Source organism: Dromaius novaehollandiae, chromosome 16, assembly GCF_036370855.1.
Source record: "Dromaius novaehollandiae isolate bDroNov1 chromosome 16, bDroNov1.hap1, whole genome shotgun sequence".
NCBI lineage: Eukaryota > Metazoa > Chordata > Aves > Casuariiformes > Dromaiidae > Dromaius > Dromaius novaehollandiae.
Genome location: NC_088113.1, coordinates 14259339 through 14331427, shown reverse-complemented (window position 1 = coordinate 14331427; position 72089 = coordinate 14259339). Strand labels below are relative to the sequence as shown.

The 72089-nt window shown below is 41.6% G+C and overlaps 1 protein-coding gene across 6 annotated transcripts; it reads right to left on the bottom strand.

Moving 5' to 3' along the window:
• Positions 1–16638: 16638 nt before the first annotated feature.
• Positions 16639–62345, bottom strand: DOK5 (docking protein 5). Of its 6 annotated transcripts, none has more exons than XM_026101912.2 (8): positions 62195–62345; positions 40968–41075; positions 29741–29855; positions 29523–29663; positions 28588–28777; positions 26676–26811; positions 19915–20035; positions 16639–17351 (listed from the first exon to the last, which is right to left on the bottom strand). In XM_026101912.2, the coding sequence occupies exons 1-8, from the start codon at positions 62258–62260 to the stop codon at positions 17281–17283; spliced, it is 948 nt and encodes a 315-aa protein (XP_025957697.1). In that variant the 5' UTR covers positions 62261–62345; the 3' UTR covers positions 16639–17280. The 6 variants fall into 6 exon arrangements, with proteins under 6 accessions (XP_025957697.1, XP_025957703.1, XP_025957701.1 ...); XM_026101918.2 differs by having other exon boundaries at positions 16639–17296; positions 62195–62344; XM_026101916.2 differs by having other exon boundaries at positions 29523–29642; positions 62195–62344.
• Positions 62346–72089: the final 9744 nt, after the last annotated feature.

Genomic DNA, 72089 nt, shown 5'->3' with positions numbered 1-72089 from the left:
GGGATGGGACAGCTTTCACCTTGCAAAGTGCTGGTCCCAAAGAAGCCGTCCCTCCAGGGCTGAATTCTTTTCAGGCAGAGAAAAATCCGTCTTGCAAAACCCACCTGAAAACAGCACGTAGGATTTGCTCAGCGCCAATTCTATTTGTTTAAAATAATAAACAAAAATGTAAAAAACAGATGTCTACATAATTCGTTCAGGAAAGAAAATATATCATGTTCCAGCCTCCCCTGAATCAGATGGTGACAATTAAAAACTCTCATCAGGAATGGTACAAATACTAATACAGCCAGAGATGTTTTATATACAGTACTGCTCCAGCTGACAGCTCAGAATTTCCTTAGGGTGCTTCCCTGATGGAACGAATTCTATCTTCGATCCGTACTGTGAGGGAAGGAAATGGATATTTCTTTCAGTTATCTGTGTGTTGCTTTGGCCTTTTATACTTGATACAAGCAAAATAACACAGGGAATTCAATGTTCTCCTTTCTGTGGGTTTCAGTGCACATGTTAATGCAGTACAGCTAATTCTCTGTAACTTATACCCCGCCACTGTGATCTGCATTACAATGCCCTGCATTATTGCAGAGCCAGGGAATTCTGCGTGATCTTGAATGTGTCTGATGCAGGAGAGGTTTATTTATGATGGACTTGCGCAAAGTCATGACTGTGCAAGTGGGGAGAAGCCTCTGGCAGCAACTCCAATCGCCAGGAGGTTGCCCTGCATTTTAAATGATTAGAGCCTCTGCATAATGTATGCGTGTTGGGGTAGGGGGGATAAAACACACCCACTAAATCGCAGCTTTTCAAAATATGATGTCACAACAAGTCATATCCCATTAGAGCAACTGGAAGATAAATGTTTGCTGCAGGCTGGCGAAAGAAGCCAGTAAGAAAATAAAGCTTTTCATGCTGTGTGTAAATTGTAAAGGATGACTTCTTGTGTTGCCTGGCTTCTGCCAAAGAAAAATTCTTTCCTAGCCAAGTAAAACACAGCAAGAAACAAATAGCGCAAAAATAGAGACAGAAACTAGGCTTTCCACCAGAGAATGTCAAAGTTATTTTCAAATGCAATTGTGTTTTGGTTTGCTTTGCTTTTTTTATGCCATACAGCCTATGGACCAGAGATTTGCTTTAATTGAAGCCTAGTTCATCCAAACCTAGGGCAAAAGGTTCATATGTCAGGCTCCGGTTCCAAACATTACAGAGATAAGAAACTGTTGATTAAGAAAGGGAGCTCAGAGATCAAATTAATGAAGCCTCCTATAGCCTGATGGCAGTAAAGCACTTACACTATTACGTGTTGCTCAAGAAGCACCAGAAAGAGGGAGGACAATGCTGAAGTTTCATTCAGTCGAAATTCCCAAGATGCCAGGAATCAATGGGAGTTTTCCCCAAGCATAGCACCTCTCGTCAGCACGTTATAAAAGGAACTTTTCAGTATCGTGAATTTTTGCGTGTCTCCTTATGAAAGCCGTATCTGGTGAAACTGATCTGTTATGACAGAACAATCTCTGTTTCTTCTTAAATATCAAATTAAAAGATGCACTGCAGGAATTCCACATTTCTGTCATGTCTTCCCCGTGTCCTGCTTTCCGTGGATTTACGCTGTGCAGAAAAGAACAGCAGCTGTACTTTTGCAGGCCTGGCAGCCACGAACAAAGACAACGAAAGGACGTTGGGCTCAAAAGAAAATGGTTATTTAATTAAAGCTACAGGAAAACTCTCTTTGTTGTGGGTAGCTGGCAGCCAGATGGGCTCCAGCATTGTCTCTCTGTTCTTTCCTTAAATCATCTTCTAAAGTGGAGTTGAGCAAGATTAAATAGTTTTTACAAGCAACACAACTAGTGGGATCTCGTTTCCTAGGGAGCTGTGTCCTGGGGGTGAACAGTCGGGTGGGAGCTCCACTTGCACCTTTCCCTGTCAGGATCTCGTGGGTGTCCAGCAAGATCTGAGTTCGTATTTCAGCCTTTCCCTCTGCTGAAAACCTCTGGTTTTCACAAAGCTTGTAGGAACTTAACGATCTTTGAGACCATAACCACAGTGCAAACTCAAATGCAGATTACAGTCAGAATGTCTCAGCAGTGAGGTGCAACTGCCTTGACAAATCTTTTATTTAGGTGTCTACCATAGTGCTGAGATCTTTTTAAACATCTTTTCTAAGTGGGAAGTCAGCTGGATGTGTCCTTAGTCTTTGCCGCATAAACTAATATGAGGGTTCGTTGGAGACTTATAACAAAGGCTTTAAAACAGACACTCAGCAAATGGTGGCTTAAGAGCAGCCCTTTAGCCTGTACTTCAGAAACATTTTGAAATTAAGTATAGTGAAACAGACAGCTAGAAAAATAGACCATATTAATACTAATAAAAACCCTAATAGAGAACAGGTTGCAAGGCCATTAAAATTCTAGTCATGGCTGGGAGAACAGACTGCAAACTTTGGAAACAACTACAGAGAAAAAAGCAACTAGCAGCAATTTTGAAGAGAATCTGATGTGATTGTAAGAACATCAGCTGGTTCTGCCTTGGTTGCTGTTAATAGACTCTGTTGTGACCCCCTGCACAGCAGAAATATAACATAATGAAAGACAAAGCATGTAAATCAGCAATCAATTCTTTCTTCTCAACACATCAGTAACAGCAAAATGAAATGAAGATCTGGGATACTCCCCTGAGCTAGGCCTTCACCACTTAAATTGCACCCTAATCTGCCATATTTATAATGCAAGCAGCTTTAGTCGGTTAGGTTCTTCAAAATTCAGAGTAATTCTATAAAACAAAATAATTATCAAGCCCATGCTTTTCAAAGGACTGTTAAGGCTGTGGCTTGCGACAGTGACAAAAGCATTTGATTCTATGGATCTGCATCAGCACATCATAAATATCTTTTTCTTATTCTGATGGTGGGCACCAACACATTGCTTTGCAATCTAAAATCTCTTTTAATAAAGTATGTCTCCGTGTGCTGTAGAAAATGCTTGTAGAAGGGGAAAAAATGGAAGCAATCATGGAAATTCCAGTATTTTAGGCAGAAATAGACATCTTGATACATTTGTGTACTTTTTACATCAGTGTATGCTTCAGATACCCCTCTAGGTGTTTATGATGTAACCAGCTGATTGACCATTGAAGGATAGCATAAAAAGGCATTTCAGCAGGACCCTGCAGGTTGCTGATATGAGAGAGGGAAAATAAACTCTAACTAGAACTTTTCATTCTTGAGTGTATGGTCTTTCAAAATTGACAGCACATAGGGGAAAACAAGTGATATTACAATATTTCAGCTGAAAATCTCCACTAAGTTTCATCGGGGTAAGAAAAACAACATTCCTGCCTTATTTCACTCAGAGCTGCCTAATTAATTCTTTATTTTAAGGAAAGCAGTGCTAGTTGCCACTCCTGCTCATGTTTTTAACAGATGTGCAGCATCGCGTGCTGGCCAGCTGCCCACTTCAGAGACCGAATTGTTCTCTGAGGGGATTCCCACTTTGCTAGAGTGGTAGAAACTTGGTTCTGACAGGAAATTATAAAATGAGAGAATTCTTATTGCTCTTGGACTCAGTGCTCTTCAGAATTTGCAGAGAGACTCCTTTCGTCTATCTTCCACAGGAAAAAAATTGTCTAATAAAGTGCATAGGAGGGATGGGAAGGAGTGCTCTCTCTCACCTCTGCTGAAACCATAGCAAGTTGGCGAGAAGCCTGTTCTTGGGCCCCCGGCTCCCCTTTCCACCCTCACCTACCCCAGGGCAATGATTCTCCTATGGCAGAGAGCTACCCACGACTTAGAAAATGCCAGACTTGTCCTCATGACACCTGGGCCAGTGCCTTCTGGGCTCTGAGCCGCTAGGATCCAGCCTTTGCTCTGTGCACCGGGACAGCAGTGTTCCCTATCGCAGACTCAGACCTGCAAGTGTGAGTTCACTAAAATATCCTGAAGCTCAGACTCTCCCGATGCCGGTACACCTAGCTATTGAGATATTCATTTAAATGTTAACGCTGTGTGGTTCATCTACTTTTATCCCATCTCTTTTTACCCTAATCCGAGTTTGGCACTTAGACAATTACAGTACTTCCAGCTCCTCCAGCTCCGGCTGATGATTCCCTTTTTGAAGGCATCAGGAGAGATATAAAAGAAATGTTCCCTCACATAAAGAGCCAAAACAAGCAGAGTTCAAATATGTTGCAATGTCAAAAAGTATGTTCTGCTTCATTCAGCAGCAAGAGAGCTCAAATCTGCCCACGTGGGAAAGCCAATGCAATTACCTGTTTGAGGAACTCTCCAACTTCTTTGACTCTGGCTTTTCACAAAGGAAAAATAAAAGCATGTAAATCGGATAACAAACTGCTAGGTCTGGAATGATACAGGCTCTTTATGTCCCATCAGGATGTTTTTACTGAACCACTGTGAAAACACACCTTGGTGTATCGTATCAGAGACAATATTTGTTGGGGTTTTTGAACAGCAACTGCTCATTTACCTGTTCGCAAGCCACAAAACTGGTGAAAAATGAAATGCAAGAAAATAAATTATAAAGTGATAGTTCAGGTCTTATTGCCATTAAAAAACCCAGACATTCTACTGAATGAATCCTTCCTAATGAGATTCATCAGAAAGCACTTTGGATCAGGGTATTCTCTATGGCGGTGGGGAAAAGAGATGTTGCAGTTTAGGAAGCTGGAAAAGGAACAGTGCAATGTGCAGGAAAGTGCATGGACAACAGGAACAGGGTTTAAACTTGTCACATACTGCCTGTGCATTTCAGTTCCTGGCTTCCTCTCCCAGTAACGTCTGCTGGTTTGCGTGGTATTTCCCTGCCCCCAGAAGCAGCAGCCAGATTTCCTATCCTACGTGCATTTGTGCAGTGCAACAGTGCTTGATCCAACTCAGAGCAAGCCAAAAACTGATTTAACCTGCAGCTGCTTCTAATAAGTCCAAGCAGTCAAAGAGCAGAGGTTGCAAATAGGTGGTAGGTACTGACAGATGCATCCAAAGGATCCATATGGCATCTTTGCTGGAGAGCTACTGCAGTAGCAGCTACCAAAAAAAAGCCTGCTCATATTTTACTATCATAAAACAATTTGTCTCAAGCTTAATGTATTGCTTAAGTACAAGTTCTCATCCTTAAATACATACAGCTTTTCTAGATGTATTTTGAATGAGTTCTCACTCCCTTTCTGACCAGTCTATGTCTTCTTTCTCCTTTGCAATAGGCCTGGATGAGATATTGCTCCTGAGAACAGAAGTAGCATTACAGCTCAACGCTGCAAATCAATAGAAATAGAAAATGATATAAATCTAGTCTTCCCTAGCAAGCAGAGGATATATTTTGAATCCTGAATCTACAAAACCTTCCCACACTTTGTAAGGCAGGTGAAACCACATCCTCAGTACCTGCCTGGGTACTCGAGTTTGTATTTTTGGCTCACGGGGTAGGAAAGGTTCAATCGAACACATGTCAAAAGCAGGAGGAGCACTCACAACTTTTCATGGGTAATGACACATCAGTCTTTTTTTTTCTGATAAAACAAGAAAAGCTAGTATTATTCTTCTGAATACCCTAATCATGACCAAAAAAATTAACTGGCATAGAAATATACCCAAAAATACATAAAGATTTGTTACTAGCCAATTAGTGGATTCAAACAGATCAAAAATAGCACTGTCAACCTTCCTTTCCTAGGATTTTCTTTCTTTATTCCTACACTGCTTGGATTTCTTGCCTCATTTTATGCGCTACAGACCTAATGCTCACAGTGACATTACCAGCGACAGCCAGTAATAATGCTATTGTCATTTGATGCTGACTTTCTGTAATCCCAAGAGTGCTAATAAATGGTTGCCTGATCCAGACCAGTAATATCAATGGAAAGGATTCCTGCTGCCTTCGGTGGCTCAGTTGTTCACTTCCCTGGTTTAAGGTTGAATTAAGAAGTGACTATTGCAAATAACACAAACATCACCTGGGCTTGCTCAAATGTCAGGTTTTATTTTTGGCTGTGTAGCTCAAGGAGTGAGCCTGGAGGAACTCTGACACTGAAAGCAACCTTTTCTTATATAATTCACTATATGCTTTTATTTAAATAATCTTCAGTAAAACAACATAGGTAAAGAAAACACACAAAAAAGAAAAATAACCCTCTGCAAATGCATCTTCTTAATAGGTTCTTAATCCTGTAATCTTACAGGTAAGAAGTTTTTCCAGCCAAATTCTCCCCATCTGACAGCAAGAAATCTTTGTCATCATTAAAATAGCATAAGCCTAAACAAAAGTGAAACTTAAATCTAAAACCTGAGCAAAACTCAAATCCAAAAATTCTCTTGACACCAAATGACGTTAAGATTTAAGAGGTTAAGATTTTCAGCGTCAAAATCTGCCCACGAGCTTTAATATCTGCCTTTTCTGTGTCACTTCTGAATCAAATGGGGCTTCACGCCACAGTTCAGTGATCTTTGTAAGCCACCACGGCCCAGCACTGATACCAAAAGCAGTTGTCTCTTGTCATTCTCCCCTGCCTCAGCCCTCCCTACGCCAACTGAAGCCTTTGTGCAGCCCTGTAGTGAACCAGATTTGGGAACTAATCCAAGTTAAATAGACCTAATCAAAAAAACCCTAAATATCCCCATGGGAGAACTTCTACCCAGATCAGCTAGTGTGAGATCAGGCACTGGAATCCAAGAGTTTTGGCAGCTCCTGAATGAATGGGTAAGTGGTGGCTTTTGGTGGCACAAATCACAGCTCTTCAGTGAGTCCTATCTCTGGCCTCAAAAACATTGACTGAAACAGAATATAACACCTGCCCAGATGGCTTTTACCTACTTAGTCAGCAGCTCTAAGGATCAGGCCTAAGTTAAGAGGCATATTTTATTTTTCTTGCTACGGGGTCAGTTAGACAGCTAGACATATAAGCACGAAACTGAAGAGAAAATATATTCTCATGTGTCAGTGAACTGTGCTGTTTCAACCTGTGCACCTGGTTCCTCTATAAATGAAGGCACTCTTCAACAGAGACCTCTGAGCAAGCTAAGAAGTAAAGCAAAAGTAATCAAAGAGCTTCAAATCTTTCAAGATAATTAAACTCTAATTAAGCGTTCTGTTCTCACTTTGAGAGATAGATCACGCAATTCAAGCAATTTTCCACAAGGCTTTGACAGTCACGTGTGGCAAAGCAAAAGCAACTTTGGATTGATTTTGCTTCACTCTGTAAACAAGTCAATTGAATAATACATGGGATAAATGCTATAAATAACAGAACTCCTAAACAAAGGTAAGTGGAATTTTTATTTTATATATTGCTGCTCTAGATGGAGCCTGGCCTTGATTGATCCTTATCAGCCAACTGCAAAAGGTCAGCAAAGGTCTGCCACATAGCATTCTGTTCTGCTAAATATTTGTAGAGCAGGGAAGAAAAAATAAATAAACAAACAAACAAACAAACAAACCATGCTTGTGACCTACCATGGCTCTCAGGAAGGAAAATGACTCAACCACTCTTAAAACTAAAAGTCTTGCTCCTCTTTTGGTTTGTTACTGAAAAGAGACTTCGTAAAAATGGCAAATGTCTCAGAGAAGAAAGGGAATAAAACAGTAAGAATGTGCAGTACGCTCAGGTCACAGCACGTTGCTTGACGGTGCCTCTGCCAGGGCACCTCTGCCTGGCTGCTGCACTCGATCCTCTTTCCCAGCCACCAAGAGGAACGCAGCTCGCGCCTTGCAGGGACCGCCGGCGAGTGCTCGCTCAGTCCGTTTCCCAGCACACTCATCTCCTGGGAACAAGACCAAATCTCCCCAGAGGAATACTGCAGTCCCAGATAGGAATTACACAGGAGGAAGGCCAGGACGTTTCTGCTGAGATATGGGAGACCTCCTCCTGGTCAGTCCTGTCCTGCAAGGCTGCTGTATGAACTCCATCAGGCCCCCACAATTTTCCTGTTTGCTCATTAAAACAGGTGGAAGGGTATTTATACAAAAATAAAGTGTCCCCCCCCCCCGCACCCACCTTGAGGTCCCCATGAGAGCTAGTATCTGAACAGGAGGAGGGCACCCCAGGACCCTCCAGGGCCTGCGCCCCGACCACTCGTCCTCTCTCAGGAAGAGCTGGCCACAGCCGGGTCCCCTCGATGGATGGGGTGAGCTGCAGACACTTTACCAGAGGCTGGAGTGACTGACTTAGTTTTTTCAGTCTTTATCGTAGTGGTAGGAGCAGATTAGCACTGAGGAGGGATGGAGTAGAGTGAAATACCAGAAATACTGCAGCTCATTTCTGCAAAGGAGGCCTGGGCCACATTTTCTGGTTTGTGATCTGCCACGGTTGCAGGGCAAGGTGGAGGTGGGAACGATGGCAGACTCGGCTCTTTCACTCTGCCCGTTCAGCTGGCCAAAAGAAGGAGGTCCTTTTGCAGAGGCTCTGTCTGGACACGACTGCCTCATAGCTGCTCTAGTTCCTCCTTGATACTTATGTCGGGGGATGTCCCAACATCCAAACTTACAGAAATCTTTTGGGCCTATCCCCAATAGGTTTAAAAAGCAGATGAATGTTTGGCATGGTCTTCACTTTGTGTCAAATACATGAGGAAAAGGACATTAATCAAGAGCACCAAGGGGCACCAGAGCTCTCCAACTCTAATAGGTCCCTACAACTCCTAATGTTTCAGCTTTGCAGAAGAGCTACCCTCCTACATTACAGAACATGTGTTTCATTTATGCTGGATGTAGGTATCCTTTCACTTTACTAAATGTGCCAAAAATAGAGGTCATGCATCATTAATAAGGTATGGCTGAGTCTTTACATGCTTATAGAGAAATAAGTATTTATGCAACTATTTACTTCAGTTTTATGGACAATATATTCCAAAAGGCTGTACCATCTTCATCAAAGTTTTATATATCATTTGGTCTGTATACATTTTATCACATGATGTAAAATTAAGCACCTTTTGTTCAAAGAGAAAAATATGATAAATTACATTAACTAGGGGAATTCTCTTAGTCAAGCTAAGTCTTGCCTTTATTTTGTAATGTCTTTCATCCAGCGATCTCAAAATACAGACAGTATCTTATTAGAAGGTATAATTTTCCATCTTTGAGGAATAAAAATGACAAGCATGCTTTCATACTCTAAGTAATACGTGCACCTCTGAGGTGGAGTAGGCTATTCCCCTCCCCCCCCCCAGCAGATTACAAAAGTATAGGACAGGAGGTAAAGAAAAGTCAATCTACAAGAGACAAAATTCAGGCATTTGCCAGAGTTTAAATGTGGCTAGGGTGCAATTCTAAATCTTCAACAAAATACCAGAAGCTTCTTAATGAGCACAGGTAGTTAGCCTGTTTTATGCCTCCTCTAAAATATAATTTGTCCAACAGGACTGAAGGTCCTTTTCACACTATTTTATGTGGTCCTTATTGTATTGTTTCTGGAAATGGCACCACTGCTACTGAACATTTATCCTTGGGGCTCCTGCCTGAGGACATGCTATTGCCATTTTTAAGAGGGAGAACGCAAATCAAATGGGACACCTAGGCCAAACTGGAAATAGAGCCTGAGCTGCAAAACTAACCCATTTGCAGGAGGAACTGCACAGGTACCTATTAAACCATCCTGCCGTCGTGCTGAGGCACGCAGGGCAGTGCCAGGTTGGAGGGAGTGAGAGAAACGCTGCTAGTTTCCTCATCCAAGAGCACAAAAATCTTCACTTGGGTTGTTACCTTTGCCTGAAACATAGGAGTAGCAAAACCCTGCTGCATTCCCCATTTTCACCATTTGCTTGAGATGAATCTGCTCAGAATCACACTGCTGCTTTAGGCACAAGGTGGCTTTCTGGAGGCATCAAAAATGACCAGTTGCAGTTAGGTGACTACAACCTAACATGTGATTAATGCTACCATCACTACCACAGGAGATGAGCCGTGAGGCTGGCTGAAGATCCCATGGACCTGAATGCTTTTTGTGCTCGTCTCCAAAGGCACCTGCAGATTAAGGAGCAGTGCTTGACCTCATGCGCAAAGAGAAGAAAAAAAAAAAAACAGGAAAAAAAAAAAGGTAAGAGGAATCAGCAGTAATTTAATAAGGAAAACAAGCAAACAAACCCTCTTCCTTGGGGCAAGCACCAGACCCCTCCTCTCCGCGCCCCGGTGCGCGGCTGGCAGCACGGAGGGCTGTGCCGCACTGCAGGAACCCGGCAGCCCGGCCGCGAGAGCGGAGGCAGCGCTCCTTCACACACCGATTTCTGCGACTGGTGCAAGCATCAGGAAAAACTTGGGCAAATCACCAGCTGTTCCCCAACTACATCTACCCTACCTAGTTACCGCATGTGTAACCCCCTAGCAAAGAACATCCCCTGCCTGGCTGAAACAACTCCCTTGAGTCAGCAGCAAGCTGCAGACGTTGGTACCCCCCTCAATTCTGTTCATACCACGCAAAAACGGCAGCAGTAGTGCACAGAAAAGGATATTCATCCCTTTTTTTGCTTGTACAAAAGGAAGCTATAGTTCTCCAATACAATTACACTTTTATTGCGTTTTTTATAAGATTTAGCCATAGAGATCCCTTTTAGAATAACCCAAATGTTTCACTTGGATTCCATTGCTATGCAAGCGGCGTAAGAGATAAAGTATATGGGCTTGATATGGAAGAAATGGTAGAAGGTGCCACAAGAAAGATAAAGAAGAAAAACTGAGAGATATTTTTACTTTATTAGCTATAAACCTCTGTTTAGCAGAAGATCAGAGAACCAAGCAGACAGTGATAAAGTAAATAAACCAAATCCCTTTTCTGCTTTCCCGTGGAAACAGTGGCACCCAGTGGCTGAGGCACAGATCACACTTGCACTTAAAAAACGGAGGTTCAGGATAATCTGTAGCCCTTGAGAGAAGCAAACCTATGGAAACAAAAAAAGAACTAAGCCAAACACAATCTGAGCTATATTTAGATATTCCCTTCTTTATGTTTTCACATTCCTGTGTCTGGCAAAGCCTTTAATAGCGCATGCCTTGATTAAGACCAGGAATTAATTTCACAAGAGACTAAAACATTTTTTAGAGCTTAAAGAAAGATGAACACCTCAAACCTTATATTTCCCAGGTTTGCAAATCTATTTTGAATATTCAAAAGACTCAGCTGGGAAAATACTTATACATAAAACCAACCATTCTCAATACTTCAGCACTTAATTCCCTTCTTGGGGCTTAACAAATAGTTACTAAATAGGTCTAAATAGTAAAGAGAAAGCCAATACAAACTTATCCCTGTCAAGTTTATTTGCTGGCATTTGTAAATCCACTGCGAAAGCATAGTGCAATCAATACAGCTGATACTAAAATTCTAATTAGAGCCTTTTGTTTGAAAACAGCTTTTCCTTAACATGATTAGTGGTAGTGATATAATATTCCCTAAAAATAAGAAAAGGGTTCATTAGTGTTCATGGAAACAGAAGATCAATCAGCCCTTGTGAAAGTTAATGAATACACAGAAATAGCACATAGTGACCTCTGATCTCAGTGCCTGAGGCAGCAGAATTATTATTCCTTTTCCAGCATTGCTCAGCAACAGGACTCCGATACAAAACTTCTTGCATTAATTTCATCTGTGTGATTATTAAAATTAACAGCATTATGGCTGCAAGCCACAAACTCCAAGAGATGTTCATCTGTTTAAATATTAATTAATGATGCTTTTCTGCTTTTAGGTGTGAGGAGGGAAAGCAAACCTAAATATTAACAATTTTAATAATAAATATGAACAACTTTCCAAACATGAAAGATAAAAACATTTTACTTGGAGAAACACTGAAATAACTCACTTAGGAAACCCCTATCCCTCAAGGAAGCAAAAGTTATCCTGTTAAAGCTTGGTTAGGCAAAAAAATATAAGGCTGTCTTTATAAAAAAAAAAAAAAAAAAAAAAAAAAAGCAGGTTTTTAAGTATGATGAAAACAACATCTTCAACATTTTTTATTTAAAAAGCCTCAGGCCTCAACCCTATCCCAGGATATACACAGCTCATCAGCCAGAGAGCTTTCTGAAACATAGAAAACCTGCTTCCAAAAACATGATCTGGACTAGTAAGAAATGAGATTTTGAGTTTTTTCTTATTATTTTGAAAGTTCTGTGAAGTGCCCTCAAGGAGGCATAATTACAATATCCTTTGAAGTGTCCTATGCAACTTGTTACTCAAACAATACGAAGCAATTCATGCTTCCTGACACGTGTGTTCAATGTCTTGACTTTCAGTTTGGCTGAATCACAATCAAAATTCCTCATATTTGAGTTATTCCTGTGGGGAAGTCCACTCTATAAATTAAATTTTGTCAGCAGGGAATAAAAATTACCGAAGAGCCCTCCCTTCATCCTGCCAGGCCAGCCTGGGCCATGGAGACCCAGGCCCTGCTCCCTCTGGCACCTTTTCACTGCTGCTTTTGCAGGTGTTCAGAGCTGGTGTTTGCACCTTTGCTTCTTTTTTGTCCAAAGGAATTTTGTCACTGCCACATGGAGCCTCTCAAGTTCATCTCAGCACTTCAGTGTGAAGTTGAGGGTAAGCTGGAGGTCTGACCTAGCAAAAACTTGTCTGATGAGCACAGGGCACGTCTCCAGCTGCAGCACTCCTTTTGCTACCAAATAAGAGCACCCAGCAAGGACACTTGGCAAGTGTTTAACAGCAGCTGAGAACACTTCAAAGTTTAGAAACTTTTGTCACAAGGAAGGAACAACACTGGAGTGGAGGCTGCATATCCCAAGTAGTAGGAATGGAAATGTCAAATTCCCAGTCTGAAATCTATTCACTTCCAGGTGCAGTATATAGACTATACACAGGTACCCGTCCAAAAAAATTTGGCACTTCACTGAATTATGACATAGTTCCTAAGGAGAAAAAAATAAATATTGCCAGTCCAAGAAAATACAGTAATCTAAGCAGTCTCTACATTTCTACTAGTATTTCTGAAGTGATCTCATCTTGTCCAGGGCCTTCCTCCAACAGCAGAGGACCTTCTCTTAACGTCCAAATACTCCAGGAGACCAGCAGCTAGAACTACTGAGAAAGCATAACAGGGAGAAGAACCAAGACGCACATCGAGGTGGCTGGACCAGACTGTTCTCTCATCTAGCACAAAGGTCTTGAACAACTTTTGGCAAGTCCTTGCAGGACTGTCACTCTCTATAAAATGAAAGTGGAGAGGACATTAACCATCTTATTTTTCATGGCAGTACAATGATTTTCAATAGTTACATTGCCCTCTGTGCTATTTTAGATAATGGCATTTGCATTGTTACCTGTAACAAGATGTCTACAAAAAAGAAATGCAATCTGAAGTCTTGACATTATGACATATTTTCTCTAATGGACTTGCTTCTGGGATTAGCTTTTTAAGATCATTACTCACAGAGTTTTGCTGCAGTCGGGATCATCTCCATTTACCCACTGTGCTACAACTAGCTCGCTCATTCATACCTGCTCAATAGATAGAAAGACTTTTCTTAGCATGGGTTTGAAGTGGGGTAAGGAGCTTACACTGTTTTCAGACCACTTCTTTTACCCCTAAAACATTCTTCCTTCTCCTCTATTATGACTTGCAGACTGGTCACTGGTCTTTTGTGGGATGAAAGCCCAGAGTCTGACATTTCTGTCAGATCTTTGAGAAGCAGCAGCCCAATAAATAGCACACCATTACTTACAGGCATTGAATGACAGAGGTGACACAGAGCCAAAAGCTGCTGGTTTGGATGACTTCGCAGAATGCTTTTGTGCCTTTGAAAAAGATATCTAAGACGACCTGTGCTCACTGGAGAAAGAACAAGGTTGAAGGACATAAGAGGTGGTGACAGAATTTGGAGGGGCAGTTGAATCCAGCCCATAAAATTGTTACCAGCCTTTTACACACAGGACAAGCTCAAAAATCTGTCAAGTCTCATTAATGTGGATGGCCTGTGTGTACGGCAGAGGCTGGAGAAAAAATTCTCAAGGATTCACCACACTGATCCTTGAATCCATGGTAACCCTAAGCCCCACAGTTCTACAAACGCATTTGCAGGATATTTTCTCAAGTACATCTTTTCAGAGCATAGCTCAGATACTTGAACCACTTCCATTCCAGTTCTACATCTGCTTTCCCCAGGCTAGCAGCAGCATCCAACTGGCATGCACAAAGGCATCATCGCATCATCACTATTTTATGTAGATAGTCTGTTGTACCGTCATAAACAACTGACCTCCAAAAAAAAAAAAAAAAAAAAAAAAAGAAAACCTTTCCCTCACCATAAAGCCAGTAGCTATGTGAGCAGCAAATTCCTTTGCTTGCCTTAACTAATGTCCTTGCCAAGTAAGAGAGTCAGTGATGATGCAAAGATAAGTCACTTAATCTGTCATATTCATAAGTACCACAAATTAAAAAAGGCAACATTTTGCTATTACATGTCATATATGCAGAGCATTTCAATGCAGTTATTTTTAGACCATTTTTACCATCCATCACAGACAGTTTCTCTAGAAAGAAAAATATCAGATCTGGTTGATTTAAGGCCCCCTCATTTAAAGGCCAAGGTTAGTGTGGCTTTTGTCTTCTTTATAATTGGATTGCTCAACCACAGGTAAAGTCTTGCTATATCAATCATTGCATGAGTGAAAGGTGAATAAAGGCATTTACTGAACTGTCATATCCATGATAAAACAGCAGATGCTGTCAGCTCCGAAGTGAATACATTAGCAGAAGTAAACCTGAAAGATAAAGACCTGTTAGTCATAACATGCCTTTTCAATCACTTATGTTAGCAGTCCAGATTTGAAATAAAGTGAACAATCCTTATTTACTATAAATTAAGCTTATCTTAGCACTACAGTGCATCTTAAATGAGGATAGCGTATTGATTTTTCTCCTTCCAAAACAAATGCTATTTACCTTCCCCATGCTTAATCAGTTTACTTTTTGGAAAGCTTCCCTCACCTTCAGTTCTGTTAGCACAACCCTATTAGATGTAGAAACCTAATATTTTACATTTTTCCAGTGTTTTGCATAATAATCATAATTTTATTAAACTCATATACAGATACTAAACCCAAACCAGTAAAAATAATAGAGTGAGTGGTTACTTCAGGACACTAACAAAGTGTCTGACTGAACTGAATTAGAAGCTTCCACTCCTCCATTATTCACAGAAGGAAAGTACATTGAATAAAGGAAGGTAAACAGATTCTACAGTACACAGTACAACCCAAGAAATGCATCAACTATCCCAAACTGTCAACACCATAACAGCATACAGCTATCTGTAGGTAGCTGGGCATGCTAGTCTGGGATCCACCACTCCAGCTGAGACTTCACCAACCTTAAGCAGAGCAGAAGGATTATTTCAGCTGTCTTAAAGGCAAAATACCTTTTTTTAAAAAAAAAAAAAAAAAAAAAAAGCTAAATACCTTTTGACATTTGTTTGTTTTGCAGCAACATGACCTTGTTGACTTGTGTTCAACTTGTATACCTTTACCATGCTTTCTGACAGGCTGCTCTCTTGCCTTTCTCCCTGTCACGCACTTGTGTAGGCAATTAGCATCACCTAGACACCCTTGTCCCTATTGAATTTCTTGAGTTTGTCCAGGTCATAGTTTTAATAAGCATACTCCTTATTGCTTCACCCAGATGATTCACTGACTGGAGCTAGACAGAACAGCATTGCACTCCAGCTATCCTGCTCCTCTGACAGCAGACCACCAATAGCAGCTCTGAGTACAACTCCCTCAAAATATATAAGTACAGCTTTGAAACTTATTTTATTGTCATCATGAGGGTCATGAACAACATGTTTTCCCCAGATTTTTATAAAACTTCATATTCAGAAGTCATTAAAGTCAAGTTAAGATATCTGCTGTTTCTACTCAAACCACAAGACTTCTCTATTGTATGAAAAAGTTAGCTGTGCAGAACCAATTCATTCTCTACAAACCCATACTGGCCATTACCTTCTTTTTCTTTTCTTCCAGTGTATCTGCTGATAGATTAGCTGTAACATTCTCCATTCCTAGATTAATGACAATTGTCATTAAAATTGTATGCCATCTTTTTTCAATTAAAAATTTGCAGAGACCAAATTCCCGACTGGGACAGTCAAAATAAGATTCAGACCTTAAGCTTGCTAAGTGAGCAGGAATGATTGGTTAGAGGCAATCAGCCTGACATGTAACCTGACAAGGCATTTGTACTCAAGAGCCTGTTAACAAAATGATTTAACCATGCTTAGCTAAATGCAATGCCTCAGGTATTTTCAGAATAACCAAAAGTTTCTATCTACAGCAGTTACAAATTCCTGACCATTTCATGTAGCACACAGGAGTCAACCAAGCTATTTTTTAGAAGTCTTTAGCTGTTAAATTAAGATGTTGGTACCAATCTATGAAAGCAGCACATAATAAGGATGCTGTCAAGCAAAACAAATGTTTTCTGACAAAAAAATTGTACGTGAAACTGAGAGATTCTTGTTGAATCTTCTACCTTATTGCACTAGGATACCCAAAGAGCGGTTGCATTGCTTTGGTTGCGGAAGAAAGATCCAAAGCAAACCACTTGTTCTCCCACTCCATGCTTCCTTCTGGCACAAAAGCAGCTGCACGATAGCTGTCGTGATGCTGATTTACCAACAGTAAATGCAGTACTACAACTTAAGTGGGAAAAATTTATTTTAAACATTACAGAGCTGGAAATAAATACAGGAAATAGAAGATAGAGAGTGTGCTTTTGAAAGAAAAATCAATCAAGTCTTAATCAGGCTTTGAACAGGAAAAAAATAGCCAATAACTGTTTAAAACTGGCCACCGTTTCAAAGGTCTAGGATAAGGCTGAACAATAATGTTCATAACTAAAGGATAAGCTTTACAACAAACACAAAGCATGAGACTCCTACAGAGTTCACATCAGAGAACGACAGTGGTAACAGACAAAGTGGAACCACACTACTATAAAACAGAGAGAAGTCGTGTATTTACAACATACATATTATACAAAAAAACATTTAAAACATTTAGGGAGAGATTTCTTCTCCATCCAGCTGTAAGATACAAAACACACACTGGAGGGTTTGCTCGATTTTATTTTTTTTCCCCCAATTATCTACAGAATAGATTTAACTTTTGGCAAGGTTAAAAAAACAAAAACACAAAAACAAAACAAACCCTTTGTATTGCAAGAATTTTTCATCCAACCTGAATTTTTCCAGTGTTTCCATCCTTGCTTATCATCATCACGGCCATCCATGGGGGCAGCTTGGCAGAAGACAAAGAGTTTGCAAAGTTCTTTACGTTCCTTCATCGATGCTCTGATCTGTAGGTAGGAAAAGTGTCCGTTCGATGAAGCTTCATCGGGCTAGAAACATCTTCTCCAAGTCAGATGCAAAAATAGAACAACAGTAGTAAGGAATAGTCTGTTATAAAACACTGCATATTTTAACTCTGAACTACAGATTACAGCCTTTTAATTACACCTGTATCTGCTCAATCTGCTGCTGTCTCAGAAACAATATGAAGACTTGGACTTTCTTTCACAGTTCTTTAACAAAAAGTTTTTTCAAGAAAATTAATTTTAAAAAAGTTCCAACTTGGTATTTAAAATGAAAATCACCCTTTATCTCACAATATTAGCATCAGTTCTTTTCTTTGTATAAGAAAGTAAAAAGAGATCCAATTCAAATACCATAAATTCCAATTTAGATGAAAGAAACTTTGTGCATACAAAATTTCAATAGTGTCTACCATTCAGTGAGTAAAATGCTGCACTCTCTCTATATATATGGGAATTATACAACTCAGCATAGCAGTTACTTTACACTGATGATTTTGTCTTATCCAGTAATAATTAGCATTCTGAGATTTTGGTCACCTAATTAATTAGAAACGCTCAGGATACCACTGAAATAGTAGCCCTGACTGCTGGAAGAGACTATAACTTCAGTCTCCCAATTGCAACGCTGTCTGCATGGCTTTTTTTTTTTTTTTTTTTTTTGAGGGCCAGGATTTTTGAAAGACTTCCACTAAAACTAAACTAAATATTCCTAAATGTTTGTAGCAATACAGTCTACCTATCTTATGGCAGCTCAAGGCTGAATTATTGTTTTAATAAAGGACTCTATACTAAGGCACAGTGAAAGCAATCCACGGATTGTGTCAGAGTGCTGCCAGCAGTCTTGTTCTTGCGTGTCACAGGCTGCCACCAGCAGGTCATCTTCCCATGCCCTAACTTATTGAACAAGCTTAAACAGGCATGTCAGTGCTGCTTTTATTATTCTACCCTTCTCTGAAACATTTGCAGGGCTTAGTTAGGGCTTTTTATGTGTTGTCTGCCCCCTCTAGTGTTCAAAAAAAGGAAAAAAGGGGAAAAATATGATTAGCTTTATTTACAAGTTGCTGAAAATCAGAGGATAAGAATGAAATAGGGCTATATATCTCGGGGCTGCCAGCGCTTTCAGTCTTTAATCACAGCTTGTGATGCTTCATGTTCTGATGGTTCCAACCCCTGGAGTCTCCAGCTTTATTAAAAAAGTAAAATAAATGTCTAACTCATTATTCCTTGAAAGTCCTACCTTGTGAAGTGAGGGAAGAGAGAGGGAAAAGAGAAAGAAATGGGGGGGGGGAGGGGATTCCAAAGATGCTCATTTTTCTAAACCAGGATCTTTTAAAGCATCTGACTAGCGATTTCTGAATGCTTCATGCTGGCAAATGACATCTCCATGTTAGTACGAGCATTACTCCCGAGTCCTTCTACAGAACGAAAGTTTACCACCTTGTTTATTTTACATCTGTTTCATTGACTTCCATACTAACACTAATTCAGGCAGCCCATATCGGCATAAAGAGTGAGTTTATAATGCAAATGGGACTTACACTTTTAACTAATAAAGCATGTACAACTACAAGCAGCTCATTTAGGGCCAGCTCCTGAGAGGCACTAAGCACCTGCACCTCCGCACTGGCGGACGCAGGTCTCACCAGCGGTGCCGCTGGGGAACGAGGCTCAGAATAACGGCACCGCTTGGAAGGTGCTGCCGTTTCCACTTGTCTCCTTTATCTCAAAAGATAGAAAGCACAATTTTGAAACATGCTTTGAACTAAACAGGCATTTCACCAGCAGGAAGAGGTCAGTCAGTGCCCGGTTAGCGATCCCCCGTCGCCCACCCTGCACCACACCGGGTGCCCGGCCATACGCCCAGTAACCGCTAGATGCCCCCGGTGACCACCACGGGAGCAGAGGGTGCCCAGACTGCCTGGGGGCCTAGTGGTGAATCCACCTCTGCTGAGGCCCTCAGAGTTTTGGGCAGGAGCCTCCGAAAGAAAGAAAGAGCCCAAGTCCCTTGGGCTGACAGCAGGGAGGACATATAAAACAGACAGCTCCCTGCCACTCTTCAAGGCTTCCTGCAATGCGTGGTGGCAACAAAGGTGGTCAAGCCATGATTCTCTAGAATCACTTAACGTGGCCATTTCCTTATACTTCCCCAGATTCAGCTGTTTTCAAGGATGCAATCGTTTTGATTGAATGTTATCAAAGAAACAAAATGTGTAACAAAGATCACATTGTTCTTAGTGTGAGGCAGGCATCCAAAGGAGAGGATAGCCAAACAGTCTGGCAGAATTCAGATGCCATTTAAACAGAGTTTGGTAGCAGGAAGGGTTGGGCGACCTTGATAACTGGCAGTACTGTAATAGCAACTTCTCCATGTTTAACTATCTGAAAAGGTCAGAGAACTAGTCAAATCAAGAAGCACCTGATGACAACCCCCCTACAAATCCAAGTCACCCACCGAAGGTGGGATGTGCCCCTGCCTCCATTGACCATAAACAGCAACTGGCAACTTGCTTAGATTGCACATCAGCATTAGCTGAGATGGCACCAAAACACGTGTCGTGATCCAATGTGCGCGTTGATCATTTCACACACCATGTCCTTACCTTGCAGGCCATAGAGCTGGCCGGTGCTGTGCTGCCGCGTGATGTGCTGCCAGTAGGCACTCCGGGGCAAGGGCACCATGGCGCTGAGGGACACGGCCCGCTCGCTCATTTTCATCTGGAGCTGCAAAGTGGCAAACCAATGTGAAGGAGACAGTCGTGTTTACTGCAAGTTTTCCAAGAATGGCACAGCCACTGCCTGCAAGAACTTCTAACGCAATAACCGCCACAGCCTCTCCCTGCCCCTGTCTGTCCACCCTCCGCAGCTGTGATGGAACCAGGGATTGGGCCCCACGGGCACACACCGCTCAGGTTAGGAGACTACACTGCAGTTGCACACCAAAGCTCACCTTTGCGCTTCCCTGGTCCTGGGCTAGGGCTGCTTCCCCTAAAGGTAGTTTTAACTCAAGCAGCTGAAACAAAAACTGGGGATCAGCAGAAGACAGAGTACTAGCTGCATCGAGAGTCCGACTGACATTTCACACGGCTGAGGACAACCTACTGTTACTTATTTTGAAGCATTTTCTTTCCATCTTTCCTCTCCTACAGCTGAGAAACATGCCAGCTGGATGGCATGTTGACTCCTCACGAGTCAACACAAGAGCTCGACACAAGCTCAAGTGCACCCTTACACTAACATCCTGGACCAAAGAGCACATCCAGGTGTGCTGGGAGACAGCACAGGGCTCAAGTGCATTGCTGGAAGCCCCATCTCACACTTCCCCCCTCCAGAAAGCATCTTCAGCTGTTTTCTCATGCAATCACAGGCCCTTGTTAATTATATTAGACTTAACAAAAGAATATATGAGAACTGACCCCTTTAATGCAATTTTTACATGAACTGCTAGAGCATACACATGTAGGTTGATAAAAAAATTACTCAGATTTTAAAAATAAGCTTCACTGTACAGCTAAAATTCTCCTCCCAAAGCCCCGGAAAACACATCAGTTCAAATGATTTTTCAAATTTATCATGCTAGTTTATAAAAGAGTAAGCTTTTACATTTTACTTTTGTCAAACCCGAGGTGAAAGAATCTTTTACAGAAATATCAGTATATTTTAGAGTGAAAACAAAGAGGTCAAGCAAGCACAGATGAGGCAGAGATAAGGGCTGGCTGTCTTTGCAAAGAGCCATTTTGAAGTTATTTAGATGCGGCTATCCACCCTCAACCTCCTCTCTGTACGGTGGACATTGTGCCTGTGATCTGAAAGTAAGTCAAAGCAAAAAAATAAATAAATCAAGCCAACTCTTGCTCTTCAAACAACCACCTCTAAGTCAGTAAGATGTGAATCACTCTGCACAATACAAGTTTCCACCTACATTGTACCATGTAGTTATGTACCATGTATATTCCTTCGATAAAGCCCGAATAGATTGCGGTATTACCACACACATTTCAGCACCATGGAAACAAACAATGAAGGATCTATTACTGGAAACAAAAATCAGCAGAGCATTGCGAGTCTGACATTTTCCCAACTGTAGATAATTTTTTGGTGGCTCCATTTAATGGCAAGTTGAATGGTAAGCTAAAGGAGTTGGAGCAACAGTTCAGCTGACTGGAAGAGAGCAAAAAACAACAGGATATCTTGGGAGAAAGAAAGAGAAACAGCTGGGAAAGCAGATTAGATAAAGACACAGAAGGGGGCCAGAAGTATAGCCCCTCCTGAACTGAATCAGCAGGGAAAAGAATTTTTTTAAACCCACAGCTAGTGAAAAGAATTAGTATGTTACATCTTGAATACACAGAACTTCATCTAAACACCTCAGACCGTGCGCAAACGCAGCTTTAACAATGATTGATTTCATTTCACAATTAACCTACTGTATCTCTGTGGCAACCAAGAAAGTAGGAATAACTTGATAATGACCTGGCTTTATTCCACATAGGCTCTCGGTGCTGAAAAGCAGCTTGAAAACGGTTGGAATTGATATGCTGGAACATGCCTGGAAGACGATGGCAAGCGGAGCACCGGACAGGACATCCAGCTCTGCGCATCATTAACATAACAAGTAATTTGCTAACTGGAAGACAACTAATCCATAGCCTCTCACCATCTCCCCAGGGACAAAGGGAAGAGCTGAAAGCCAAAGAGAGGTCAAGATTGCCAAATGGCTCAAATGCAGCTCCCTCTATGCACAGCAGGGATTATATTAAGTCCTTAAACCAAAGGAAATAGTAGGAGGCAAGGAGCAGCGAGGCACGTCATGAAGCCACCCCTCAGCGACAGCAGCTGCGAGTGACCCACAGCAGAAGAGACAGAGCGGCAGCCCTCAGCAACCCTGAGAAGCAGTCACAGCAGAGCAGAAGGTTCACGGGGCCAAAGCACGAATCTGGTCAATGGCGTAGTTGGTTCCCAGACGACCTGGGGGCTCTGGGAAGGAGGAATAAGCATTTTGTTTCTTGGATCTCACCTTAAGAACAATCAGCAAATCTAACATTGGAGGCCAAAACATCGCCTTTTAAAAATCCCCATTCTCCCATGCTAGCTTTGAAGATCAAGAAAAGGAAGAAAAAAATAATTTGATATATTAGATTTGGTTGTTTTCTCAGGCTGGACTGCAATTTCCAGAGACCTAGCAAAACACACTTATTTTAAACAAGCTGCATTGGCACTAGGTAAACCCTCTTCTTTGGATCCCCACGTGGAGGGGATTGCACTGTGTTCTTTAGAGGATTTTCTTCCTAACAAAGCAAATTCATGTAATCAATGAAAGTTACTTAGATAATTGCTTAAGTAACAATTGCTGAATTCATGACAAACACACAAAAGAAACACTGCAATAAAACACAAACATCTTCAGAATTTAAACTACTAACACTGCTGCTGTTTTGCCTGGCTTTCTTTTATTATCCATTTTTATTACCCGTATTAGGTAATACTAGATATTCTTCTGTTACTTCAAAAGTTAGTAAGCCCCTCTTACTTAAGTTTCCACTATTATGAACACCTATGGAAATGGCCAGAGTTAACAGCACATTCTAGCTTAGAAACTCTTGCACATCAGATGGACCTGGTATAAACTGCACTCGATTTTTTTTTTTTTTTTTTTTTTTGGCAGGGGGGAGAGCAGGCTGCCCATTAAGCTGGCTAATGGTATCCTTCTATGCAGCACCGAGCTTTAGCTGCCAAATCGGGAAGTTCACTTTAATTACTTCTTCTAAGGGGGTGTCAAGTTGTAATGAGGTCTCTCAAGACAGCCTAAACCATGAGCCAGGCATAAATGACAACGGTCAAGTCTCAGCATTACACTGGTCAGGTCTTATGACAACGAGATAACCAGGGTTTCACGAATACACACCTGCAATCTGGATAGATATTTCCTTTCCATTGTTTGGCAGTGCAAAAGTGAAAGGAAAGAAGCAGCTGAATGAGATTAGTGTTACCAAATGATCAGAAAGGCTTCATGCATTGCCAAGCAGAGCCAGCTGTTTTGTTCCTTTCAAAAAGGGGAAAAAGGAGAATCCTTGAATTCATTGTAAAGGAAAATAAATGAAACCCACCTGTGAAAGTGTTATATACTCTTGCCAGAAAGTGCTCAGGCCTTGCCAGAAAGCCACAGGACATTAACAGCAAGTGTCAGGGTTGAGGCTCCCAGTTCAGGAACCACTATCACAGCAGTTCTCCACATTTCAGAAGCCACAGCAAGCTGCATTCAGGCACTGAACCAACGCACCGTAATATAAAGCTTGTGAGGTGACAGACACTAAAGCTCAGCCCAGCCCCAGGGCTGGGCATGCTCTCTTGTCTACGGACACCCGAGTCCCCCTCTACCCAGGCTGGGGACAGCAGCCACGTGGGGAGAGGGCTGGAGCGAGTCATCGCTCCCACAAGTCACCTCAGCCTTGGAGAATCGCCCTCCAGATCACTCACCTAATGGCAGCCACGATTACAGGGGCGAGCAGAAGACCTCTCGATGAAGACTTAACTTCTCATCACCAGCATCTCCTATTTTCTACTTTTATTTATCCTTCTGTAAATAACAGCTCAAGCCTCACTAACACAAAAACTCACAGAGGGTAAATAATTCTGGGCGACAGAAACATGATGCAGCTCAGACAGCAGAGCATGAAGCGCAAGCATCTACAATGAACTCTTTGTTGAAGTGTCCAAGCAGAAGAAAAATACAGAGGAAATAAGTCATTCTGAATGATGAAGATGCAGCTTACAACATTTTGCAATCAGCAAAATGAGGCATCTGATTTTTATACTGATGTAACGATCCTTTGCTTTAGCTCCTCCAGGTCTAAATCTAAATATCCTTGAACCCTAGAGAAGGAGCCAGGTCTTGCTGATTATTTCAGAACCAAACAACATTTTTATAACAGGCTGGGGAAACCCATATTCAGAGCAGATGGGCTCATCTGAAACAATTACATTGTACTAACTAAATTACATGACTTTCAGTTAGACAGGAATATGTTCTTATCCCCAGCATAGCATTCTATGTCCTATAAAATTAGATTTAGAGGTTATGGTTGGACACAGTGTTCATGAAAAAGCTTTTAGAAATTGTGCAGCTGCTCTCTATTGAAATCTACAGCAACCGTGCATCTGTTGAGCATACTGGCACTTGTAAAACGGAAGTTTTACAGAACTGCAGATACCATGCATTAAAGTTGCTATTACATGGAGGTAAAAACACCAAATATGAAGTTGCCTGAAAGCCTATTCACTTCAGGAGATCATTGTAACTGAATTTCTGGGTTTTTTGAAAGCGTTTTTTCCTCAACAAGTTATCTCTTCTAATACTGGTGGGCTACAAACAGTCCTTATTTGCTAGCTATGCTGACCTACACTAGATTATTTATAATCTGCTTAATTTAGTTACTGATAAGTAACCACATCACCTACCCATCTGTCCCAAGTTAGCTATTTTGAATATTTTTGACAAAAAATTGCCTTCACTAACTAGGATTAACTTTTTTAATAGTCAAAAATAGCATTAGATATTAGATGATTAGATGAGATTAGATGATAGGGAAGGGGAAAATAACCTTGTTGCTGACTGCAATGTTTACCTGCCTGCTCTAAGATTTTTGAAAGAAAGAAAGAAAGAGAAACAAAACAAACTGTCAAGCTCTTCCTAATCAACCTGGAAATGCCTGGAAAAAGCACATGCTCTAAATGCACACAGGGCAGAGTTTTCTTCCTCACACTAAAGGGTTAAGCTAGAACTTCAGCCTCAAAGAGCTCTCCCACAGACTTTACAGAAGCGACTGTATTGCAACAATAGCCAAAAGTTAACAAAGTAGAATCAACCAGAAATTAGCACAGTCACATTAGTCTTTCTTGTTGAAAAAAAGTATTACATGACCCACATCACTTAGAAGCAGACTTGAATTTTCCTTGCTTAGAGCAGCTATTTTCCCATTTCAGTTATCCCACCTGCTCTACAAGCTACAACATAATTACCCATTTGCCAGGATGCTCAACTGAACTATCTAGTTCCACAAAATTGGCCTGGATACTTGGAAACAGTTTCCTTTCTACTACTCCTCCACCCCTTATCTACTCCTGATGGGACTGATATTAAGAGAAATCACTTTCTTATTATGGATTTGGCTTCCACCTCTGGCTCAAGACCAAGAGAGTGGAAAAACAACAACAATATTTAAGATAATTCATTCCCTCAACATCCATTCTCATCTTTTAAATTACCAAAATAGTAATGGCATTTTCTATTCTATCCCTGCTGGGTCCCTCAGTATTATTTGTTATTATAACTTATCCCTGAAACCAAGATGTTAGGAGAATTACTGAAAGGATTAGACATGGTATGGATAGCAGCAGAACTAATGCTCACAATAAGAAAATACAACATAAGCCTTATTGCAGGTTATATAAACCTATAGTAATATGGAAATGTTGTTTACAGGCAGGCTCTCACACAGCTGCCCACTATGAGCATTTTACACATTCTAGGAAGCCTTATCTTCAGGATACTAACTCTGATCCAGGATTCACGGAACTGACAGCACAGAGTTGTCACATGGGACAAACAGAACATCCCTTTTCACCCCAAAAGTTTCATGAGGAAAAAAAAATTAAAAAAAAGATAAGCACCTGAAATCCTTTAGGTATAAGTGCCATATAAATACCTTCCTTAGACATAACACTTCTGAAGGTCCCAGAGCATTTCAATCTGTATGTTAGTTCTGCATCTTATACTTCTATATTTTCTAAGAGTTGCAAGTATCATAAAAGCAGTATAAGACACAAAAGGCATATGTAGCAGAAAACAGACATCCACTAAAAGATCAGAAACATCTTGTTTCTCCCCCACCCAGAGTTTCATTTGAACCATATGACTCTTTCCAAATCATCCTTGAAGCACAGACATCAATTAACAAATGGCAAACTGAGCATTAGCCACAACATTTTGCAAATAAATTGATGAGAAGTGCTTCCAGACTCATGATGCTGATTAATTAAGGGAATCTAATGAGAATGGCAAATGTGCACTGACAAGATCTGATCATCTCTTCTGTATATTTTAACACTTAGTGATGGTTTTGCAAACACAAAAAGTGAAAGACTAAGGCATTAGTATTTCTCCTGTTCTTTTGAATCTTGAAAAGCAATCCCAGTTATATACAGCTCTAAATGTTACATTCAAGCAGAAGCAAGTTAATAAGAGGAACGAATCAGACAGAACGCTTACTATCTGTGAACCAGAAGGTAAAAAAAAATCACACTGAAGAAATGTATTATTCTTTGGTGCCAAGTGCAAGATAACAAGCATAACTAGCAGCCGTACCATTGAATTTTTCACACTCTGCAGCAAGCGCTCATGTTGCTCCGCTATGGCCAAAGCGGCCGAGTGCACCTTCTGATAGATTGCTTCCCCTTCTCTTGTCTGAAAGATGAATAGTCCTTCTCCTGTGTCACACATCCTGCCAAAGTGAGAGCATACAGCATTCAAACGTGAGGTTTTCTGTTGTTCTGGTGATCTGTAAAGTTCAACTTTAACATGCTGCTGCAGAAGTGCTATCATGCAGGTAGTAACAGAAATCAAAGGCTGTTGAAATACAGAACAAAGTTATCTGGAAGTCTTCATGTCTGGGTCGTAAGAGCTCCAGCCCAGTCTTTTTATTTTAACCCACCTTGGTGCTTCTTTTGCCAAACAGGGGCACTAATCTCAGACTCCAGAGTTTATGCTCAAGGCCCAGACTTTAAAGATTTAGACTCCTAACTAGAATCTACATGCCAAAACTACTCTGTCTTCTTCCCCTTCCAAGCTTTTAAACACCGCTGTAATGAACCCTAGCGAATATCCCGAAGATCCTGTATGTTGTGCTTGCCATCAGAAGCACTGGCAAGGGAAAAAATATTACTTCCCTGTGTGTTTTTTAAATAGGCCAAGTTAAATTTTATTAAACTGAGATCTGTTCAGAAGAGTACAGACAAAGTTGTTTTACTGATTTTGCACGCTACTTGGTGGATACGAGCTTCCCCTAAGACCTGCAGGAAACGGCTCTAGTTTTATCGGCCTGCAACAAAGCATCCATTTCGGCAAAAGCAAAAAGCTTAACCAGAACTTACAAGTGACATTTTAATACTGAGGCTGGGGACGTAAAGCAAGAACAGAACTGTCCTTCCACATGGAAAACTACACTTTCCTTCCACACTTTCCTAGCTTTGAAAGCAGAGTTTTGCCTTCCACTTGAAACACTAAATACATATCCTTAGCAGTCCCAGTTGCACTGTCTTACCATCATGGCTAACGTGTGATCAGTTAAATGAAAAATATGTGTGCGTGTACACACACATACACAAACAAACATATCCTTTTTCCCAGAGAACTAAATCCTGCAGTAATAGGGAGGATGGACATTTAAATGCCTCCTCTTTTTCCAGGTAAGTTAACTGTATACTCTGTTTCTTTTACCACTGTAATTCTTTAATGTGGTTATCTAAAATAATGTATCCATATCACTTTAAAAATATTTGATAATTTAGTTCAACAAACAGGAGCTCCAGCTTCAGCCCCACAAACACTTCAGCTCATTAAAACTGAGCTGCAGGAAGAAATAGAGAACAATCTCTCTAAAAGACAAGAAAATGCATTCAAACTCCTTATAAACCCATTCATCAAATAGATGGAAAACAGGAGTATAATTCACAGAAAACAAGAGGCCCTTCTGCATTATTTTAGTTTGCTTTTGGGAGACAACACGGCACTCATTGCTCTGAATATTAAAATCCAAATCTCCTACTACAGAGCTACTTAAAACCTGTAATTCTCCACTGTGTTCAAGGGCCCATGTTGTACAAATTCAGGAATATGTGCACCTCTTTTCCCCAAATCTGTCCATCCAGTTCTCTAGCTCTTGTACAGCTTTATTTTATAAAGTAACACACCATGCTGTCAGCCTCCCGCTATAGTCCCCTGAACCAGTGTTCCAGTTCCCAGTCTCCCAGTCTTTCCATCCGCTCTCTCCCCTCCACCCACAGGCACCTGTATTTGGCAACTGCTTGCATTCAAGCTGCGACCTGGGATTGGCAGATTTATTTGCTTTCATTTTATATTTGCTTTCAGTATTTTATATTTTTTACAGAGGGCACAGACTAGCCTCTGCCTGAGGAAGGTAAGCTCAGTCCTCAGCAGCGTTCAGGGCACCACCCAGCACCACCACGGACAGCAACGTACTGCAGCAACGCACACCTACCTCCCTGCTTCGAACGTGAACCAAGAGGGGTCCCGCCCGTAGCGTCGGAGGGCGCTTAATGGCCAAGAGATGAGTTTTATTCTGGGATTCTGGATGTCCCAAAGACAGATATTCTCAAATGTTATCTGCAAGGTACATTCCCCATGCACATCTAAATTAGGGGATGGCATCAAATACACATTGAATCTCTCTGGGAGAAAAACAGAAGGTTAGTCTAAAATCCCTGCCCATTAAATGCACAAGTCATTAAAGGAATTTCCTATTTTCCAGCTCTATTACAAGACTTTATTTTCACTTTGAAAAATTAATCCAAGAGCAAACACTCAATTCCTTCCACTAACTCAATAAACTCAACATCTGGAGCAGTCAAAATGCTACACACGAAGGGCTTCAAAAGATTTGTGCATGCATTCAGATACAGAAAAGAACTGCAACATAATCCTGACCTTTGCAAGCAATTAATAAAATTGTGTGCATGAATAAATATACTGCAAGCATATTTGTGCATGTAATTAGTTTATTTGCATAGGAAAGTGAAGTAGCCATGGGCTGAAGTTTCGTATGCAATTACTGTTATTTATTATTTCATTACAATGTTGCCTAAGAGCCTCAGTCACAGACTGAAACTCTGTTGTAGCAGATCCTGTACAACAAAACACACAAAAAAAAGTCCCTATCTCCAAGGGCAACTAACTTGCCCGAGAAATAAAAGTGCTGTTCCAAAATAATTCTAAAATCCGTAACACATGATTACCATGCTTATCATCTCTTATCTCTGCTAGTAAGAAAAAATAAAAATAAAAAAGTGGCTTGAAAAAATAGAATTTTCTTTATACCAAATTACTTCTAGTTTTCATATCACAGTCCAAAAGCTTCAAAATAATGCAGTATTTTGGGATATAAGGATTTAGAAGGTCAGCATTTTATGTACCTACCACTCTGCTCCCTCTCCACTCCAGATGCCAGCAAGTCAGGCTCTCCAAGGCTAATGTCATTAATTCGCGTTCCAAGACACTCCATCTGCAACACCTTGCACCACTCATCTGCCTCAAGTTCTGTATAAATGCCCAGAAAATCTGTGTGTAGGTATAATATGTTTATAATTTCACAATTAATGCCTCTGTTTTCTAATGTGCTTTGCCATTTTACCCACCTGACTCGCAAGTAAAAGTTTTGGATGTGTCATCACTGAAATAAATCCCAACAGCATGCTTCTTCGTGCTTTTTGGCAGCCGCAATATATTCTTCACATTATTGAGCTCTGTGACCTGGAAAAGCACAATTTGGAGTTCCGATTAGGGCCTTGGAAAAATAAATAAATAAATAAATTTTGTGTGTGTGTTTGTATATGTACATATACACATATATAAATTTCCTGGAAAAGGAGAGAAAAATGCCAAGTGTAGAATAGAGAGAGCGAGCGCAAGGCCATGCTCTTAACGAAATGCAGTTTTGACACAATAGACAGTCAACTTGAAGACCCTGGGCGACAAAGTAGCCACATCCTCCAGGGTCAACACCTGTCCGTTTGTGAGCTTCAGCATAACCCAGTCAAAACAGGATTAAACCCAAGAGGCTGGTAGAAGAATCAGTGCTCGACCCAGTTCGGGGAAATATTTAGATGAAGCATGAGGGAAAAAAAAAAAAAAAAAAGTCAACCTGACATAGCAGAAGCAAATAGATGCTAAAAGCCTAAAGAATTCACCCATTTGGAGGAGCAGGTTGTACTGCAGCTTTCTTCATGGAGGACAAAATTGTAAGAATGGTTAAAAACTGCTAAGCTATTTTTTGACACAGCTATTTAAGTCCACTTAACTAAAAATATGTATTTTTAATTAGATATCTAAAATACCTTTGAAAGTTCACAAAGCAAATTCAGGCTTTTAGACAGACTTCTTTCATTTGTTTGACAAAAAAAGATTGGAAAAATAGCTTTCATTCCAAAAACTGAACACAAATCTTATCTTACACATACCCTCAGTAAATACACATTGCAGGCATTTCATATCTCTATATCTGGTTTTCACCCTCATGCCCATAAACAACATTCTCAAATTTGTCTGAGGGGGAACTCTTCATTATTTCATTCCTTTTAACATTTAGGCTAATAATAACGGGTACCTCCACTCCTTTGGTCCCACTGGTGGCACAGACCAGAACCTTGTGGAATGCTCTTGTACCAACTAGTACTAACTCCAAATAGAGAAATACAGCAATTATCTTCTCTGAAAAATTAAGAAACTACAAAGAGTAATCAGTGCTATAGGGCCCAGCAAAATGTAGCAGCGTTCCTCCAGAGCACTTTGGTGTTCACCAGGATACCCATTGCATCTCCAGGGCTTTTCCTCCTAAGCCAGCTTCTTCTAAAGTTATTGCCCATTCCCTTCTAGCAAGAGAAAAAGGGCAGCCAGAGTGAGACATTCAAGCAAGATCCCTGAAAAGGTAATCTCATCGCATTGAAGGGACAAAGAGCAATTAGTGGGCAATCTCGTTAAGAAAAAATAAATAATAAATAAAGGAAACAAGCAGCAGAGCCTGTGTCTGGAAGCTCACACTGTAGTCGGTGACAGAAGGAAGTACCAAAATGAAAGGAACGTCCCATAGGGAATGCACCAAGCCCTCTGCCAGAGCTGCCAAGTCTAGAAATCAAGTTTTTATAGCCTCCAGGTTCAAGACTATAAGAAGTGTCAAAACTGAGACTCCCTAATTGTGCTTAATTTTGCATGAGCATTTCTTACTCTTACAGGAGGTCCTGTGATAGGAGCACATTCCCCAGTGCTAACAAGACACTGACAAACTCATTGCTATATATGACAAATCTGTCATAACATATTCCCATTGTACTCGGCACATGACAGGTCAAGCACAAATTGCCAGCTGCCAAGTTCAACTTTCATTCTTCTCGCATGCCACAAAATTATTCAAATGCAAGACAAAAAAAGAGCTAGACTTTTTCATTCAGGACAGCAGCTACCCTGACACTTATGCTGAACACATTTACATTTGCTGCATGCTAATGAAACTGAGACCAATGATGAAGTGAGTACCTAACCGAGTTCAAGTTAACAGTAGCAGAATTTGGCCGTATGTTTTGCTAATGAATTATTTATCTAGGATTTGTTCCAACAAAAAGCTCATTTCTTAAAATCAAGCATTTAACACTCCTGCTGCTGGATAACACAGCAGTTCTCTCTAGCACGATGAATCCTAAGGGCACTATGGCAGGGCTTAAATGAGGTCAGGGAAGGTTTATACTAGTGAGGGAACAGCAAACTACCTCACCTTGTCGACACTGAGCTCAGAGCTAAGAGCACCTTGAGGCAGTTAGGCGGCTCTGAAGCACGACCTGCTCAGCCACTGCTTGTGCTCTGCTTGCACCCCCGGAGGACTAAGCAGCATGCGCTGCCTCGCTGTACCGCCCAGCGGAGCGGGGAAGCAGGGGAATCCTAGTGAGGCAGGCAGAGCACACTTGGTGACGTGGGAGGTTGCAAGCTTTTGCACAGCACTGGGAAAAAACAGTGGCACTAACAAGCCTGTGTTCGGACCAAGTCTGCACCTCTGGGCCAGGTGGGAGCAGATGCTCATAACGCTGCTGGGAGCATGAGAAAGATGAAATGAAACACCGCTTTGTCTTTGTGCGGTAAAGGACCAACACATTTCTGATCAACACTTCTGCTACTAGGACTCCAGCCTTGTGCATCTTATATTCCCCACTCCCAGCACCCCTAAGACCACACTCTACCTCCCAAACTCGTCTTGCGTCCTTAGTGTGGCAAGCTGCAACTACTCCAGTCCCCCTACACCAGCTCCTGCCGTCTCTGCACCCGTGGTGCACAGCATCCACCACCCATTCCCTCCTGCCTCTGTACTAATGGAGTTATCCTCTACCTTTCCAGTCTTCCCACTCCAATCCCCAGACCACCCCTGCCTCCCCAACAAAGGCTTCCAGCCTTGCACACAGCTGCTTATATCTGTGTCATATTCATCTTGCAGCCCTGGCACTGCATCATCTCTGGAATATTTGTTCCTGCCAGTATCTCAGATACCTATGGCTTCCCTCCAGACCAGGTCCTCCTACCAGATGCAGCTGGTCATTCTCATTTGTGAATGACCAAGATCCACCTGACATGTGAAGTAGGACAGAAGCCTTGCAACCTGCAGTGTTCTTTCTTTGGACCTCACAGTCAAGAGCAGCTTCACTGAAGGGTACCAAGCAGCTCCTCCCTCATCCTACAGCCCAGCACAATTCTCACTTCTCTTCCCTGTAAGTGAGAGCAGCCACTTTATGCTAGAGTCACACTTCAGTAGATCTTTGCAGATTTGTGCAAAACTTAAGATGGACAGAAGCATGGTTGTTGGGTGACTTGATGTCACAACAGCATAAAACTCCCTCTGAATTTCCCTTTTGAAATGACTAAGTATGGAAACATGAACAGAACAATCCAATTGTTTGGGAGCTGAAAACAACAATAATTTTTTCTCTTATTATCAATTCCTCTCAAAAGGCTATGAAGTACTTCACTGCAGTAATCTCGAAGGCAGAGAAATATATTCCAATAGCAATTTTACAAGATGCTGCTCGTGCTTGAAATCCCCAAGATCATCCTTCTGAACAGAAAAATTTGTTTTCATTTGATTATGCTTTCTCCTACATTTACTCTTTATTAGGGTACTCCTTCTAACCATACTGCATTATGAAGTACACAAAACAGATTATCTAAACCATTATTTCTCTCATTTGTTACCCTCACAGTTGTCTGTTTTCCTTTGCTCAGATATCAACCAACAGTAATTTGTCTTTACATATGAAATGTCTCCTTATTATCAACATGGAAGCAGAGAACAAAGATGCAGAGCGTAAGTGGCACCAGCATTGGTGCAAGTAGAACTCAGGATGATCAGCTTTTCCCTGGGGCTGCAAGGTGGGCATACAGGGCAGGGAGGAAGGGAACAGGACAGGAGAGTATCTAAAGCATAAGAAACAACTTAGCACTCAAAAGGTAGTTACAAGTCTGTCATACAGCCTTTCCCAAGCACTTTTCCCCCATCTGAGGGCTATATGTTGGGACAAGGGAGGAGATGCAGGAAAATGACCTGAGATAAGTGCCCACACTGCAGAAGTGTGCAGTAAGTCAGGTGCTTCCAGGAATCACTTTATGCCATGCAAATGCAGAATAAACTATACTGTGTAAGTGTAGTACAATGTATTACAAATACATATCCCTTCTGAGAGTCCTGTCTCAGTCTGGAAAAATAAAGTCACAGGTGATTTCATCCCTTGGCAAAATCTTGATGAAAATACCTTCAGTAGTTATCTTCAATTTAAGTGATTGTCAAATCATTTGCAGCTCATGCTTTATCCACAAAATGGGAAAGAGGTATGTATATACAGAGAAATCCTGGGTACAACATTTGGCAGTTCCCAGGCTATTTTGTGCTGTGTTGACTACTCAGGAGCTCTTGTATAGTGGCATTTCACACAGCACAGTCTTTCTGAAATTCTTCACATGCACCTGAAGACTTTGATGGTATTCATTTCTGTACAACTGCACGAGCTGACACCAAAACACCTCCCTCCAAAAGGTGATGGACATGTAGCCCCCAACTCTAATCCCTGATCTAGGTCCAAATAACCATGGTAACACACACACACACACACACTTTTCTTCCCAGCTGACTTCCCAACAAGTTCTCCTTTGGTGCAGGACTCTGTGCACACAGGGAGAGTAACAGTTTACAAATTTTGGCACTCTGGGAATCTTTTGGAAATCAATGGCACATGTGATATCACACAGGGGAATTTCTTTGTCAATTCAAGGCTTTCCAGGCTGTTTGCTCATGCATGCGTTCTGCCCAAGAAACAACCCTGTTACCCAACTACAGCTTTGCTGTCCCAATCCTGCTTTGAGGCTGAGCTGCTGCAGTTTTCTGCGAGATTCAGAGGTGCTCCAAGATGGGAAGAGCCCCTCCGTGCAAGATCCAGCTTCAGCCAAGAAGTTATTCCTGCTGCTGAGGCTCAACAGCACACCTGTGTTCCTGAGGGAAAATTGTTTAAAGATCACTTGATATTTGCCCTACTGTGTCTCCCAGCAAGATGCTTCAAAATACCGTCATTATTCCAGGTGCCTAAACCGCCTTCCTGTTGCTTGCACTTATGCAACAGATGGTTCGGAGTGTCTGGCACATACGCACTGAATTCACACCAAAAGTGGCAGGCTGCTGACAGCCCCTCCACTGTGCTCCTGGAAAGGGCTCAGGGACAGACAAAGCACCTGCAAGGATCTGAGGCTGAGCTCTCTTCCTTGCATTTTTGCAACGGTCCTCCTGCCCAAATCTTGCAAGATAACGTTTTCACGGTCAGTTTAATTCCTTAATCTAGGACAAATAAAAACATACAATAGTTTATAAATTTAATTTTAAAAGGCAAGAAAAAAAATCACAGGATACACTTCTAAAACAGTGTTTAACAGTGAAACCATAAGATGAATATTATTTTGTGTAGGGGTTGAAAACACTTTCCTCCCTTTTACTTTCAGGCCTCCTTTATGTTAAGGTGACAATCTATATAATTGAAATACATTACACTAGATGAAAAACTAAAATACTTGAGCTCTCACTACAGTAGCTCAGCAAGAGTCAGGAACAGGGATTAACCATTAATTTCTCAACAGACATTACAAGCAGATAGAGCTTCACCCTGACCAGATACTCTCAGGCAGAAATTCTTGCATCTCAGTGCCAGCATATTCTCTTCAAAAATTATACCAAATGCAGAGTTCACCAAAAAAATAGCTTTCATAGCCCTTTGACTTGCATATATAATTCTTAAATACCAGTAGCCTTTCAGTATAGAACACATGGGAATATTTGTCTACACAACTGCCACTTTCAATGGTTTCAAGTATTTAGTGTTTTAATCTTGAAGACTTCACCCTTCCATCTTGGCTCACAGGGTGTTTGCCCGGTGAGGACTATGGTGGTGCACATTTAGCAGTCACTGCTGCAATTCCAGCCCACTTCTGTTTATCCTATTTGTCTGTATGCATTTAACTACATAAACATTTATTTTTTATATATATATATATATATATATTTAGTATGCTATCTACAGCCATGCCTACATTTCACACTGCTCTGGGGCTACTTCTCCCTTTCTTCAGGGCGAAGACTGCCAGCTGCCAGTTTTCATTTGTTCCTGTACAGAACTGCATACACACTAACCAAAACCCTGGAGTACTCCAGCAGCTTTTAAAAAAATTAAGGCCAAGAACAAAAGATTGAGATTCACTTTTCACTCACTCCCAGAAACTGCCCCTCAAGCTGCACGAGCAGCGGAGCTGGGCACCAGAGCCACAACCCTGAGCTTTGTGACAAGCCTTGGGTCCTCTTCCTGCCCCACAGATTTGCCATGAATCTTGACACAGAGCATCACAATAAAGATGCCAAAGCATCCTGACAAGTTACTTGAATTCTTTTAAAGCCCCAAACCAGACATTTTATTCAGAGTAAGTGATAGTATTCATTAAAATAAATGTTTAACAGCCAGCGATTAGCAGAATGGTCATACTTTAAGCGTTTAATTTGCTACCAATACAGCTTTGCATTAGCAAGCCTGGAAAACAATTACAAATTACACAATTCAATTTTCCAAATGGATTATTCCATAACTAGACAGAAAGACTGTTTAAATTACTTCTGCTGTTTCAAGGCAAGATTAATACAATCGGATTAAAACTTAGATCCCCTCGAGGAATCAGTATATTCCTGTCAGCAGTATGCAATTAGCTGGTTTTATATTGGAATATTAACGATTCTTCTGGTACACTGCAAAGTCAAAAGCCCTTTAGAGAAACAATTTTATTTCTGCAATGTCCCCAGTATTATTTTGTTAAAGCATATGGTAATTTGTAGATGATTATTTATTTATATTTACCAAATGAAAGCTAGACAGCTACCTGAAAGGCAATTTTTCTGTCCAAATTTTGTAGCCTGGATCCTAATTATTTTTTCAGCCTTGTGGGACTAAATGAATTAAGTGGGCAATTTGCTTTGTGAATGCAAATTTCCAGTGCACTTCATAAGCTACAGATGACTATTCTCAGATGACTTGTGTCTTTGGAGAAAATAAAAATAAAACCCACCCACATCCTTAGTACACTAACCTCCCCATGTTTAAAAAAAATAGAAGATTAGGGAGTTTTTGTAGGTCAATATTACACAAAATGTACTTTTTTTGTTCAATTTCTCTACATAGTGACTTTGCTAAGGAAAAGTCTCTAGCCTATGGATTACATTTAAGGAAAGAGACAGATACAGTGAATATATGATTTTGATTTCTTATATAAAATATTTTTCTCAATAAATATACACACACTTGATCTTCTTACATGCACTTTCTCAGAAATCATGTCAAGCACACCCTGACTTAAAGTAGCCTAACAAATGAGTGTCCAAATCTCTGGACCTGGAATAAAGAATGAACTTAATTAGTTTAAAAATGTATCCATTAAACTGAGCTAACTAATCATTATCAACCGGCCAGCAGGATCCAAGAGTCCCCAGCTCACAGCCGCCGAGATCCAAGACTGCTGGTGCTTTAGCGGGGTGTAACAGGTACGTGAGAAAGTCTCTCCCCAGTGAAGTGACAGGTGGGAAGAGCCACACACGGGACAGGGACAAAAGGAGGGGTTACACCAGCAAGCTTTGAGCACGTAAAGATGGCAAAATTCAGCTTTTGGTGCAGAGCTGCACAACAAGGCACAGATGTCACACACGCACACAACTTACGTACCTGCGCACGCACAACCCAGCGTCTGCAACACTGCCGAGCCTGTGACCCAGGACTCCAGTGCGCAGAGGAGACGCCTTGGCCAGACGAAGTTACCAGGCAGCATTTCTGCAGTCTCAGTCCACAGCAGCTCAGACTCAGTGACAGGCACCACAATGCCCACAGGACAAAGGCTCAAGACACTCTTCCCAGTTTGATAAATTGCAAGTAACATTGGCACTTTGATTCACCACAGAAAGAAAAACAATTTAACACTCCACTGAGGGAAGCAGGTGCTTTTGAAATTTTAGCTGCATTTGCTGTTTTTTTCCTGTCCTTTACATTTTTATGATGGATTAAAACTTTCCTGAGACTGATCAGGTGAACACAGACTCCTCTGTTTCCTAGATCTGATGCTGCTTTCCAAGTCTGAGAATCAGGCTTCAGAACTCACGTAGGAGGTTAGCAACCACATTTCTTAAACATTGGTAATCTGTAAGGAAGGCTTTCTCTCACAGTACCATCTATCAGGCTGCACTGCAGGCATCCTTAGGTTCATTAGCACAAGCCTTTGACAGTGACACTTGACATGTTAACAGGACTGATTGGTCTTCTCATTTGTAGGATTAACTTTACTGTCAGAGACTGTGAGAAGCAGCTTTTTGTCTGTTCTGATTTTGTCACCTGTGGACAGAAAGACTACACACTGTCAAGCTACTCCTACAACACCTGGCTAGGTGCATGCAGATGAAGGCAACAGCTACAGCTAGTACTCATAGCATCATCCATGCGATCCAAGACACCCAGTCCCATATATGATACACAAAAAACTGGCTAGAAGCTGTTAGATGAAGACTGCCATATTAAAGTTGTTTTTTAATTATCAGCTATGCTTTTTAGCATTTATGCTTTTTATACAGCAGTAGTGACACATCGTCCTTTATCACCTCATTGCATAACACTGTTGGAAGTATTTGCATCATTCACCACCTTAGAATTTCACACATTTACAAAGCTTATTTGAGAAGATGAAAATCACTTATCCACATGTTCTCTCTTTGTAAGTTAACACATTTTTGTCAGAAGGTGCTATTTAATATTCAACTTCCTCTCACTTAAGTTCAGCAAAAATAAGCAGGACCCATCAACTTTTATAGTCACTGACTCTAGAACTAGGAGACAACCTCAGTTTCCATCTCTGTGAAACAGGGATGCTGCAGAGCCCCACTGCCAAATGGCAACACTGCAGAGGTTAATGACAGCCCACAGTCCCCCCCAATAACCGCTCTTAAACAATTCTACTAGCAGTTCTTCTAGCACTGCTTCATTTACAGAGCGTGCAAAGAGGAATGATAGATGTGGAGAAGAAATAGGGATGACAACGTTAGAGTCAACTCCCACAGATGGGTGTCCTGCTGCCCAGGCATCCAGCCCATCTGCACCCCTAACAGCTATCAGCAGGCTCCAGCCCATCTGCACCCCTAACAGCTATCAGCAGGCTCATCCGCAACATCCAGGCTGATATGGTGTCAGGAAAAGAGATCTCTCCCTTCTACAGAGGGGACTACAAGCTTTCTGGTAGAAACCTTGATTTTACATGCCTTATTTTAGTTCTACATACCCCAGACCTAAAGTAGAATTAAGTTTAGGGGAAGGGTTCAGAGAATGATTGCCAGCTCTAGTCTAGTGTGGCAGGTCCAAGACACACACAGAAAAGACAGAAGCCCATATCTTAAGTATATTCAGCTTAAGATTCAGAACTCTCTCCCTCCTCTTCCCCCCACAAAAGGGGGCTCAAGTGATCAGTTCACTCCAGCTAGAACCAGCAGCTTTCAGGAATACGTGCTCCATTCAAGTGCTCTACATCAACTTTGTTTTACTCCAAAAGGTGAAAGTTTGTTCTCATTCCTAAAAAAGTCTGAAAAAATTTGGGCATGGACCATCATCCTAAAGCAAACCCTAGATTGTCAAGTCTTTATAAAAAGAATTGCTCTGTGATTAGGTACAAAGTGTTTATGTAAGATGTTTTACTACTTTTGAAGCATTTTTAATCAAAACTTCAGTCAAGACTAGGCTTTGCTTTAACATCTATAACTTCGTACTACATATCTGACATCTTAGCTACAACTTTCAAAAGCCGAAAGCATGAATTTCACTGTTACTAAAGCATCAATTCAACCAGACAATTCCCAATAACTTCTATGGTCATGGAGTTTGACCATTGTTTATTCCTCTTAAATAAGCTACCAGAGAAGATAATAAATGTATAGAAGAAACAAAATAGTTGAACATTAAGTAACTTAGTCTAAGCTTATGGGAATTTCATTGATATAGCTGAAAATCTTATGAAGTTAATGGAGCTTTCTAACATGCTTCAGTATGCAGATCCAGATGCAGGAAACTGCTTCTAGTTTATATGTGAAAAATGGCAAGTGCTAACCTACATATCTTCTTGAAAAAGAAAATTCAAGCCTTTAGATCCCTCTTGGATTTCAAATCCACTACTTAATTTGAACTTCACACCAGTGGTGCATGTGCTGCTGATACATTGTGTTAGTACAATAGAAGAAATGAAGATTTGCATCAATAGTTGACAGAACCATGCCATGAGAAATGCAAATTCCATGCAGGGCTGGAAATCATCTAAAACATACACTGTGCAATCCCCACAAATCAAAATATACACTTCATTACTTTTGAAAGTTGCTTAATATAAGTTTGAATAAACTATTTCTGGGCATGATTTAGTACAAATAGCCACAGGGTTTTATGACCAATCAATTACAAGTTGTGGCATGTAGGCAGATAAATCCAAGAATTCAGAAAAAGTATTCCCTAAAGATCTCATCCTAAATGTATGTCAAAGTGAATAAGCGTAGATCAGCCTCAAGCTGAGCTGTGCTTGCTGAATCCTAGGAATTTATGCACATAATTCCTAATCTAATGTATTAAGCTTTTGCCAACAATGATTATAAATTAAAGGGCTTCTTATTTTCATCTCCATAACCAGGAGAATTACACATGTAAATTCTTAGATGACTATGAACAGTGCACAAAACTTCAGCAGAGCTATTAGAGAGAAAATTATATTCTTTCAATATTAGTGAATTTAGCAAAGGTTTTCACATCACCACTGCAGGAAAAATTTGCATGTAAAAAAAAATTCGTGTTGCCCTTCATTTCTGAAAGCATCTAGTGTCTTCCCACAGATGCAAAGTCCTCATAAAATAGCAACCTGTCTTCAGTACCCAGCTTTCTTGAATTCATGCCATGTTACCTTCGACATTTGTTATTGTAATTATGACTAGGTGTAGTCACTCTAAAGTATTTTGTGTTTGATCTAAAGCAGAAAGGATTAGGCTGAGGAGACCGAAGGACTTGTTCTATAATATTAGAGATTTATTCCACTAGCTTAGCAAGATGTACTAGCTGTAAAGCACAAAAGAGGCTCATTCTGCCTCTACATTACTGAATGAAGGAACAAGTTTAGGATTTTGATCGTAAATAAGTTCCAATTTTCAGTTCAAATAATACAATAAAGAATAAAAACTAAGTTACCATGTATGTAAAAAAACCACAAATTTTGAGAAGCAACCATATAATCAAGTCTTACCTTGTGATAGCATCTAAAGTAAGCAGCACGCTCATCTGAGAACTTCTCCAGCCTCTTTGGCCCTTTGCTTGAAGCTTTTTTGAATATTAACCAGCATCTCTGGTAAATCTAGAGATACAAGAGAGTAAACTTGGCATCTCCAATGACTTGACTATCACTAATATTTGCATGTAAGTTAAATACATAAAGCAACTATTGCTCTAAAGCTACAGTTAACAGTTCTCGGGAGCTTAGACTCAAAAAACCCAACACAGGCCAATGCTTAGCTGCAACCCATTTCCTTTAAGTTACAATACAGGCAGAGATTTTTATGAAGACAGCTCATGCCTGCATGAACGGTTATAGAAATAAAAAGCTATAAGCAGTACGCTTGCAAATGTAAGGCTTTAGGAAACAGATTTTTAAGATGACACTTTCCATTTTCATTAATTTGATAGTGGTTCCAATTTTCCTTAAGGCAGACATGAAGAAACCTTGAGCAGGCAGGTAGGAATGGAGTTCCACCAGAGAAGTAAAAGAGATAAAACTGTACATGTCTATAAAGGTAAACATCAATACAGAAAGGATGTTACTGGGTAACAGAAAAGCCAGATCATTTAACTGCAGAACCTAAGACCATTCTGACCACTGGAAATTTTACTTCCAGGGTCTGATATTTAAATTTAAAGTCATTTGAGACAGATCTTTTCCATGCACAGTGGTCAAAAAATACCTTTCCATCCAGTCTTAAGCCACTTCATTTCTCAAACTTCCACCCCTTCATTTCCTGCAATCTACCCACCTATTCAATTGTGTTGTACTTTCTGCCACCCTCACCATGGTACTTTTCACTACCCTCTCAGCTTAGATAACAGTCTGTGTAGAAAGAATTAAGCATTGCCAGCTGTTTACAGCATACATTTAATCAGTAATTCAAAAGTAACACCTGGTAAATTAGAAATAAAACAAAAACTTCCACTAAAATTAGTGAGATTTCAAGGAAGACATTCTGATCAGTCACTGTCAGAGTTTACAGCTCTGGCAGAGCTCAAATTCACTAGAACTGATCAGTGATTAAACCCACCAAAAACATCTCACTACCTTCAACCATGCCAGCATGCAACAGGTAACCAGCTGACAAGGCAATCCTTTAAACCCCTGATGGGTTTCCAGCCACTTTGAGCATAAAATACAAGTTATACCTGCAAAAAGTAGCTATAACTCTGTGCCCAGAAATGATTGTGGGTTGTCTACTTGTGCTTCTTCCACTGGCTTTTAGCTGTTTCCGTAAAGTTGTTCAGGGAACCACATCATCTCCCCCGTTTCATTATCCTGCCTGATGTGTGGGCACTCACATTCCTGGCCCACTTGCCTGAGGAAGCATTTGGCACACTGACAGGCTGTTCAGATGCCAGGCAGCAGCTGAACCTATCAAGACCTTCATCCAATTTTCCAGCTTACTGGCCACTCAACAGCATGTTCAATTCAAGCTTTTGCATTGAACAGAATTGTTCAAGAATTACTAGACACTGACCAAAATGAAAGCTTACCACCAAAAAGGGAATTCAAATATGTACTAACTTACACTGGAAGAAAGTTTTGCCTCCTTCTGTGAATCTTGCTTGCTGGGCCCAGGTAACCTCATTGGATTTCACAAGAAAAGCTTTCCAAAAATCTCCTGCGAGTCTCCTGTGTGAATACTCTGTCCTTTTGCTTTTCAAGAACAGCTGTATTTCTAACTGTAGGCATTAAAGGCCCATAGGAGAACAGAATTCTTTTGTAATTCATTAGGCATTACACAACATGCCCTAGGACAACACAACACAGGACAGGAACATACTCAGTCATTTGCACTCAGAAGCACTTCAGATCAGCAAGCACCTCAAAGCTGTAGCTCCAATGTCAACCTCAGCAGCACAGAGACAGTTAGGGGCAGAGTAGGAGAATGATACTCTACACTAATAAGGAAATAAAGAATTTTGTCCTGCCTCCAAGATCCAAGTTTGTCATCACCCTTCCAAACACCACTAGGAGCACAGGCACTATTGACACCAGACTGTTCAAGCTCAGTAGGTGACTAGAAGTTGGTGCTATTAGGATTTTATTGTTGTAGTTCAAAATTGAATATTGCAGCATCAGGACCAATTCTTGGATTTAAATCAGAATTAGAGAAAAGCTGGGAAGAACGTGCTACATTTAAGTATCTCCAAGGATGAAAAAGCCAAATCAGTCTCCAAAATAAGTACTGGACTTGAAATTTTGGTTCTGTTCCAAAATTACAACAATTTTTCCTCTAAGAGAGAAAAAACATCTCTCAAGGCTGGAATATGTCATTATACCAGCACCATCAGCACAAGATCATCCAGTCTAAAGTACCTGAGAAGAAAGGAAGGCACATTATTCATCATAATTTGATAAAACTGGAGGAAAGCAAGCCAGGTCATAAAGGTTCCTCCTCTGAACTTCCTCCTCCTTATGTATCAGCTAAGCAACTCTTTCTAGAGCATCTCCAGGCTAAAGGCCAGCATATTAGCGTTCTGCATTGTCGGGTTAAGGAGTTCTGCTATTTATTTTGTCCTAGATTAAATAAAGTGTTTAACACCAATTGCACTTTTAAACATAAGTGTGGCTGAGGCCTATCTCCCTATGAAACTCTCCTCCACTGCTCATACTGTTCACAGAAAACAGGAAGCCTCTTTTTGCATCTAAGTAGTGGCACTCATCAGAAGAGTTGTTCCTCCACAGCTGATGAACAACAACCTACACTGCTGGTAGCTACAAACTAATCACCAGGTATTGAAACACAGTTGGGTCTACCAGCAGATTAACAGGCTGCCCATGCTATTAGGAAGGCTCCACTGCCTCCTTAATACTATTGCTACTGTATCTTGTTCAAAGTTACTCACACTACCAATGCTTGCTAACAGTGAGGTGTTGCTTACACAGCTCAGCACCAGCTGGAAGCTTGCCTACACTTTAAGGGATAAACAGTATTCAGTGAATCCTTAATTCCTGTAAGCATTATGTAAAAAGTGACTTTTGTCCAATGAATTGCTATTGCTCATCTGTAGTACAACTGCTTCTGCTCAGACTTTAATTGCTTGTCAGTGTAGTACCTGGCCATCTGGTCTGGGTCCATGATTACAGTTCCTGGATATTATATTAATAGAGAGATGCTTAAGTCTTTTGAGAGAGTTTTCAATTTCAAAATCATGCAAATAGAAAGCCAGTTACTTCAGTGTGATTGATCCCTTAATGGGTCTTTGTCTAGCATTTATAGCAGCAAAACAGACATTATGTTACTGGACTTGGGAAGGGGGGGGTAAGACAAGTTAAAGAATTTAGTTAGAGCAAAGTTATACCTTATTCTACAACTCTAGTGTATTTTATTTTGATCAGAAACAAACAAGTTTGTGCCTAAATATACAGTAGTTTGAATTCCTGCTGAAGTCAGTGATCTGATGTTTAACTCCAGTCTGCTAAGTTACATAAAATAAAAAGATGTGTTCCTTCACTTAAGGTCTGCTTAGCATCTTTGAAAATATGACAGCCATCGACAGCTGATACTATTATGAGAGTAACACTTCTGCATCCTATATATCATAAGGGAACATCTTAGATGAACATCCAGCAGTCTCAACTGGAAATAAACTGCACAAGACCCCAAAACTCTAGCAACACCAGATTTAGTAGCTCCTGCCTCGCAGTGCTGAAAAGCCCAGTCACCACACTCAATGCACAGAAGAGACAGTGTCGCACCCAAGAACAGAGCGCTAATCGCTGAGCTTGCTGCGAGCTACATACAGAGCAAGTAATTAGGTCTTTGATGCCATCATGACCTAGTGCGTGTCTGAGACTTGTCAATATTTCTCAAGGAGGAGATAACACGCAAATTGTTTACAGTGATGCTGCTGTCAAAACAGCTCGAACAAGAACCAGCCCCAAATGCTCTTAGGTGTCTATTCAGTCAGGAATATTTAGCTCACTTATCCCTCAAATCAACATTTTCCATGCTACTCCATGAATAGGAATTAGTTGAAAGTGCTGCTGTAATTACTTCCACCCCAAACACTTGCACTGACAATGATTAGATAATCCAAAGAGCAAATCAGGATCTGATGTGCTGCAGAGAGAAGAGCAATAGCTGTCATTTGCATAACACCTCCTAAAACTTCCAAAGCACTCCCTGAGAGACCTTCTGAGAAGCCTAACCCCAAATTTAATTCAAGTATCATAAAAATTAGCATCTACTTCCTGTGATCTCTTCTGAAAATTTCAAATTCTAACAGTCCATCAAGCAGGCAACACCATAAAACTCTAGGGAAATAACGACATGACTGTACGAAGCCGATCATCTGAAACCCAGCAAGGTGATCTAACATGCATGTCCAAGGTCACATCAAATCAGTCAGTTCTATTTTTGGCTCTTAAGATCAGCTGATGTAAGTCATTGCCACAGCTGAAGTCGAAGGAGTGACTTCAAAGGAATTATGCAATCTGAGCATTTGGATTGCTGCCTCTTGGTGCTATGCCTTACAAACCGGGCAGAGCTCCTCAGCAATCCCTGCTGCTCCTCCTGATGCTGGAAATGCACTGCAAGGCAAGGAGCTATTACCCTCAGCTGGAGCCAGCCACCATCTGGCTTAGTAAAGTGGAAAGATTTTCCCTCCGACTTTTCTGGGTTTCATGGCCCAGATATGGTTTGAAATGTTCTCATGCAGAGCAGGAAACTGAAACCAGAGCCTACTGTAAAAACAGGCACGGACAAGGAAGAACACCATGTCAGCCACTTCCACCTCCAAACTGATCAGTAAGCGCAGCTAGATTTTGAACACCCCAAAATCTTATTCTTTACTACATGAAAATTCTACACAGGAAATGGAAGTGTTTGAATTTTATAAAAACCAAAGTTTGCAGTTCTGCTGAAGCTGGTCTTCCCCCCTGCTCTATACTTTGGTTCAGCAACTGATCTAAAAAGTGCCCAGAAATAGTCAAACACAGCTTAGAAATCTGGGGGTAAGGCTATTATTTTTTTTTATTATTATCTTCAGTCAGGGGATGGGGGATTAAAACTCTAAGCCATATATTTCCTCATCTAAGTTTTTAAAAACAGCCAATGCACTAAGAAAAAGCAAGCCTATTTCACTTTAGGGCCAAAGAATCCCATCATGTACTTGTTTGTTATTTAACAGGGATAGAGAGAGGTCAAAGATAATAGTACAATTTGGCAAATTTGTCTTGCCAACAAAGAGCGAGCCTTCAGGGAAAGCTGCTCCATTTTATTGTGTTGTTTTTCTGCTCTCTGCCCCAAAACAAAAATTTGAGGCATGCATTTATAGGGACTTGTTGTCAAGTAAACAACAAATTTGCTTTTCTAAAAGCAGTAACTGAAAGTGCCATCATGCAGCTTAGAGTAACATTCACAAAGTCTGGGCTACTGCCAAGAACCTGACTTCTGCAATTCTGATAACCTGTAGAAATAGATAACTTACCTAAAGGACAACTCAGTAACATAAGCAATTTCTCACAGTATGTTCTCAACTTTTTTGTAGGAAAAAACACTGTTACTCTATCCAAGACTGTAGACAACTCACCACTGAAGTTGCATATGGAAAATTATTTGAGGTTTTTGCACTAAACTTTGTCAGGGAGCACCCAGGGGGTCAAAATTTTATACAATATTCCTTCCAACAGGAAGTTTTTTTTCTTTGAAACACACACTAAGTCAGCCAGGTAACATTAAATGTTTGTATCTCAATTCCTGTATGTAAAGAGAGGCAGTAGTGACTATTCTGACTCAAAGGGTGGTAAAGGGCCCCAAAAGAGAATCCCAGGGTAGGTGCAGATTCATGACTGGATCTAGAATTTTTCCTTGCATCTAAAAAAGTATTTCCAGAAATCCAGCTTGTAACTCAATCATTTAATTATATTCACTTCTCAGAAGTGTTTGAAGCAGTAAACCTCCATTAGGTAGCTGTTTCTGAACAGTTAGAGGACTGCTTTCTATTAAAAAGGTCTAGGCATCACCAAACATGATGCCTTATATATCAAGTTTAATGGGATGTTTTGGGAATCTAGTGAAGACCCCACAACTCTTCTGGGACATCATTAACGCCAATTAAATACTTTCATTTTATCTCTTCCATAAGGTAGTGAATTGCCTCTACTTTTCCAGCCCAGCTGTGTCTCTTCCACTTCATCTCCAATAAAGATACTATCCCCATATACTATTGGCAGCTGTGTTCAGCACTGTTTCATTCTGAAGAAAAACCACACACAATACAACTGTAAAAATGATAAGCAGAGAGATCACTAGGAAGAATTATAGCTGCAAATGTACCTAAGCTGTACCTGAAATTTGTTTAGAGTGACTTAAAAAGTGCATGGAAGAGTAGAGTGGTTCACTGGCTTTGCAAAATAAGCAAAGTTGTCCACATGTTGTCTGTAAAGATATAGCTGCACTTGGCAACAGGTCAATTTTACTTTCCAGAATAGCCATTTAATGGTAGTGTTATGAGCAAGTGATATTGCATTATTCATTGTGATCAGGTTATAATGACTACATAAATCAAAGCTGTTTTACATCAAGCTATCTTCTTCTCCAAGGAACTAAAGAAAATAATCTAGATTTCTCCTCCTTCCCTCAAGAAGGATTTATATAGACAAATAAACTTCATTCATTCCCCTACATCTTCAAAAACAATATTTTTAAATAAGAGGAACTGATCTGCTAATAGGAATGAAGCAGCAATCTGAGCAGGCACAAGCAAAGACTGCTCAATATTGCAAAGCTTTCCCATGAAGCTACAAAACCTGACTTTGACCCTGGCTAGAATTAGCTAGAATAAGTCAGTGGACAACTAAAAATGCTTGGCAGATCTTGATGAATTTATACACTTTCTTTTACTCACACACATTAAATCGAGATACAAAGCAAGTCTGCTGATCTAGAAGATGAAGTGCTTTAACCAGTCTTTCCTCGGGGGGGGGGGGGGGGGGGGGGGTGGTGGTGCAACTTTTCTTCCTACTCTTCTCCCTCCCAGCTGAAACTGCATTAACCTAAAGTGGTATTTTTAAAGGTTCAGGCTCAGAACTGTCGTTTCTCTAGCGTTAGTTTAAAATGCTGGACAGCCACATGTGAGGCTACAGATTCATTCCCATTTGGCACCCTAGTTAGAAGGCACAACTAGAACTTTTTTTTTTTTCCTCCATTTTGAGGTCTTTGAGTATTATGGGGGATTCATTCTACTCAGAATATTTACTTCCAAAACATCCCCAGTAACCAAAATGCTGTTTGTCATGAACTAGAGCTCAGTGATTCACAGCAGGGTAAAGAGAGGTTCAATCCAAGCACGGGGAATAGAAAGACTTGCCTGCATCCACCCTTTCATGCATAAAATGACTTGCCCAAGATTACTGAACAATTTAGCAGCAAAGCCTTCGCTTTAGCCTGCATCCATGCTATGCTGCTGTCACCACTGGCACAGGTCAAGTTTGGCAGATTTCAAAGTGGGCCAAGCACATGCAAAGACATGGAAGGATTTCCAGATGTATTCCTCCTTGGTAACAGAATTTTTAAAAAGGGCACCCAGGAGCTAGTGAGAACCCTTTACAGCAAATCCCTGCAAATGTCAATAAGGTAGTTTAGAAGCAATGTCCCCCCTCCAAACTATTGATGCACATAACAGCTAGAAGGCCTAGTGTTTACCAGCATCTTAATTAGGGAGCCTAGCCAGGTGCTGAAGCACATTTATCAGAGAAGTCTGCTTCTTTCTCCACCATGGATCTTCGTAGGGCTTTGGGGGAGGGGGGGGCACACTATGGGCCCAATCCAGACAGGGCAGAGAAGCTACCAGACTCAGCAGGACACCTACAACATCTGGACTTTGAGTGCATGCACCAAAACAGGCTAGGAGCAACCAGGACACACAGGAGGTTGGCACCTAGAACAGGCCAGTTCTGCTTAATGTAAAATGTAAATTAGGAAGAGAGAACTGGGATTTAGGATTCGCCCACCCCACTGAGTACCCTAAGCATGCAGCAAGGGAGTCGTTAATTCTTTTCCTTTTCTACTCAGTGCATGGTGGCTTTTGGCAAGCATTCCTTACATACAAGGAGTTACAGGAGACCTGTTAATAAATTAATGTATAAACAAGCTGCATAATGTGCAACAAACTACACAGTAGATGTAAGGCATAAGCAGCAATGCTGCTTGACATGATGGAAGGCAATATAGAACCTGACTCCATTTTTCAATTTCTCTAGTGCCTGTCTAGCATTTCAGGACCTGAAAAAAATTAAAAGCAAGACTTCAACTTCCAATCCATTCTCCTGCAGAAGTCATTAGTTGGATGCAGTATCTTTAGACAGAGATAATTACCTCAAATATCCTCCTACTTTCAGACCCTTCTTTATGGGCTTACAGCCTTCAAAGTAATAGTTTTTCATCAGGCACAGAAAAGGCCATCATTCTGGGCTGTGTTAGGCCATTAGAGCAAAGTGCCTCTCAGTGCCAAGAAGCATTTACAGTAGAAGTCCTCACTTGTTAGCGACAGTTTAAAAAAGTCAGAGTGGAGCTAAGCATCCAATTTGGTGCCTTGAACATCTGCTAAGCTTTATATATGAGCACAGTTAATTCTAGGCATGAAACTGGATAGGCGAGAAATCAGTCTAGGACTTTAGCTACTAAAGGGAGGGGAAAAAGTAAAGGCTTCCATGCAGACTAAACGCTGACCCTCCGCAGGCGATTCAGGCTGGCTCCGAGCTCTGCAGAGCCCCATCAGACACACTGCTCTGCTGGGTCAGGCCATTAGACTGGGCTGGTGAATTAACCCAGTTCAGTGCTGTCCTGGATTGGGTAGCTGCTGCCTAACTTGAAGTGCCCATTATGGTTCATGGTTTGGGGGCTGGGCTTTTTGGTCACTCAATATCTGACTTGGTTACTCTAATTATGTGGGAACTAGGGGGAAAATGGCAAAGATACAGCTCATTAGCAGTTCATGGAACAGGCTAATTAGCACATGAAATGCAAAAAGACTGCAGACCACATATGCACTAACCCTTAATAACAGGAACTTGCAACTATGGTAAGAGCATAAGCTCCCCGGTTAAAGCAGCTGGAACAGGGATGTCTCCCGAGTGCCATGTCTGGAAGGCACGGGCAGCCTCGCTCTGCACGTGGAGATGAGCTGTGCTTGTTCAGGCTTTGAGAAACAGGCTTTGTTTCAGCCTCCTACAGCATACAATCATTTGTAAGAGTTGTATTTCAGAGCTGGACTTACAATTTCAAGACTAAGTAAGTTGAGATGAGAGAGGCAGGAAGTATATGTGACTCTGGCCTCCATCTCTGCAGATCACCCCAAGCTGTCAGCAGCCCAAAGCCAGAAATGGGAGAAGGGCTTTAATTTCTTAGTCTTCAGTGTATAACCTAAGCTATTCAGCTGAACCTGTCATCACTTGTCCACCTGAAAAGTTGAGTTAATGACACTTATTGTGCCCTGTGTGTTGCTTGGAGAGCCAAGGATGACAAGCACTGTACAATAACTGAGATGACAGTCCATTTTTTGGTCTGATGTCATTCACCAACTAGTTTAACTGCAAGCTTCAACAGAAAGCACCACAGGTGTCCCTTAATATAATCTACACTACCTCCCATTCCCCATACACAAATACACACACACTCCACACACCTCGAATTAAGTCTCAAGGTATCTGTTAATCCATCCTATTGTCCCAACACAAGGTCAACCTATCTTATTCCTTCCACACTTTCCTGATGTTACAACTATGCAGCAAGCCATGGGTTGTTCCCCCAACCCCTTTGGAAGCTGGATCAGTTTTAAAATTAAAATAAATTTGTATGAAACAGCAAATACTGCTACCAAGTGAATCACTGCAAGTTGGACTTTAACAAAATACAAAGTGTTCTGCTAAAAGTGACAGAATTACAGCCCATTAAATCATAGTAACAAGCACTTCGGCATTACCTTACAGGATTGCAGCAAATAATTGAAATCATTTGGCCTAGACTGCTAGATAGACTGATGCTCTGTTCAAAGCTGCTGCGGGAAAGAGCCCGCAGCAATTAAAGTGCATTTCCCATTTCAAGCACTACAGTGCACTGACTTCAGAGCGATGATCTCAAATGTACGCCGAATTACTGAAGGCTGGTGCACAAAAGGATTTGAGTCACAGCCATGAACCCATGGGCCTGCCGTCAGTAGATGGACTTGATCCTGCGTACAAACCGATGAACCCACATGTAACAGCTCAGCTGCCCTGCCAGGATGTTTAAAGCTACTGACCAGATGAAAAGTGTCTCCTCTTAAAAGCATCTTGCTTCTCTCCAGTCAGAGCACATTCAGAGTATAATGCCAGGCTTTTAGACAGCATAAACTGAAACTTGCACACAAGTTTTTCTCTGCAATGATTTGAAAAGCAGAATGACTAGACACTAAGATTTCCAGTAAAGGTGCACCTGAGGCCAGCATTTTTTTTTTTTTTTTGTTTACTCTTAATTACATCCTAAGAGAAACAAATCAAAATAAAGGATTCCAGAACCAATATTTCCCTGGTACATAACTTCCCATCTGCTCTTCCAGTCCTCTTGCATTTGCTCAGACTTCACATTACTCCAAATGGGCAAATCCAGCTTCTATAGTTTCTTGTGTCACTTCTGTGTAGAAGTTAAAGAAAGTGTTTAAGAGTTCGTTCAGATTTAGGCAGACTCCAGCCTCAGCAAGGTAGAACTGCTGCCTAGAAAGCATCTATGAAAGCTAAGCACAACATTGTCCTCTTAATTTGTACTACTTCATTAACCAGAATAACCACTTGCATTCTACCATGTGAGCGCTGTGCCAGGAGCACACCACTCACCCGTGCGCAGGAAATTCAGCACAATCAGTTAACACGCATCTTCGCTGGAGTCAATGCATTAGTCGGACCATTAAGAATAGCTTTTCCCTTTTGCTGATGATACAGCATCAATGGTTTCCCAGATAAACATTATACAGGAAGTAAAGGGACAACTTAATCTATTACATTAAGGTTATGAGGTAGGAAAACACCAGTGATTTTACTGTATTGATATTTTTAATTGAAATGAGTTACACCATCTTCAGTAAAGGAAAGGAAAAATTCTGTTTATTCCAATAGCCTGAACCCTTCAGTGGTGCTTCTGACAGCACTTAAAGTCAGACAAGAAGATAATAGGAACAGTCCATCAACCCTCATAGTATACGTAAAACTACAGAAACATCACATTAAGATGTCAGTCTCAGGCACAGACCTTACACCTGTTACTTCTCTTTCAAAGGTTTTCACACACACTGCAAAATGTACTAATTTATCAACGATCTACCTTCAATGGAGTAATGCCAGTTCACACCAGCAGGAGAATTATCTTCACACTATATAACAAATTGATGATGGAAAGGCATCAACCAGGGTGGGGGAGAACTTCACCTTGTAACAATTGGTTTCCCACCATCCAGCTGTTCTTGGCACACTCGTCTGCATGCACAGCAGCTAGCAGCCACCTGCAGAAGATGTACAGACCTTTGCCTAACAAAGAAAAAGCAAATAGCAGGAAAGAACAGCCGGGAAAGATGACTGACAGAAGATGAGGGAATTGTTTGAGATAAAAGCAGAAGAACATGGGCAGCCCAGTCAGGTGTGCTTTGGACTTGAAGTGAGAACTCCACCCTTGAAACAAGATAAAGCATTGGTAAGAATCACTTGTTTACTAGCAATCTCCTTTATGAAAGAAACCATATTTGGCAGACTGTTTCTGAAGCAAAACAATGAGAACCTGAAGGAAAACACGGAAGCTAATTTAGTGGAAAGCATATGCTGGGGGGAAAAAAAAAAAAAAAAAATCTCTTCCTACTCCTAAAAGGCCACCATCAAAACTGCTATTTCAGGCTCCTAACCACGATCTACATAGTCTTGCACCTTCTGTCTTTCAGAAAAAAATTAAAGAAGCTCTTAAGCTTGTTTTCTTGACCCAACCTAGGCTCTCTTGCTTCCCTGCACACAGTCCCAAAGATCAAGTTTGCCTATTTAAGGCACAAACCTCAGTTTGCCAGCTCAGTTTTGAGTCAGCTTTGGATCACAACATCTTGGACTATGAGTGATTTCCCCAAAATACTCAGGTGTTGCCCCAAAATGCAACTCAAAGATAGGAAAAAACAGTATGAAAAGTGGAGGGCCATGGGAAGAAAATCAGAGCCTTACTTCTCTGCTCTGTTTTTACAAGGCAATGTTAAGATATCATAAGAAAAGAAACAAAGATACACAAAGCCTCCCTTCAGCCCAGCCTGAACACAGCACCAAGGGCCACTGCCTTGTCCAACGCATGGGCAACACAAGCCGAACAGCTGCTGCCCAACAAAGCTCTTGTCCGCTCACTCTGGAAACTCAGTATTGGCACCAAGGATCTTTGCTTCGATACTTGAGGTAACCCTGTCAAGATTGGTACTGACTTGTTAGACTCAATGTCACATTAACTTTGTGTCAGAGGAAATCTGGAATTGACTTGTCCATGGGTTGACAGACCCAATGCCAGCAGCCACATAGAGCTGCAGCAGGTCCTGCAGGACATTTGCTGGTACTTCCCCTTCCCAGCTTGAGGACAGAGGCTCTTAAGAAGTCCTAGAGCCTTATCCCTGCTGCCACTGAAATGAACCAAGAAATCTTAATATCTGTGAATTTGTTCCAACACTTTAATAAACAGTTTTCTAAACATATGAATATCCAACAGGCTTAATATCTTGCAGGTTGAAGTTTGTACAGAGAAAACATTCAGTTTTTCTCTGCTGTCTCAGTACTTCCAGACTGAAAGCAGCTGTACAGTGAACACTAGAGTTTGGTTAAAAAGACTGCTTCAAGTGTAGCTATAGGCAGACAACTCCCACCCCACCCCAGTCTTGCTTTATTCTTCTTGTTTCCAATTTTCACAGCTCCTACTCTAAAATCCTCATATTAGGTTTCTGGCATGCTTATTCAAGCACCAGTCTCTAACCATATGGTTCCAGTCCTGCAGATTGCCTTTCCCCATCTTATCGCTTCTCCCACAGGGCTTTGCAGAAACAATGTTATGCAGAACTTGTAAAAGTGCACGTCATTTTAAATGTTCAACAGCAATCTTCTCAAAGGTGTTCCTACAGAACTCAGTAGAATTAAAATCAACAGCAAAAGACCTTGAAAGCTTCAACTCTTTCTAGTTTGACAACCATAAATTTCAACAGGAGCTAAAAACTTGTTTTCTCCTTTTTGATTTCTTAAAGAAAATTTTATAAGGTTTTTTCCAAACATTAAGCAATAATCAGAAGTTTTCACATCTAGTTCTACAACAAGGGGGGTGCAGCAGACATTAATGTATACTTCCTAAGAAACAATCTACACCAAGAATTTATATTTCTCCTCTTAAATCTAGCATATTGCCGCTGTCCAACATGCAAGCTTTCATGCAATACTCAAAAATACAAAAAATATCCTCTTGATTTTCAGGGATTCTTTTTGCTTTTTAAAATAATAAAATTCTTCAATATTGCAGGTAAAGTATTAGTCAAGACAGGAAGCAGTCTAGAAACCTAAGGACTATTTTTTCCTTTGACTTCTTTTTAAAAAAAGAAACACGGTCCAGAAATATCTGGCAGCTAGCACAGCTCACATTACTCCACTCAAGCAAGCATTTCCTAGAAACAAGCAACTAGCAAAATTATGAAGTCAGCTCCTTTCTCTGCCCCACTGCAGAGGAAATTACAAGTTTCTCTTACAGGATACTGTATTATAAGAGAGCCCTAGTTCTGCAGTGGAGGACGCCACATATACCACATTCCTTCACACTGACATGATTACGAGTGTTTGGGCTAGTCAGCCCCATCAAGCAAAGAAGTCTGACATGCACAGATCCAGTTTCTGCCCTTAACAAGGTTAATACTAAAGAGGAACAACTCTACTTTCGTAGCTCCAGTCATCACAACTTTCATAAAAGACCTTCTTACAGTTGCCACTGGTTTTTATCCCCATAATTTTCCTAGGACCAGGACTTGAATGAATGGTTGAGCTGGTCTGGAGCAGCATGAAGGGAACATGTTCAGAACACTGGCAGCCCCAGCAACCTTTCTACCACGCTACGTGCCGATCCACAGACCAGCAAGATGCCTGCAGTTCCTTTCAGAAGCACAATTTCTGATTTTTCCCCTTCCCTTCCCTCCAAGAAGCCAGGTCTTCGCAGTCAGATTTTCTCTTCCAGCCCCTCTGGAAAGGGCAGCAAGAAGCTCAGGTGCCTATTTGGAGGCTGTCCCCTGCCACTTACACAAGGCCACACTAATAATGAGAAATAATAAAAAACAACAACAACAAAATAGTGAAAGCTGTTAAACTCCATTCTACACATTTGCTTCCACAAAAATCAGGCCCCACCAGAATATGGGGACAAAAGCCCCTAGTCAGGACTATAGAAACATCCCAGATGCTGAGCCCAATGCTTGTCAGCATCCTGGAGGGCACTGGCAGATCTCCGTGTCCCTGGGAAACTTGCATCAGAAACACTTGTGAACTTCAGCCACTAAAATCCAGTAACCCTCGCTTTGGGTGCTCAGATCCTTTTGTGGATCTGGCCCAAATTTCCATGGAGGACCCACTTTCTAACAGACAGATGAGGCTGATCATTCCTTGCATAACAAGGAGGTGCCTCCAACAGATGGAGTTACATACAACACCAAGAGCAGGCTGTGCAGACTGTGGATTTAATTAGAAGTGTTGTTAAACAGATATGACTGCAAGAACAGTGCTGAGGCTCTTCTGTAAGTTCAAAGTGAAAAATACCTCATGAGACTTGGAGGATTCTGCAGAAATCTGTTAGCAGCATTTCCTTTGCTAGAAAAAGGTACAAGAAACTTAGTTTAAAAAAAAAAAGTCCACATTGTTCCTCTCCATGTGCTTTATTCTCTGATAAAGAGCTCTGTGAAGACTTTGCAGACACTTGGGTTCTTAGGAACAGATATTTAACTGTTAGCACAGCTCCATTAAAGTCAATGGATCCTCCCAAATGAGTATTTTTTAATAGCCTGTAGCAATATGATAGTAATATAAACTGTGGAGCAAACTCCCAGACCTCCAATGATTATATGCAGAAGTACCTTCATAAAACCATGGAGATCATAAAATAAATCAGGCTCCCTGTTAGTGTCCAATTTTGAAAGTTCTACACATTATTTTTAGTTTAAAATTGTTTTCTGGGTTGTAAGCATCCCATGTAACAGGTAATATATTTTCCAGAAAGACAAATGCTTTGTAAGGCTTTTCTAACCATACATCAAATGGCCAGGATCATTTGTTTTAAATACTTCTGCCATGCAGAGGCGGTAATCTATGTATATTAATTCAACTGCATATGTTGTCTTAGATGGTTCCAGTTTTAATAATCATGCTTTTCAAAGGAAAAAAATTTCATCTTCTTCTAGAAGAAAGATCTTAATTCTCATATGCAAGTTATTTTAGTATTTCCTATTGTGCTTTAAAATGTGTATGAACTTCAGTGTTTTCTTGAATCCTTTTTGAAAATGTGCATGTAAGCTCAGAGAGGCTACTTCTCTGGTGACTGTGTGAACTGAAGTTGTAAAACTACAATTCTTACATCTTTGCCATGAAATCAAGAGACATGCAAGCTAAAATAACATTTTACCTGTCAGCCAGCTAACATAAGTAGTTTCCATGTTAAAGAGAAGCTTGCTGAAGCAGAAAGCATCACAACTGCTGTATATTTCCTTTGCTTTAGAATAACTGAAACAACATGCAAACACACATTCAAATTTTTAACCATAATTTATTCCTTATTTCAGCCTAGATTACCACTGGGTTAGGACACAGATCTTTGATATAGAGAGTTTTCCACAACAGTTTAAGAGCTTTACTAGCAAGACAGGACTGCTTCAGCACAGGGAAGTTTGTGCTCTCATATGCTCTTCCTGATGTCCTCAAACTACTGTAGATGACTCCACATTATTTTAAGCCATAGGGGATGTAGTCTATCCTTGCTGTTGGATTTTTCCTGGAAGACTATTCAGTAACTCAGTCTCCTCATATTGCCTATGCAGAGCTTTGATCCACCTTGTACCACAAAAGATCAAACATCACCATATGCAGAATGAAGTTCAAATATTGATATACCTTTTCTATTGATGACATCAATGCTTTCAAAAAGAGAAACAGGGATGCAATGGAAATACTGTCACCCCAGCCAGATGTGTTTATAGTAGACAAAGCCTGGGAGAAAGGGTGTAGTCAAACCTGTACTATCCTAAAGTATGCTCAGTAAGGTATTTCGTACCTTCTGGAAAGCAGTAACATAGGCTACTGCAGCCAAACCAAACGGGAAGAAGGTACCTAGTTTCCAAGCAAGGCAGAGATGAGAGAGTGTGTTTGGAAGCCAATGCTTCTAGTCACTGAAGTATTGTGCAGAGTCGAACCAGACTCTGCAAGACTGTGCCCAGCTTTGAACACGCACAGCTCAACCCAAGACATCTCTGCTCCACACCAGCACATCTCAGCTGGTTCTCCGAGGCACTTCTGTTTGACCAGCACTATTTTGCTTTTAGCTGGATACAGCTTAAGGCAGTTGCAGTTCAAAGCTTCCCCTCCAACACTAGTACTGTGTCACTTAATGCAATAAGACACGCCAAGTGTTACTAGCACACCAAAAGCTAGGGATTGACAGCTAACTCCATGGCATCTTGCTTCAGCAGTCTCCCACATATCAAGAGGCAGGGACAGCCCAGATGCCTATGAGCTCCACAGGGTCTTCTGAGGGGAACAGCACCGTCTTTGAGGCCCTGTGTTGGGGACAGATGGCACCTCAGTGCGGGGCCTTCACCCCAGGATAATCCTGCCCTGGCAGAGCCTGAGGCAAAGGCTGCAGGGAGATCCCCTGCCATCCCTCTGAGCCTGCAGCTCTTACTTCTAACTACAGTTGTCACCATGGCAAGAGAAGACATCCTTAGAGCAGCTTCTGCTCTGTAGTCCTCAAACAGAAACATGCCTTCCAGCAAAGCAGAGCTTAGGTGTGGGTGCAGGAACGGCAAGCTAAGCCTTTAATCACAGGCAGCTCAATGGAAGTGTTTGGTTGCAACTAGTGCTCACAGCTCACCCTGGGAGGAAGGGAGCTCAGAGCCCGAGGGCCTCTTTCCCTTTAAGGCTCTTTGGGAAGGTTTTCATCCTGAAAAATCTTCCACTGGGATCTTAAATCATCACATCCTGCTCTTCATAAAAGCAACCAATTTCAGGTGATGTCAGACCGCTGCAATCAAGCACCTGGGCAAGAGCACCACAGTCTACTTGCTCGGTGGATGATGAGGACAACCTCAGAGGGGAGCATCTGAGTCAACACCAGTTCAACCACCTGAGAACAGCAGCAGCTGGGAGTCAGGCTCACCAACATAACAAAGCCCTCTATTTCAAAGATCTGTTCCTGTTCCCATTTTGTTATTTTAACACTTAGTTGGACCAATCCAGCCCAAAATAAAGTCCAAGCGTGTTCACAAAAAGTACACACACACCTCTCCTTAAAAAATGAGGATACAGGGATTAGCCTTTTTATTAGGGACAGAAAACATCCCCCATAATATATCCCCTCCCCCCATAAAGGTCACTTCTGTATCACAGAACAAGACATTACAATCACAATGGCAAAAAATCATTTTAGGTTCAGAAGCCACAAGAACTCTCGTGCTTCCCATACAGTTATAAAGCACTTCAAGCTGATCAAAGGTGACTGCAAGCAAAAGCACCGAGCATGGTGGAGCATCCGCTTACCCAAAAGACAGGCCCAGTGGCCACTCTAGGAAATACTGCCCATGGAACAAAGCTGATAAATATATATATTTTTAAAGGAAGCCTACAATGTTGTGTATTTATACTGTCAGCAGTTTTCTAGAAGACAGTCTTCTGTGTTAGTACTAATGACATAACCAAGATATCATTGGTGAGAGATTTATATTTTCCCCTGTAAGGGTGGAAAGAATCAAGAGCAGCACCCTTTCTTCTGAATATATTTGGCTCTGCAGAAGACATATGTGCTACCAGTGTTGCTATGGAAGCTCTATTAAATATGCAAATTTAGTATTTAAAGTATACATAAATAGTCCAGGTACAAAACTATAATTTCAAAATCTAATTTGGGCCAATTAAGTAGGGCCTATCAGAACTGTCATTTTTCTTTTACAGAAGTGCAGCTTGGTTTTGAGCAAGGTGCTTTTCTGCATCCCTTTCTTTCCAAATCAAGCACCTGCACCCCAGTTATTATGAAAAGTCACTTCTTGAGATAATTTGTAGATGCAAGCTCTGCTCCTAGTTCCCTTGGTGATGCAATTACCATAGCATTACAGAGGAAAACCCAGGAGCTGAATTCACTCTACAAAGACAATTCACTGATTATAGCTGTGCCACCATAATATTGGAAGGTATTTTAATAACTCCCACTTACCTCTCACCACACACAGTATTGAAATCCTTCTCAATTAAACAGGAGTCCTACATAAGGCTGGAGCAAGCTTCTCCTTCCTATAATTTTCACAGTACAGGGATAAAGTTCTTTGAAAGTTTCCAACAGAACACAGTAAAGTCTGTAAAAATATTTTCCCTTCTCATGTCACCTCAAACTCCCAGGGGTGTAATGCCCCTCCTCAGTCTAGCTACCAAAAAAACAAACTTTGCATAGTTCCTCCTCCTCTGGAGAGCCAAGTTCTCATTTGCCACCTTGTAATACTGAATTAAAGCTCTTCCTAAAGCCCAGTGGCAACCCCAGGTGCTCAGCCAGCTTCAGTGTCAGCCTTGCACACACACCTGCATCAAGGAGGGAAAGCAATTCCCAAAGCAGCAAGGGGACATCATAGCTGTGGCTGCATCCTGACTGACAGTTACACTGCTGCAGCAATCAACACAAGCTTGTCTTGCATTTAAAGAGCTCAGGGTAATCATAATTAACCCAAGCACTCACTTTCACTTAGATTTTGTAAGTAAGGGCACTCTGATCTTCAGCAGCTTACAGAAAATGCAAGTTACGGGAAGGAATCTGTGACCATAATTCAACTGTTTATTTCCAAGTAATTAGTGAGGGAACCAATACTCTAAGTTGAGAGCTACAAGGAGAGAAAAGCATTACAGTTAATTAAACTACTTATTTTCAAACATGTGAAGGCATCAAAATTTTCACAGGTGACCTCAGCTTCTTTGCCCCAGGCCTCTACCACCAGATTTAAAATGGCAACAGCTGGGTCATGGGCAACCCAAGCTGCCTCTTGACCTTCTCCACAGCACTGGACAGCCAGCAGGACAGCAAGCCTGGAGCTAAGGGCAAGCACAGGGCTCCTCATTTTATGAGGTCTACAGCCATGGCCACTCTCTGGCACTTCACTTAGACTTCTTCGCAGAAGCAATTTCCACCACCACCACCCCCCTTTTCACTTTTTCAGGCATTTAACAGGACAAGCCTTTGGAATAAGTGAGATTAAATAAAGAAACCGTCTTTTCAAAGGAAGTATTTAACATTTGTTCCATTTCTATGAGCTCAGTGTGGTTCTCCATTTCTTCCTCTGTTTTTGTCATTCAACTGTCAAATCTGCATATAATGAGAGGACAAGGAACACTATTCCTCACCCTCACACAGGAGGGTATCAAAAAGCTTTATTAAAAGAAGGTCAAAAGGTTTAACAGAGTTTAAGCTTAATCTCAGTAGATGTGCCCTATTCACAGGTCCATAAATTTTCACTCCTACTGTAAAGATGTGTCACAGTTTAATCTTAGTCTTCATTTATGATAGAAAAAAACCTGAATGCTTCAGTTAGAAGAGGATGGTTAGAATATGCTAATCCTACCAAATTTACTGCAAGTTCTCTCATAATAAAGTTATCTCCATCTATCACTGAATCACACAGCTCATAAAGAATGAATTACACCCAGCAAATCCAGGTATATCATCTTCCATTTAAAGCTGCCTGCTGCAATATTTTAAAATGCTTTCCAGTCTCCAAGCAAACTACAGAGATAGAGGTTACCAAAACTGTACAGAAGCCACTGAACATGGATATAGCAAGATAACAAAACATTAATTATAATAAGCCCAAAAAAACTTCCAGGTAAACCCCCTGCAACAAATCCCAATACAAAATTCATGCTATGAATAATTCAGAATTGCCAATGTAATAACCCATTTCTAGTTTTTACCAAGAACTGATGAGTTACTCTCCTGTCCTGAAGCAAATACACCAATTAGAGCATTTTATACACACAAAGCCTTCCTCTGCTCCAAGGGCCCCCTCAAGCCACGCTGGCTCACAGGAGGGGTGCAGCACGCCAGCCTCATCTCCAGCCGCCTGGGTAGCTCATTAAAGCGGCAGGTAGCAGCCCCCCACGAAGGGCAGGCCCAGGCCATGCTTTACAAAAGCAAATGCCAAACAAGGCACCACAGAGAATCCGCCTGCCCCTGCCGTATATCCAGCACCTACAACTAAAACCAGGAACATACAGTAGTAAAAGAACAGACTTAGAGATATTTAAAATAAAATAAGAAGCTAAGGGGGGGCAGGGAAGGAGGGTTTTCAATGGATTTTTAGTGAATTAAGTTAAAGACAATTAACATAAAGCCACGAAGATATCACAGGCTCCTCACCTGGCCCGCATAAAAGTGCTAAGCCCGAGACTGAAGCAACCCCCCGGCAAGGCACCCCCCCGCCGGGCCCACTGCACCCCATGCCCACCCCGGCACCGAGGAGCCCAGCGGCTGCAGCCCGCCCGGGCCCGGCAGGAGACCCCCGCCACAGCCCCCGGCCCCGGGGCGCTGTCCCCTCGTCCGCTGCCTTCCTCCCGGCCATCCTCCTCCTCCTCCTCCTCCTCCTCCCGGGGCCGAGCCGGCCCGAAGCTGCCGGCACTGGGGGCTGCCCCGCTCCCGCGCACGGAGGGCAGCGCCGGACGGGGAGGCAGCGCAGCCTGCCCCGCAGGCAGGACCCCCGCGCCCCAGCGGTGCCGAAAAACATATATACCTACATACGTGCATGTACACAGTGCATATATATGTGCAATTAGATGCCTTCTTTTTTTCCATTATCCCCCCCTCAAGTTTTGGGGTGTATTCGTGCGTGTGCCTCCTCTCCGGAGACACCCGCAGAGCGCAGTCTGAGGAAGAGGAGGACAAAAATTAAGGAATAAAAGCCCGAGGCAGGAGCCCCCGGGCCGGGGCCAGCACTCACCCCCAGCCGCCGGCTCCGGAGGCGCACGTAGCCCTGCTTCACGATGTCGTTGAAATTGGAGGCCATCCTTCCGCGCAAAGTTGCTCCGCAGCCGCGCTGCTCCGCGGAGCTCCCCGGCCCCGCGGCGGGCCGCGCCGGGGGAAGGGCTGCGGGCGGCACCGCCCCCGCGCTGCGCCTCCCTTTTATCCCCCCGCCGCTTTCGCTGCAGCCCCGCCGCCCACAGCCCCCCCGAAGGCTTGTGGTCCCCCCCCCCCGAAAAAAAAGTCGTTTCCAGGAGCACAGGGTCCCCCAGGCTCCAGGTCGCGGCTGCTTCGGGAGTTGTGCTAAAGGTTGCGCAAATGTTTTAAGCCAGCGCGCAGGGATCGAGCCGCGGGGCTGTCACACCGCTGCAGCTGGGGCAGCTGCCGGTAACCACAGCGGCCCTGCGACGCTGAGGCGAAGCAGCTCGGACCTCTCTCTGGTTTTCCGCAGGAAAGCGGGTTTCCCAGAAAGTCTTGCAGATGCCTCGAAGACTGCCAAATGGCTCCGCTCCAGGATCTCCTGCTAAAGACTGGTAACCCGAGCTGTTGCTCGACGGTGCACGTCATGTCGTGGAAATGTCACGCAAGCGTATGCTGCATGTTCTAGGCAATGCGTGGTTGCGCTAATGAAAGATGTTCACCTGGCCCTGGGGTGCCTTCTGCGTCCACCGAGTTCTCCTTCTCCAAGAACGTGCAACGGTTGCTGAGTGTGCCAAGGAGCGTGCGAGAGGGGACTCCAGGAACTCACGCTGCTCTACAAGGGTCATCTGTTAGTGGCACACTATAAATACTACGTCCTGGAAAAACGGACTGTTCATCTTTTCATAGCATCTTTTAATAGCATTCCCAATATAGACAGTCTGAGGAGGAGGTCAGCCAGATGCCTCTGACTTTAAGGATTACCATGCCATGGGAAGCAAGGTGGCAGGCAGAGCGGGAATGCCCAGGGAATCTCCAAGCAGCATGAAAGGGCCGTTGGGTTTAGATATCGAACATTTAGCTGCTAAAGCCCCTTGTGCGGCTGCTGCCTGACCATAGAGGACCTTAGGTCTTTCCAGTGCCTGAACTTTTGCTAATAAAATTCCCTTCACACTTCAAGATCCATTTCTGGGAATGTCTCAACATTTCTCAGCCTTGTGGGCACCCAGTCCCGCAGCACCTCCTCGCCCCCGGGATTCGCACCCTGCAGCCCCCGGGCAGCCGGCGAGACCGAGCACCTCGCAGCCACGCAGGGCAAGGTGAAAGTCATGTCCAGGAAGATTTAGTTGTTCAATGACTACAAAAGTCACCTGCGATCAAACTGGCCTCTCTCTGGTTTAAATGTGTAGCTCCTTCACCTTAGGAGGAGCCTCAAATGATCCTGGTTCTGCTGTGGAAACAGTGTGGTGCTTTTGGGTCTTGCTTGAGGAGGTGATTATGCTTTGCTGGGCTTTACTAAGTATTAATTGATGGAGTGGATTAGAGAGAGGGAGTGTAAGACTTTCTGGCTGAAGGGCTAATTCACTTAAGATGAAAGAGGAGTTTGCAGTCCTTGCCTCACAGCAGACTTTATTATTTCACACTTCCCTCTCCTTTGCACTGTGCTCTTTTATGGCATGCATAAAGTAGAGCAGCTGCAGCTAGAAACAATGAAAACTGCCATACCCATTCACCAGAATACCCCAGAAATCAGAAGATTTTTCTGAGATGCTTAAGTCCTTCCACTAGAATAACATGTCCCAAAAGGAACACGGAGGGCTCATGTTACAAAGGGTCGGTACCTAACTGCAAATTTGCCAAGTACCGTATTTTCACTAAATCTGTTGTGCAGAACCAAGAACGCTGTTGCTGCCAACCCCATAATACCATTCACTAGACTTCATTAGTAGTTGAAAGCTGAGAAGAGTTAAGACCCCCAGCCAGTGTCATCTTATATAGAAGTGCACAAACATATTTCAGTCTCAAGAACCATAAAAACACTAATGCCAGAAGAATCGAGTGTATTCAAAACACAGAAAAAAATAGTGAGAGCATTTATTTTGGTTTCAACAATATTTGTAGAAGGAAACAAGCTATGGAGCCACAGTAGATGTCTTTTCAACGGGTTTAGACCTTTCTTCTGATCCCTTCCAGGACCTGGGAACACTCACTGTTGGTCTCATTAGACACTAGCATACGCTTACGGGCAAACACATTCCTACGAGCTTTGCTAAGGAAAGGTGGACTTAAGCATTGCTTATCCTTTGATGAATTAGAAAGTTAGTGTCCTTTAGCATTTTTACTTTGAACAACATAAATCCCTTGCACATGCTAGGGTTTAAAGAGAAAATGCATTTTAATTCCCATGTACGCAGAATGTGCCAGAAAATCTCATTGTTCAGGTTTGCAACCCAGTATTATCACTACAAAAAAACTTGTTTACTGGGTTTTCAATATCGATGCAAATGTGTGCTCTAATTGTTTTGACAGGAGTCCTTCTCTCATTTCCCTAGGGGTCTATTGACCATTTGCACTCCCTATGAGCAAATACTGTACATGTTTATCTATATCAAAAAATATATAAAACCTTTTTAATAATCTTTCATTGAAATGCAAATTCTTCTCCGTATAATGACAATGTTATTGCTATTATTTCCAAGGAAGATCGAGTCAAGGGTCGTGCTAAAGCACTAGCCTGTTGTTAATAATTTAAGTGGATTATTGTTATATTCTAATCTCATAATAATGTGTCATTATATTACTCTACAATGAGCTTGTTTGCTTTTAGGGCTCTGGAAACAGAAATCACTGTTATACATTTTAACTGAAAATGAAGATATCGGTTAGTTTTTCGAAATGCCATAGTGGCATTTTAAAAAGAGGTGACATTCACCATATTATATTTGCAGCATGTCACCCCCAGTGCCCACGATATTATTTCATCGCAGTCTAAGGGCGATCCCTGACAAGCATCTCCGGGACTTACCAAGCTAAAGAAGATGAAAACTGCAGAGGCCATTTTGAGGAAGCAGTGTTTTCTGTGGAAGATCTTTCCTTGAACAGATGGAGCTCGTACTGGTTAAGCATTGCCTGACAAAAAAGTTTCCGATTTGATCGCCCTGAAATGATTTTCTGCGAATGCGTAACATGTGCCAATATATTCTTTTATGAAAAGCTCCCTTAACGTTTTGTTCCGATAAGGCCAAAATGCCATCATTTTTCTACTATTGTTTTGATTTTTCAGACTGTCTTATAAATGATAACGTGTCAATGAAGTGTTCTGACCTTATCAAGTACTTCAAGGTTAGTGGAATGCAATATTTCAACTGTAATAGCTCTATGAAGAGCTTTTGACATTCTGTATGTTTAATTTTGTTTCAGTGTGAGATAATTTTTTTGATATTTTGTTCTGATTTGTGCAATGGAAATTCTGAATTTGGACCAGTTCCAGCTGCATAGAAGCACAATTGTTAATGACCAAAAATAAAAAGGTGCCCTTCTTCAGTAAATGTGGATTTTTTCTATGCTACTCCAAACCTTGAAATCCCTTATTCTCTTTTTTCATACAAAGCCAAATCTGAAGAGCTGCCTTGGATCATTAAGCGAATCTTGGTCAGCCATATTTAATTTTGGAAAAAGAAACAAAAAAGATCATTCTGGATATACTGTGTTTCAAAATGCAGACATTGGATTACTCTGGTTTGGTCTTAAACTTGTGGCCCGTTCTGCTGCTGGTGCTAATGCAAAACCATAAGCTGGTCCCCCAGCACAGACCTGCTAAGAATTTCTCTTCATTCCCCATGTGTTTTTTATTGTGCTAATGGATTTTAGTGAAAGAATGGAAACCGGAACGAAAAGATTTCTCTAACACTCTGTGCTGTTCGCTCTTCCTCCCCTGGGTCTCTGTTCGCGGTACGTCGGTGGGCTCCCGCGCCACGGCCAGCGCGGCGGGACTGCAGGCAAGGGGGCAGCGGGGGGGTCACAGAACCCGCGAAACCTCCCCAGAATTTGGGCTAGCCTTCCCAGCCAGCTGACTGTACACCTGCAGAAGTGCAGGCAGGACTCCTAATGAAAAGCATCTTCATTTGCTCCACGGATTTTGAATACACTAGGTATAAAGTTATAATAGCGAACGGCACTCATAACTTACTGACAGATATCAGTCAGTGACAAAACATGCAAATTCGTGAGACTAACCAGTTAACTTGAAAAAAAAACACTACCATAAAAGAATATAGGTATATAGCTACTTGCACGGTAAACAGGAAGGTGCCTCTCAGCATAAACAACTGATAATCAATATTTAATGAAAATAAATAAACCATTAACCAGGCTAACATGTCATTTTGTATCGTAATATTGCAGTATCAGGCACTGAAATTACCTTGCCTCTGCATGATTCACTCAAATAATTTTGTTTTATGTAGGCCAAGGTGGTGAGAAGCAGAGAAGATAGCAGGGGAAAAAAGCAACAAATGAAATGCATCCTTTTACTGGAAACTCTGGTTCTGATTGTAATATTTTGTCTGTAACAAAATTACTGTCAACACAGTGAATGTTAAGACAGAAATAAATATATGCTGACTGCATCTGCAAGCCAAGTGAATCCAGGGTAACATTAGCTCGTGAAAAATGTAACATTCATTTTGCTTGCTTTGTATTTCTGTGACACCTACAAGCATCTAAGCAACTTTTTCATCCTCCATCTCCCAAAGACGTACATACATCAAAGGACCTTCCTCCATCTGCAGAACACGGATGGAGGGATTAAGCAGGGCTGAGCAGCAGAGCACGAGGTCACCATCCATCCTCCCTTTTCCTATATGTAATTTATCAGAGTCTGCAGTGTATCAGCGTGCAGCTTCGGGCCTGACAGCTCGCCCTGAGCTTTGGCTGTGGCAGGGCTGGAGCGATGCCGCCTGCACACTTCCAGCTTCCCCGAGTGCCGGCCACCACTGCCGCTTTGCTGTATGCGCAGTATTCCCAGAGCAGGTCCCAACATAGGCACCTGCAGGTTTTATCGAGCAGCGAGCAGGCAACGCAGCGATGCTGGAGACCAAAGCAGCAGCCGAATCCGGATCATATCGTGTGCATGTGAAATAGCCACATGTAACTGCATTGCCTGCGAGGGTGGTTTGAGCTGCACTACATCCGCGGTTATCACGGGGGCTGGCCCAGCAAAACCCCACAGCTTTGTTTTCAAAATATATCTGCTGAATAGGACTGCCTGACATACTTGTGGCAAATCAAGCGGTGCTATCACAGTGTCCATTTAGGGCTTAATCCTTCAGAGGTGCAGATAATGTCTGAAATATTTAGGACGTGTAGGAATCTAGACCTTGTCGCTGGTAACGCTGTCCAGGAAAAGGTTTGGACTGAGCAGCACTGGGCACAAAGGGCAGCACTGAGGCTGCGATACACCTGGCTAGTACTATAGCAGGATGCTGCTTCCTATTACAGTGTATTTAAATAAATCATTTTCTGTTGTAATGCTGGAAGAAAAGCATCAGCTAAGTTTCAGTTTAAACCCAAATGTTAGTTTCCCTTGAAAATTTAGATAGACACTTCTTTACAGTATACCACAGTTTTAAACACGAGTAGAAGTTGCTTGTTTCTGGGTTAGACTTCTGTGTATATATTTATAGATAGTCCAATACTGATTGATTCGAGTGACATTTATTTTTCAGTGTTTTGCCCTAAATACTCATTACTGAGCCAATGTCAAGCTAATTTGATGTCTGTGTTAACAATGTGTCTACAGGCAAATTCTTATCTTGACTCAGTGCATATTTAAGCATTTATGGCTGCATGTCTACTGAAAATTTATGCCTGAAAGTTTTTTGATCTTTTTGTTGCCATTAACCAAGTTAGAAAAAAAGTATATATTCTAATTATAGTATCTGCAGATGGCATTTTGAAAAGATATCAAATAGTGCCAGTTTTCAACGCAGAGTTTGACTTTATGTGCTGCCTTTTATAATCAGTAGATTCAGGGGCTGGATTTTAATGTTACATTGTGCAATTGCAAGCTTAATTCCTGTGAGCATTTACCTGAGCTGGGCACCTAAATCAAATGAATGAATGCAAACACAAGCATCACTCCCCACTGCAACGTGACTTGCAGGTAGGAAAAGCCGAAGCTATCTGCAGAGCTCGATGCACTGGAGCTACTGGGGAGGGTGTGAAGGATGGATTATCCTCTCCGTATCATCCTCCCAACATGCCAATCCTTTGCAGGAGCTGGTGAAAGAAGAGCTGTGCTCTGTAATCCACTACAAGGCTAATGCAAGCTATTTCCCTTTGGAAGCAAGAAAAATCACTAGGAAATACTTATGACTCCGAATCACGGTATCTTCGCACTGACGTGTACTTTCCAACCCTCCTTAATTACAGCTGGGGCAAAAGACTGCATCTATCACCCTCCTGCACATGCAACTGGAAACGGTCAGCTCACATACAAAAAACCTGTATCTCACTTTTTTGAAAAGGCAGCCCAAATTTATGGCCTCTTTTTGCTGACTTTGAAGGTAGACATTCAAAACAACTGTTACGATTCTAAAACAAAGACTAACTCAAAGCAGATGCCAGAATAATAAGTCATTCTTTTTACTACAAGCAAAAAAATCCGGGATTTGTATTTCAGTATTGGGAAGGTTTGTTTACTCAAAATATTACGAACACTTTCAGAGTGGTAAAAGGCAAATGACAGGCACTCTGCTCAAAAAGTGACCAGAGCTATTTGCCTAGCTCCACAACACCGTGCAGCGAGCGGCTCTGTGCAGAATACAGATTTTGTAAAATGCTGCCAACAGCCCAGCGACGGCGAGTGCCTTAAATTGAGTTGCTTGTGACCTTTCATTGCGAAAGACAATTTATTAATTGTGTTTGCACTGACAATGAAATTAAAGCCTGACTGAAGATTTAAAGGGTCTTGTCTGGGTTCAGATCTTGACACAGAGGGAATATCAGCCACTGGGTTTACCAGTCTCCTTTATTAAACTGTACCAGCAAGCCTGGTCTACGGAGGGGAAGGGTTCTCAAAGGCTGGGTGATTTCTCAGCTCTCCCAGAGCCTCGGTCAGGAATAGTGTGCGAATTCATTCCCCACGCTCGCACCTCCTAAGCGCTGCCAGCATCGCTGCCATCCGGGTGTTTTGAGGATTGGCTTCCAACACAGGCGTGGATTGTCTACGACAGCAAAAGTCTGCCAAACAGCATTAACTTTAATTATACCTCAGGTCACTCGAAAGCAATGAGAAAAAGTCAGATTTTTTTGACTGTAGAGAGAGTCAATAAAAGTGTTTGTTTAATATTGCCCAAAGCTCATGCAGTTTTCTAACAAAGCTGTCAGAAACCGAGCGTCTGCCTGTACTGGGTGGAAGACGCAGACCTTTCTCCTGCAGCTCTTTCCCCACGGAACAGAAAGGAATGCCTTCACTGCCAATTATGCTTGGTTTTCATAAAATTTACATTAAAAATACTGTAAATTGTATCTCTCACGTAGATTATTTCAAATGAGTACTCGTTAACATAGGTGACTGCTTGCCAAGGCTCAACTAGCTCTGGGGACTCATCAGTTGTCCTAAATGGGGGATTTTACACACTGATTAGCAGGAACAGAGAGAGGGAGAAAGGCAAAGGCATAAACACAGAAAGAGCACTCATTCATAAACAAAAAACAACAAAGACAACTTGAGAAACCTGCACTGCATAACATTAAAATGTCTTGTCAGCAATGTCTTTATTTCCTTTCTGACATTTAAATGTTAGATTAATACAAATTTAACTTTGGCATTGTTTGTGGTCAGACTCATCTATCCCACTTTATCTTAATGTTCCTTCAATAAGTATTTTGCAATACTTTAAGAAATGTTAAGTGGATATTAATAATATGTGAAGCTGGATGGTAAAAAGCACTAAGCTAAAAGGTTATAAATTATTATAAACTGTAGTATGAAGAGTTACTGACATACTGCATAATCTGTGTACTGCATAACCTGTATCAAACCATTTACTGAAACTTCAATCATGGTATTAAAGCTTTATAACATCTTTCCACATATAACTTAGTAACATCCATCTAACGGGATACTCTTATGGGTTACTTAAACTGACACAGCTAAAAGCACACTAAAATGCAACTTCATGACCCTTCCAGCTCGTACTTGTCAGGACAGTAACCTTTGGTAGCGAGATGGTGACAGCAGCAGCACAGGCTGCATCCAGCCTAATCCTTTGCAAAAATATGTATCTGCAGGTTGAAGATGAACATGCCCTCTGTGCACTTTGTGCCACGTTCTGATTTTGGTTATTCTTTGACACATGTACAAATCCCAAACTACACATAAGGTTCCTTGAAAGAGATTATATTGATTTTTTTTCTTTTGAAAGCTTAACTAAAGTGAATTTCTACGCAGCATGGATAGTTTGGGTGTGTGCAGGTCTCATACGCTGCACGCTTTAGCCAGTGACCACCATCCTCGTAACTATCTACTCAGCTTCGCATCGATCCTTTCCCATAAATCTTAGTAAACAAAAGGAAACTGGATAGAAGGATTCCATGTATGATTTATTAATGAACTAAACTTGCCATCTGTCTTAATGTATTGCAACTTTTACTCATGTAATAATGTCTGCTACACGCTTAGGCAATGGCTGTTCCCGGGCCTCATTCCTTGAATGGCAGCTGAGTAACCCTGAGGCCGGTGTTTCACTATGGGTAGCAGTACTTAGGGTGTTTTATGGAGAAATTGGCATCGGCTCATTGTAACTTTATTATGAGCTTTTAGTTAGACTCTCAGCTGATCTAAGCAGGCAGAATTTTATTCTCTTCACTTGAACGATGCCAGTTTGCCTTAGCGGACACGCTGGTCTTCACCACGTTTCTTGGAAGCTTTCCTCACGATCTTGTCTCCTAACCCAATACATGCCACAGACTTAAGCTGTCAAGTACTTGGTCTGCTAATCTTTTACTGTGCATGTAAGATCTGAAGCTGTAACACAGAAGGTGTGCAGTTAACGGCATGCAGGCTGCCAAGACCATTTGTTTGGCCAGCAACTTGTTTTCTGCCAGCTTCCTTGTCGGGTATCCCTTAGGCAGGCTTGGACAGGGGGCATCAGCTACATCATAGGTTTCTCTGGCAGCCTGCTCTCTCTTTTCCAAAAGCCCTGCAACTACTTGTAGGGCCAGCAGTGCACCGAGGATGAAAATACCGGGGCTTCATCCCTTGTAAGAGGTGGATCTGTTCACGGCTGGTGCGAGCTGTGGGGCGGTTTGCATCCCCTAGCACGGGGCCTGGCACGGCTCTGCCGATGCGCAGTGCAAGCAGATCAAACAACTGCTCGGCTAATTGAAAAGCCTGCCTGGTAAGACCAACACCTGGGTAAGACTAAAGAGCTTTATTGGAAGAAAACTCTCATTTCCAGTTGTGGTTCAGTTCAGGATAGCAAAAGCTCTTATATTTAGTCATGGAAATAAATAACGCATAAGAGTTACCATGGCATTTTAGCAGCATTTGGGTCTGGAACAGGCATTGCTGTCATCCCTTCTCAGGGTATTCAAGCCTTATATTTTGTGACAGTTCATTTCCTTAACATTAAACTTTAACAAAATGTTATTTCCTTTTATGAAAATCAGTGATTTCCACCAGATTTGCTTGGTGTGCAGCTTTGCTAAAAAGCATTTATGTGTAATATTTAGTGTCATCCTAAAGCTACTCATCACATTTTCTTCTTCGTTTCAAATTGCAGAAGGCAGTTTGTCAATAAATAAGATGTATAATTGCAAACCTAATTACACATATTGTTCTTATAAATGTGCTTGCCAATTCATTATTTTCATGAGCAAAACACATATGTACAATTACTTGTTTTAAAGGTCTGGCTGTGAGATTTCTAGCTTTGAAAATGCAAGCGATT

Coding starts and splice junctions, on each gene's coding strand:
- DOK5 (XM_026101912.2), bottom strand. CDS start 62,260: ATGGCCTCCAATTTCAACGACATCGTGAAGCAGGGCTACGTGCGCCTC. Junction 41,076..62,194: donor TCCGGAGCCGGCGGCTGGGG/GTGAGTGCTGGC, acceptor TTGTATCTCTAG/ATTTACCAGAGATGCTGGTT. Junction 28,778..29,522: donor AGTGGAGAGGGAGCAGAGTG/GTAGGTACATAA, acceptor TTTTTCTCCCAG/AGAGATTCAATGTGTATTTG.